Raw genomic sequence first — 72,089 nt, 5'->3', positions numbered from 1 at the left:
GAATAATGCTGCAAGGACTATTAATGTTTGTAGGTTGATGTTAATGAATTTTGTTATATCTTGAGTTTTTACTCATTTGAGGAAAAACCCTTATACTGGTGGCAGACTACCTAAGACAATATGATGATGGTGATGAAAATTGTGATAGGAAGTGTTTTATTTCACTTGTGTGATAATGATACTGTTGCAGTCCATGCACAGGGCATTAATAGTTAAGTCGACAGTGTTTTTGATACAAATTAGTGCATTTAGGGTTGTCATGATTGGATTACACATTGTAATAGCTTTTATTCATCCTATAAGGGCAGTTAATGAGCAGGCTATAAATTTTTAGTGAGTTTTGTTAGTCTGTCTCAGCTGCTGATGGTACTACATAGTACAGCTTTGATGAATATTATGTTTAGGAGGATGGGCGGTGAGATTTGGTGTAACACATAGGGGTGTACATTTGTCACATTAATAGGATTGGCTCTACTGTATGCTGGATGCCCTGTATAACTTCAATCACTCAGAAAGGAAATGGGGGAAGTTAAATTTTATGACTAGGGCTATTGTTAAAATGGTTGATGCTCTTGGATTAAAGAATTTTGTACTTGTTCATTGACTGGAGTATATTAGATTAATAATAATATCTAATATAAACAGTATTGATGTGGTGGTTTTTGTTAGAAAATACTTGTTGGATGTTTCTATAACTTGTGCATATAATTTTCTTATTAGAATGGAAATACTAGTACCATGTGAGCTTTTTCTTAAAATAATGATTCCTGAGATAATGGTCAGTAGAATGACAGTAAAACTAGGGTTTACTAGTATACTAAAGATATAAAACAACACTTTTAGGGTATTTGCCTGATAGTTTATTTAACAGACTATATTCACCATAGAATGTGATATAATGTGACTGCATGAACATTTTAAAATTCTTAGGGGTAGGATCAATTCCTATGATTTTAGGAACTGATTAAACCTATTTTATTTACTCTTTTAAAAAAACTCTTTTGGGGGAGGGTATAGATCAGTGATAGAGTGTATGCTTAGACAATAATAATAATAATAATAATTATTATTATTATAATTATAAGAACATATTAAATATTTTAAATAATAATGATAATAATAATACTAAATTTAAGCATACATAAATAAACCTACTTACTTCCCTTCTAAAAGCAAAGCAAAACAAACAAGCAAACAAAAACTCTTTGGTCAGACATACTTTTTATGTTTGTAGTGGGATGCCTGATGCACTGACAGGTACTGAAACATATACATAGAGCTATTGTTTGTGTTAATTTTTTTCATAAATAAGGGATGTATAAGAAATAAATAAAAATAAAGAACATAAATCCAAAAGAGAAACAGATTCATAGACATAGAATACAAACATGTGGTTGCCAAGGGGGAGAGGGGTGGGAAGGGATAGACTGGGAGTTAAAAATTTGTCCATACTGACAGGCATATGTAGAATAGATAAACAGGATTATACTATATAGCACAGGGAAATATATACAAGATCTTGTGATAGCTCACAGGGAAAAAAATGGAACAATGAATATATATATATGTTCATGTATAACTGAAAAATTGTGAGCTACAATGGAATTTGACACAACATTGTAAAATGACTATAACTCAATAAAAATGTTTAAAAAAAGATGGATAAGATGATTATCTCAAAATTGTGGGTAGGATATTCAAATTCATAGAAAGGATATTTTTAGGAGGCATGTTTGAATAATAACATTGGCTGTATGTAATTTGGCTGTATATAATTCTGTTATCTAGGGATTTTGAAATGCCCTTAAAAATAGAATAATAGTGAAACCATTTATTATAATGATACTGACATATTCATCTATAAAGATCAGAGAAAATAGACCTGCTACATATTCTACATGGAAAATGGATACAAGTTTTCATTCTCCTGTTAAATCAAAATGGGGCTCTGTTGATTTCTGCTACAGTAGAGGTAAATATAAAAAAGTCTTGCTAGGGTTTGGGAGGGGAAAATTAGTCATAGGTATTCTTGTTTAATAACTGAGAGTATAAATGATCCATTTATCAGTAGGAATGATAAACCAATAATTGCTAGTTTATTTATTTGAGATTGTCTGTGCTCCTGCCCATAAAGCTCTGATTAGTGTGTATTTTTAATACAAAACTCATCCAGATCAGAGCATATCTGATATAAGAAATGTGCCTAAGTTTACATGAGTAGATAGTGGATAAGTTATGATAAGAAGAACTCCTAATGTGAAAGCCATGGTTAAGGCCAGCATTGGTGCAATAATATACATAAGTTGATGATATTTGGGCCTCTCTAAATTTCCAGAACCTAGGAATTCCTTTTAATTAATGTGAAAAATGACACAGTGAGCAAACCTGTAATACTTAGTAAAAGACTGTAGATTATAAACCTGTTCTTAGGAAGAGGACTTCACCTTAAGGAAATAAAGGTTTAGGTTTGATGCAATTGTTGTGTTCTGTTACCATAACAAAACATGTTCTACATTAGGATATGTATAAATTATTAAAATTGTACTGTATCACCAATTAATCTGATGGTTCTTTTATAAAGTGACCCTTAATTCTCTTGTCCTCTCATACTGGGACAAGTGTATAATAGATACAAGCTTATTGGGATCATTACAGTCTGAACTCATATCTCACAGAACTTTAATCATTAAATGAAACATTTGCAGCAGTTACAACACTGGGATCTTCTGATCCAATTCTGAGGGTATAAAACATATTGCTGAAATGAATTCTAAATTTGAATTGAGCTATTATTCCTAGAGTACTTTTTTCTGTTAATCAATGTATTGGATCAATACTTGCTACAGCATTTTGAAAAGCTGGTCTAAATTTTAATCACTTGGAGCTTGTTATATTCATTGGGGCCATCACAACCAAAATTGTTAACCCATTAAAATCTATGCTATCCCTTAAGATTCAGTTATTTTATAGATTAAACACATAAAGCACCAAAGGATCTTCTCATTTTATATGGCTCCCACCTCTTATTGGGAAGGTCAATTTCACTGATGAAAAGAGATAGTAAAAACCTTGTGCCATTCTCCCAGCTGCTTATTTAGAAAACAAATGATTATGCTACATTTGCAGTGTCAGGAAACCATGGCCATTAAATATGTCTTTGTTAGGCAGTGCCTCTAAGATTAGAAGTGCTAGAGGTGACATTCCTGGCAAACATGCAGGACATGTGATTACAAAGTTCCTTTTCCTTTTACAAAATCATTCCTTAAATGCACACCTGTGTTGGACTAACAGTTTTCTAATAAATAATTAAGTGTTGGTTAGGGTTTATTTTACTGTTAACCATCAGTAAGTGATTCATCCTGATAAAAATTTATGCAAGGATAAATATTTCTTGCTACCAATATGAATAGTATTGCTTTTACTAAATAAAGATTAGTCCCATATTAAATGATGAGGTTTATTCTCTTGATATTGATATTGAGATGAATGTATTCTTAACCTTGAATACTTTCTTAATTGGTGGCTGCTTTTAAGCAAACTACAGCATTGTTTATGCTTATTCTCTAGAGAAGCTTATATCCTGCAACTACAAACCTGTATCTTTTACAATTACATTAAATTATATTAACAGTTTTGTTTTTAATTAATAATTAAAATTGAACTAAAATTCTTTCCTGAACAACCTGTTATCATCAGCCTCATTGGGCTTATTACCTCTACTCATAAATCTTCTATTTTACCATATAAATGAATTTGTTCCAGTAAACTGTTCATAAATACATCACCTGGTTTCAAGGTATTTAACTTATTTCATTTTCCCTAATGGTACTTTATACTACTAGATTTAATTTTCTATCTTCAATATATTAGATGTTAAATAAATCTCTAATTTATGTATGATAGTTTAATATGGTAGGAAGCCTGGGCTGGCTTTAGTTCAAATTTTTCATGAAGTATGGAATCTACTGGGTGTAAACCAGGAGCTTTTCTTTCAACTACATTTTAATGCATCAAAGCACACTCTCTGGTGTGCTCACCTTGTCATGACTCATCTCCTCTTTAACTATTTGTACTTGCTAATGGGCTATAAAAAGTTATCACTATTTGAGTAGGTTGATGGGATGAGTGTGCCTGCTTTGTGTCCTGATTGTATTTGTTACACTTCTTAATTTACAACTATGTTCTTCTTTGGTATTTCTTAACAATTTTGTATATATTATTTTGTACTCAAATTGGCCCTTGACTTCCCACCCAATAGTTTACACATAGACCTAACATTTTTATATCTGATTATTATGATTATGACTGCTCCTTTTGGGGGTAGACTGAGGATGCTGGTACAGAGACAAACCACCAAAAGAAAAAACTGATAAAATAAATGAGTTTAGAAAAGCTGTATGATAAAATATCAATATAGAAAAATCAATTGTAAAAAAATACACAATATCACTAATTATCAGAGAAATGCAAATCAAAACTACAATGAGATATCACCTCACACCAGTCAGAATGGCCATCATTCAAAATTCCAGAAATGTCAAATGCTGGAGAGGCTGTGGAGAAAAGGGAACTCTCCTACACTGCTGGCGGGAATGCAGTTTGGTGCAGCCACTGTGGAAAACAGTATGGAGATTCCTCAAAAGACTAGGAATAGACTTACCTTATGACCCAGGAATCCCACTCCTGGGCATATATCCAGAGGGAACCCTACTTCAAAAGACACCTGTGCCCCAATGTTTATAGCAGCACTATTTTCAATAGCCAAAACATGGAAACAGCCTAAATGTCCATCAACAGATGACTGGATAAAGAAGAAGTGGTATATTTATATAATGGAATACTATTCAGCCATATAAACTGACAACATAATGCCATTTGCAGCAACATGGATGCTCCTGGAGAATGTCATTCTAAGTGAAGTAAGCCAGAAAGAGAAAGAAAATACCATATGAGATCACTCATATGTGGAATCTAAAAAAAAAAACAACAACAAAATAAAAACCAAAGCATAAATACAAAGCAGATATAGACTCATAGACAAAGAATACAAACTTGTGGCTGCCAAGGGGGTGGAAGATGGGAAGGGATAGACTGGGATTTCAAAATTGTAGAATAGATAAACAAGATTATACTGTATAGCACAGGGAAATATATACAAGATCTTATGGTAGCTCACAGAGAAAAAAATGTGACAATGAATATATACATGTTCATGTATAATTGAAAAATTGTGCTTTACAGTGGAATTTGACACAGCATTGCAAAATGATTATAAATCAATAAAAAATGTTAAAAAAAAGAAAAGTCAGTTGACTTTCTATACACTAATAATGAAGTTCCAGAAAGATAAATTACTAAAACAACCCTATTTAACAATTTTACCAAAAAATAACCAAAATATCTAGAAATAAATTATAAAGGATGTGAAAGGCCTGCACATGGAAACTTATAAAACACTGATAAAGAAATTGATACAGGACACACACCCACAAAATTTGTGCTCATACATTAGAAGAACATTGGTATAACATTCATCAAGCCAAAGCAGTGTACACATTAATTGTAAACTCTACCAAATTCAAATGGCTTTTTTTTTTCATGGACACAATAACCAAGAAATCCTAGCATTTGTGTAGAACAAAGAACCCTGAAAAACCTAAATGATCCTGAGAAAGGAGAAAACAGCTAGAGGCATCTCTCTCACTGACTTCACAGTACACGATAAAGCTACAGTCACCTAAGCAGTGTGGTACTGGCACAAAAACAGACACATGAACCAGAGGGATAGAATAGAGAGCACAGGAATAAACCCAGTTTATGTTGTCAGTTAATTCATGACAAAGGTGCTAAGGACACACAATGAGGAACAGTCAGTATCCTCAATAAATGGTGCCAAGAACACTGGAAACCATATCCCCCAAAATGACACTAGACACTCTCAACATCACACACAAAATTAAGAGTAAACTCCACAAGTTTCCATATAAAGCCCCTTCTCTGCTGGATCCTCTGAAAATAGAAACCCTTAGCTGTAACCACATGGAGAAAGCTTCTGCCCACTTTTTCCACACCTTTTACTCTCATGATGTTGCCTCCTGTTGGTTCCTGAAGATGTCTGGCTCCTACCTGTGTGTACTTACCTGAGCATTGTCCTGAAGGTGAAACCATGACGGGTCCTGAAGATGCCCAGCCTCCACTAGCTCTATAAGGAACCAAGCCTCTCAGTGAGACACGTGCACCTTGAGGGTCAGAAAGCGGGCATAGAGCCATCTTCTGACCAGCTGGGAACTGTAGGCTGCAACCACTCAGTGTTTACAAAGTGTACTCTAAATTATCCATACAATTATAAAATGCACATCTATAACTATTCTAAAGGATAACATGTAAGAAAATCTACATAACCTTGTCTAAGTGATGAACTTTTTCAATAAAGTCCCCAAATCTATCCACAAAAGTAAAAGTTGTATCATGTAATTTAAAAACTTAAAAATTTAAACATAGTTTAAGACCTTATTCAGAAAACCTAAAGACAAACCACACACTGAGAAAAATAAATCTACACAACACATACCTGATTAAGGATTTGGACTCAAATTACATCAAGAATTTTATAACAAACAACCCCAGTAAAAATAGGTAAAGATATTAACAAACACTTTTCCAAAGAAAATCATATACCATTAAGGAATTACAAACTAAAATGATGATATAGAACTGCACACGTATTAGAACCACTAAACGCCAAAGAAATGACATTACCTGTGATTGATAGAGAATGAAGAAAAACAGGAACTCTCCCTCACTGCTGGAGGAATGCATGTGTGGCTACTTTGAAAGACAGTTTGGCAGTTTTCTCCAAAGCTAGGTTAAAGTTCACCTGAGGACCTAACAGTGTGCCTCTAGTATTTAGACAACTGCTTTGAAAGTGTCCAAAGCCTAGCCTGAAATTATGCACAACAACTCTACTAATAATGCCTAAAATCTTTAAAATATGAGGATATTCTTCCATGCATGAATACATAAGAAAATTGGAGTATACCCATGTGAAGGATGGCAAATTACACTCTAAAATATATCTCTTTAGCATGAAGATTACAATGGACAGATTTCTTAAAAAAGAAGAACCATGAGACTCTATGAAACCCAAGTTAATTTTGCTTTTTGAGGCAATTTTACATTTATAAGGGGAATCTCCATTTGAAAGGTTGTTTCTCCCTCTGTACCAGGAATAGAAAAATGACTAAATCTCGAAAAAAAAAAAAACTCTTATTAATGGAGAAGGCTAAGATTTAAATCTGTACAATGAACATACCCTTCCTTTCTTTTGGTTTTAGATGAAGATAGTATTTCAAGTGATGTCTTGGGCCATTTCAGGGAATTACTTAATTTTCTGGGTATCTCCCATGGAGGTACACATGTTACTAAACTTGTTCATACAATTACGTATAGACAGCTAATACCACAAAAGTGTGTACTTAAAATGATTTAAATGTTATGATTTAAAATGTTTTAAGTGTCATATTATGTATTTTTAATCACAATCAAAATAAAGAATGCAGGAATGTAGTACTGATACAATGCATGATTGTAATACACAATAAAAAGATCCCTAGTGAAAAAACCCATAAAGAAAAGTTCTCCCAGATTGCGTGATTATCGTGTGTGCTTTCAACCCATCAATGTTGTCAAAATGAGAGAATCTCAGTAACAATTCTAGAAAAAGAAAACATGCAGTTAGACCTACTGGTGAAAGTTGAAGTGAGCCTGCAGATTAAATAATAATGTGGAAAGCATATCACTTCCTCATTTGCACATTATATGGTGGTTCTTCAGGAAAGAGTCCCTGCTTTGGGGAAAACAGACTACAGTATTTGGTGCAAAGTGCCAACTATGAGTACTTTTTATCATTACAAAAATTATTGGAAAGTCCAATATTTTCAAAGCAACCATATCAATACCATGGCAGAAAAGTGGGTAAGACAGATATCAAATGTTGATATAGAGTCCAATACTTACCCAGACCAAGGTCATCTAAAGTTGTGATGATAATTGCCCTTGCAGAAATCAACTTGCTATTAAGAGGCACTGTGGGAGGAGTAAACAAGTAGCCATCAAGGTTAAACTGTATCTAAATATCCTTATTGTCTTGCATCAGAGGTGCAGATGTACTGTCCATCTGTCTAAGCATCATCCACGTGAGTTCCTGTCTGGTCCCCAAGCCATGCATCCACATGTCTATACAAGTAATTGTCTCACTCCCCACAACATATCACTGCCAGTAGCTCCTAGACCGGCCAAATAGAAACAGAAAGTGATGGAATACAGTCAGTGGTAGTGGTTTGGAAGAGGCTGGTTTGGCCGTGTGGCATTTTCCTAGGTTTGCAGGCCTCTGTCAGTGAGAGAGGAAACCTGACATCATGGTACACGTCAAGGTGACTTCAGCTAGCCTGAGAGGGTGGGGCATTGGTGAAGGTTATAACAGACTTTCCAGGGGTACTTCTGCCTACACTTGTGCAACATGGTCTGTTCATCCCCAGCACAGATTAGAGAACAACACATTTCCCAAGGGTGCTGCACAAGGCCAAACCTAAGGTTTAAATGCTTGCCGACCCTGCCATCATGTGGTAACTCAAAACCATCATCCACCCAGTAATGTGTGAATTTCCCTGAGAAAAGTGCTTTACTGAATTCAATATAAATTCAATGTAGATTTTATAGAAATTCAATTATAGTGAAGTAGAAATCCACATATACAAATATATCCCATGCATGCAATAATAATTTTTCCATCATATGTTTCCTAACATAATCAGCTATAACATAGTTTCTTTAAAGGTTAATTGAAATGAAGAGAGAAGTAGTAAGGTCTTAAGCTCCTATAGAGAGAAAATTTCACAGCAAAAGATATTTGGATGTATGTGGCTTATTTGGGAAGTGATGACAGGAATCCAGATAGATGTAGATAGGGAAAAGGGAGAGTACGACAGGGAAAATGGAAAAGTCAAGAAAGGTGAGTTATTGGGCTGGTTCCCCTTCTGGGAAATGAGGTCAATCCCAAAATGGATATTCTGAAGAACTACATAGAATGCACTACAGAAGTATGCCTTTGAAGGGCAATGTGGAGATTTATACAACAACTCACATTTCCCATTGATTGAGAGTTTCTGTAGAGGTATTTAACACCCCTAAACTTACAGGCTGTGCAAAATGAGCTGCCTTTCACAGTTTAAAGAAAAGCCTGAGACAGAAAATATGAATGGCACTCGAGGCAGGACATAGATGTAAGCTTACTGGTACCAGGAATGCTCTGCTACAGTGGGTTTGAGAACAGAGGCAAGAGGATGAGCAATGATAATTGGAAATAACTGAAGCCTAAGAATTGGGAAACAGAGTGACTGAATCTGAATAATACTTTCAGACAAAGCCTTGTACTGAAAATAATTTGAACTCTGGATTAAGAAAAAGTATCTTCATAATCAATAAAAATGTTAAACTAGTACTGAATGACATAATTAGGCCAAATTTCAAGTGAAACTGGGAACTCAATGAGGTAAGTGGAGCACGGAAGCTGTTGTGAAACAAAGGAATGTGCCATCAATTTTGAAGGTGTTATGAGATAAGGGGCCAGAGTTCAAAAGCCAGAGCTCACCCAAAGACTCTATGTGGATGCAATGTACTTGATGACCATAGTTAATAATATTGTATTATATATTTGAAAGTTGCTAAGAGAGTAGATCTTAAACATTCTCATCATAGGAAAAATATATATATATAGATATTTGTGGCAATGGATGTTAACTAGACTTATTGTGATCATTTGTATCAAATACATAAATATGATACATATACATGTATATTATATATATATATATATAAATATATATATATATCTCAAATCCATGATTTTGTGCACCTGAAAGTAATATAATGTTATATGCCAGTTATATCTCAATTTAAAAATAGTGTAAAAATTCATGAACTAAAATATCAAAGAAGAAAAGAAGAAAAATGAAGGTAAAGGACTTAGGTTTTAATAACATGATATTAACCAATTATAAGAAATAAAAGCAATATAAAATGGGATGGATAATTCTATATTCTTACCTCTCAAGAACACTGAAGATTAATGCAATGACAATACAGTTCCATTCAACACAAAAGGTGATGAAGCTTCAATGGCAAAGTGTCTTTATTAATGAAGAAATATGTTTTGCTTGAACATTAAAAATTCCAAGCTTGAAATTCCCATAGTAGAGCCTTAGTAAAGCATTCCTGCTGAAGTTTGAGGCGCTTACACTTTCTCTTCAAAAAATAACTTCAGATCAGAATACTCCTTAATCTATATGAGACAAATGAATAATTGTGCATTGTTTTGTTTTTTCAGCTTAAACGGAATAGATGCTATCTCATCTCTCCTGAAAATTATCCATTATTTCACACCTCCTAAGGTCGTTAATTAGAATTCCAGCATTATTTGATAACAAAACTAGAATGGGTTTTATAATACATAAAACTGTATGTTATATAAGAAAATATAATAACAGTATAATATATATTAATCACTTACTGTATTCCTGGAACTGTGCTAAACTTGCTAAATGTTAATTTATTAAAGGTGATCACTATACACCTTGTGTGATTCTCAATGTGATTGTACTATTTGTCAATTCACTGACTTCCCAACTCCAAGTCTACACTTTATTCTCTATTCTGAAAAAATAGAGCTGAACTCCTCAAGTATTTTTTCCTTTGCAAAATGGCAAAGTTCAGCTTTGTCAGTAGAAGGTGTTAGGAGGACAGACAGGGTCTAGTAGGAGACCTCCTTTAGATAGTGAAAGACTAAACTAGTTATTCTTAACATTTGCTCTACATAAACATCAACAGGGATGCTCTTAAAAATGCTCACACTTGATCTTTGGACCATCACCAGAGTCTCTGATTTAACAAAGCTGGACTTGGAGCTTAGCATGAGTGTTTTTTTAAGGCCTACTCCCCAAGTGATTTTAATTGCAAGCCGAGGATGAAAACAATTGGAGTACACCTACAAAGAAAGTGTGAACTTGAAGGGAATCTGCCTTCCCTCTCTCCCAATGCATTACATTCAATTTTGATTTGAAACAATATGGAAAGGAGAGAGAGTAGAAGCAAAAAAAGATTCCTGGCTATCATATTTATTTGCAACCCAGGGTTTGTTTTAAAATGTATGTTTTGTTATTATTCAAATATGGTAAGGCCAACAGTTAAGGAGATGATTGTCATTGAAAAGGTGGTTTGTTATTCACAATTTCCAAGAGAAGAGGGCATGCCATGCCAATGTGGGGCCACACAAGGAAGTACCAGGGTCAGTAAGGAGCAGAGTGAGCAAGGTGAAACCTGGGCAAGAGCTTTATTGTGGCTGCTGCTGGAAGGGGAAAGGGAAGGGGTGAAGCAAAGTAGGCAGGGTTAAGATTGGTTAGTTTGAATAATTTCAGCAGGCTGTATGTTATGGGCATGTCCATAGTTGACTGATGTCTGATCCTCGGGTGATTAGAGCAGTTGAATAGTGGCCCAGAGTGTGAAGGCTGATAGAGGACGTGGCTGTAATATGGGCTATCGACTGGTTTGTTTTTATACAAAAGGCACACTTGCAAGGGAGTCCTTTATTATTTCTAAGAATTGGCTAGCCCCAGATTGATCAGTCTTTTCAGGGACTGCAAAGTCCCAAGATGCCAAACCATTAAATGCAGAAGCTAGTAAATATAGTTACTACAGGGTTGCATCTCTTGGATGGTCCAGGAACTGAAGCCAAAATTTTGGCTTAGGATGATTCTGGACTAGTAATATCCACAGGCACCTTAAAGAATTAAATGTGAATCCTTCACAATGGAAGATAATTTTACCCTATTTATCTTACAATTCCAACAAGAAATTTTAAAATAAATTAAATAGAAATAAAAAATTTTAAAATTGCCAAGCTCAAAAGGAAACAATGAGCAAACACCCCTACAAATAAAAAAAAAAGAATGAAGTGACTAACAAAATTTAAATGTTGAAAGTTATTGAATACAGATTACAAACTCAAAAGCTTTCTCTGTTTAAACAAATAAAAGACAAACTTTAAAATATTTGTTAGTAATAGAAAACTATATAAAGTGACAGCAGATTTCAAAAGGAATGAAAAAGTCTTTAAATGAAAAATGGAATAGCTGAAATTAAAAACCCAAAGTATATTATTAAAAACAGATTAGCGATATCTGACAAGAGAACTGCTGTACTGGGAGACAAGTCAGAATACAATATCTTGAGTGCAGCACAGAAGAGGAAGTAGGAGAAGGAGAAGAAGATATGGAAGAAAAGTGAGGCATCTTAGAGGATAAGGCAAGAAAATCTAAACTATATGAAATGGGTGTTCCAGAACCAAATGGAGATTAATGCAGAGGCAGTTTTAAAGAAATATCAACAACCAGAAAGAAATTAACAAAATGGCAATAATTGCATACCTATCAATAATTACTCTAAATCTAGATGAACTAAAGTCTCCAAACAGAAGACATAGAGTGACTGAACATATGAAAAACAAGATCCATGTATATGTTGCCTACAAAAGACTCACTTTGGATCAAGACACACACAGACTGAAAGTGAAGGAATGGTAAAATATATCCTATGCAAAGGGAAACAAAAAGAAAGCTGAGGCAGCAATACTTACAGCAGACAAAGTATATTTAAAACAAAGACTGTAAAAAGAGACAAAGAAGAGCATTACATAATGATAAAGGGATCAATTTAACAAGAGGATATAACAATTGTATGGGAGGAAGGTATAGTTCAAGTGGTAGAGTGCTTGCTTTGAATGCATGAGGTCCTGTATTCAATCCCCAGTAGCTCCTCTAAAAATAAACAAGCCAAATTACCCTGCCCCCCAAATTAAATAATTAAATCATACAATAATAAATAAAATATTTTTTAAAAGAGGACACAAGACTTGTAAATATCTATGCATCCAACATAGGAGTGCCTAAATACACAAAGCAAATATTAACAGACACAAAGGGAGACAGTAAGATAATAATAGTAATGACAATAATAAAATAATAGTTGAGGAATTTAACACCTCACTTACATCAATGGCTAGATCACAGAAAAGCAGAAAGGAAACAATGACCTTAAACAATACTTTAGACCAGATGAACATAATAGATTAACACAGAACATTCCGCCCAGCAGATACATATTTCTTTCAAATACACATAAAGCATTCTACAAGATAGATCACATGTGAGGCCACAAAAAAAAACCCCAATAAATTAAAGAAGAGTGAAATATTATTAAGCATCTTTTCTGACCAAAATGGTATAAAATTAGAAATCAATTATAATAAGAAAACTGGAAAAAAAGCCACAAACACATGGAAGCTAAAGAGCAAGTTTCTTAAAAAGTAAATAGATCAACAAAGAAATCAAAGAGGAAATAAAAAATACCTTAAAAGAAATTAAAATCTAAATACAGCATTCCAAAATCTATAGGACACAGCATAAATTATTCTAAGACAAATATGTATAGATATAAAGGCCTATCTCAGGAAACAGGAAAGCAAATAAACAATCTAACTTTACACCTGAAGAACCTAAAGCAAACAAACAAATAAACAAAGCCCAAAGTGATTAGAAGGAAGGAAATACTAGAAGAGTATGAGGAGAGGAGGAGCGAGAGAGAAGGGACAGAAAGTTTTTTAGAAAGGAATAATGGTTAAAAACTTCCTAACTTTAGGGAGGGAAATAAACATCCAGATTCATACAGCATAAAGAATCCAAAGGGAATGTATTTAAAGTCGACACTGACACACATTATAAGCAATTGTCAAATCGAAGATGAAGAGAGACTGTAGAAAGTGGCATAAAAAAAATAACTTGTCACATACAAGAGAACCCATAAAACTATGAGAGAATTTCTTTTTTTTAACATTTTTATTAACTTATAATCACTTTATAATGTTGTGTCAAATTCTAGTGTACAGCACAAGTTTTCAGTTGTGCATGAACATATATATATTAATTGTCACATTTTTTTCTCTGTGAGCTAACATGAGATCCTCTATATATTTCCCTGTGTATGGAGTACAATCTTGTTTATCTATTCTACAATTTTGAAATCCCAGTCTATCCCTTCCCACCCCCTGCTCCCTTGGGAACCACAAGTTTGTATTCTATGTCTATGAGTCTATTTCTGTTTTGTATTTATGCTTTGTTATTTTTTTTTTTCAGATTCCACACATGAGTGATCTCATATGGTATTTTCTTTCTCTTTCTGGCTTACTTCACTTAGAATGACATTCTCCAGGAACATCCATGTTGCTGCAAATGGCATTATGTTGGTTTTTATGGTTGAGTAGTATTCCATTGTATAAATATACCATTTCTTCTTTATCCAGTCATCTGTTGATGAACATTTAGGCTGTTTCAATGTCTTGGGTATTGTAAATAGTGCAGCTATGAGCATTGGGGTGCATGTGTCATCCTGAAGTAGGGTTCCTTCTGGATATATGCACAGGAGTGGGATTCCTGGGCCATAAGTTAAGTCTATTCCTAGTATTTTGAGGAATCTCCAGACTGTTTTCCACAGTGGCTGCAACAAACTGCATTACCACCAGCAGTGTAGGAGGGTTCCCCTTAATCCACAGCCTCTCCAGCATTTGTCATTTGTGGATTTTTAAATGATGGCCATTCTGACTGGTGTGAGTTGATATCTCATTGGAGTTTTGAATTGCCTTTCTCTGATAATTAGTGATATTGAACATTTTTTCACATGCCTATTGGTCATTTGTATGTCTTCCTTGGAGAATTGCTTGAAAGCTCTTCTGCCAACTTTTGGATTGGGTTTGTTTTTTTCTTATTAAGTCATATGAGCTGCTTATATTTTCTGGAGATCAAGCCTTTGTTGGTTTCATGTGCAAAAATGTTCTCTCATTCCATAGGTTGTCTTTTTGTTTTACTTATGGTTTCCTCTGCTGTGCAGAAGCTTGTAAGTTTCATTAGGGCCCATTTGTTTATTCTTGCTTTTATTTTTATTGCTTGAGTAAACTATTCTAGGAAAACATTCTTGAGATGTATGTCAGAAAATATTTTGCCTATATTTTCTTCCAGAAGGTTTATTGTATCTTGTCTTATGTTTACATCTTTGATCCATTTTCAGTTTATTTTTTTGTATGGTGTAAGGGAGTGCCCTAGCTTCATTGCTTAACATTTTCTGTCCAGTTTCCACCATACCATTTCCTGAAGAGACTATCTTTATTCCATTGTATATTCTTGCAACATGTGTTGAAGTTTAGTTGATCAAAATTTGTGGGTTCACTCATACCAGTCTTTCTCAAGTTCTCCCAGAAGATTGAAAAGGAGGGAATACTCCCAAACTCATTCTATGAATCCACCATCATCCTGATACCAAAACCAGGCAAAGACACTACCAAAAAAGAGTATTATAGAGAGAGACAGAGAAGATGGCAGAGTAGAAAGACGCTCGCAGGTCACCCTCTCCCACAAATACACCAAGACCCACATCTACAGACCCACTCAGCAAACCAGAGCACCTGTGGAACTCCGATAGAACATCGCACTCTTCAAAAGATAATGACGCCGAAAATCTGGTAGGAGAAAAGAAAAAAAAAGAAAGAACAAAAGGCAAAGCAGCGCGGGACGGGTCCCACGGGGAGGGAGCGGCAAAGGAGTACAGGCGCTCGCTCCCTGGGTCTCCCATCTCCAACTGAGAGGCCAGTGGGACGGAGGGGGAGCCCCTGAGGCTCGGATCTGTACAGAGCAGCCCTAGACTGACAGAAGTAAGTTAAACGGGCACAGAGCGTCCCCCCGAAACCCAGCCTGAGACGCGGGCCGGCAGCAGCTGGCAGGACCAGGCTGCACAAGCCAGGCGGAGGACGGTGGCGGGTGCACGGAGGCAGCCCCGGGGGAACAAAAGGGGCTGCGCGCCGTGGCTGTGGGTGCACAGGGCAGAACAACCTGGGCCCTCCATAAAACAGCAAGTTTGATGTGCTCTCAGGGGAAGGGTGCACACCCCCATCTCTGAAAACCCACGGAAAGTTTTTGGGGGAAGAGAGGCGGGGCTCAGGCACCGCCGCCATTTCCTCCGGTGCTTAGCACCCAGGTGGGGGTGGGGGCGAAACCTGCATCCACATCGAAGGGCCCAGCAGCCTCAAAGGCCAGACTGAGTCTGGCCTGCAGCCCGGGACAGAAAGGATCTTTCCATCCTGGTCCCTCAGAGAACTTGCTCCACAAAGACAAACAAGGAGCTGGGTTTTGGCTCGGAGCAGGGACAAGGCTGTCCCTCGGTCTTCTCCGAGACCACCTGCGGAGCGCCGACCAGGGCGGAGTGCCGACCCGGGTGGAGCGCGCAGCCGCACAGAGCAGCGGAGCTACTGGCAGTGCAGGTAGAGCGACAGTGGCCTCCCGCCTTTCAGGCAGGAACACAGCCCCTGACTGAGGAGCTGGGAGGGGGCATGACCCGACCTCCTACCCGGCCGGTCGGCAACATCTGACTGCGGCATCCAGAGGGGCAGTGACCCACCCGCCCACAGCAGAGGAGAGCTGCACCTGACCCCGTGTTAGGAGGAGGCATGATCTGCATGCCAACAGGTGCTGGGAGCAGCAGAGAAGAGGGCGCCAATGGAGGGCCTCTGAAAACAGCAAGCTGAGCTTCCAAAACAGGATGAAGACAGAAAGATTTCACATTAAAAGCACACAGACTCCAGGAGAACACCGACAAACCCCAACAATTTTTTTTAAAATCTGTTTTTACTTGTTCTATTTCCTATTACTTTCTTAATCTTTACTTCTTAATTCATTTCTATTTCTCTTGGGTTTTGATGTCCTGCTATTGATTAGACACAGGTTTCAAATACATCTATTCATCTCCCACCCCCTTTTTTTGTAAAGGTTTCAAAAGGACGTCTTAACACAATTAATACGCTGCTTCAACTCACTCTTCTATTATTCATTATACACTGTTTTCAAACCCTCTTTCTCTCTTCTATTAAAATTCTCTCTCTCTGTCTCTTATTTTTTTTTCCTAAGTTCTATTCCTAAATAGGAATTAGATAGATAAAAGCCTTAAGGACCAAAATAAACAACTGATACTCCATAAATCACAGTGCCAGAGAGGTATTAGCAAGATGAAGAAGCAGAAAAACCTTTCCCAATTAAAAGAACAAGAGAAATCCCTTGAAAGAAAGATCAACAAAATAGACATCGATAGCCTACTAGATCAAGATTTCAAAAAAGGAGTGATCGAATAGCTGAAGGAATTAAAAGAGATAGTGTTTAGAGATATAAAATATGTCAAAAATGAAATTGAAGCTATAAAGAAGAGCCAAGTAGAATGGGTAAACACATTGACAGAGATGAGGAATGATCTAATAGCTGTGCAAAGCCGACTAGATAATGCAGAGGAACGAATTAGTGATCTAGAAGACAGGGTAATAGAAAGCACCCATTCAGAAGAACTAGAAGATAAGCAAATAAAAAATAATGAAAATAGCATAAGGGACCTATGGGATAATATAAAGCATCCCAATCTACGCATAATAGGGGTCCCAGAAGGAGAAGAAAGATCAAAAGGGATTGAAAAGGTTTTTGAAGAGATCATGACTGAAAACTTCCCAAACTTAAAGAAGGAATCAGATATCAAAGTACAGGAAGCTCAGAGGGTCCCAAACAGGAAGAACCCAAATAGACCCACATCAAGACATATCACAATAAAGATGGCCAGTGTCAAGGATAAAGAAATGATTCTAAAGGCAGCAAGAGAAAAGCAAAGAGTAAGTTACAAGGGAACCCCATAAGGCTCTCAGCTCATTTCTCTACACAAACACTACAGGCCAGAAGGGAGTGGCAAGATATATTCAAAGCCCTGAATGAAAAAAAGATGCAGCCAAGGATCCTTTATCCAGCAAGGCTATCCTTGAGGATAGAAGGAGAAATAAAGAGTTTCACAGACAAAAATAAAGCTGCAGGAGTTTAGCAACAATAAACCCATGCTAAAAGAAATATTGAAAGTGCTATTCTAAATAGAAAAGCAGCAGTATGCTACAGAAATGAGAAACACACAACTGGAAAGTTGAAAAGTCATGAATTACAAATAAAGTAAACAAGAAATTATAAAAGAAGACATACAAATCACTGAGAGTGGGAGAGGGAGGAAGGGAAATATAGAATATTTTCTTCTTTATTTTTTAAAGTTTTTTAACAGTAGGATGGGTTTGAGATCATGTTACTATCAGTTTAATAAAAACAGTTATAGTAATGGGTTGATAGATTTACAAAAAAGGGGAACCACAAGCCAAAAATTTACAAAGGAGTCACAAAAATTAAATAAAATCCATGATAATACAAAGGAAAATTACAAAACCACAAAAGGAAAAAGAAAGGAACAAAGAGGATATACCAATTCAACTGCAAAGTTAAGTTCAAAATGGCAATAAACACACATCTATCATTAATTACTGTAAATGTTAATGGACTAAATGCTCCAGTCAAAAGACACACTGTGGCCGACTGGATAATAAAGCAAGAACCTTCAATATGCTGCATACAAGAGACCCACTTTAGGGAGAAGGACACATATAGATTGAGAGTGAAAGGATGGAAAAGGATATTCCATGCAAATGGAAAAGCCAAAAAAGCAGGTTTTGCTGTACTGATTTCAGACAAAATAGACTTTAAAACAAAGGCCATAAAGAAAGATAAAGAAGGACATTTTATAATGATTAAAGGAGTGATACAAGTTGAGGATATTACATTCATTAATATATATGCAACCTATATAGAAGCATCTAAATACATACAAGAATTACTAACAGAGATAAAGGGGGATGTTGATGGGAATACAATCATAGTTGGAGATTTTAACACTGCATTAACATCACAAGAAAGATCTTCCAGAGAGAAAATAAAAAAAGCAACAGAGAAATTAAATACTACAATCGAAAAACTAGATTTGGTGGATATTTTTAGAGCATTACACTCCCAAAAATAGGATATATATTCTTTACAAGTGCACATGGAACATTTTCCAAGATCTAACATGTACTTGGGCACAAAAGAAACCTCAACAATTTTAAGAAGATAGAAATTATCTCAAGCATCTTTACTGACCACAATACCATGGAACTGGAAATTAACAACAGGGAAACAAAGAGAAAAAAAGGAAAGCATGGAGAATAAACAATATGTTATTGAAAAAACAATGGATCAATGAGGAAATCAAAGCTGAAATTAAAAAATACCTTGAGACAAATGATAATGAAAGAACAACCGCTCAAAACCTATGGGACACAGCACAAGCAGTGCTAAGAGGGAAGTTTATAGCGATAGAGGCCTTCCTCAAATAAGAAGAACAATATCAAATAAACAATTAAACCCACCACCTGAATGAATTAGAAAAAGAAGAACAAAAATCCCCAAAAAGCAGGAGAAGGAAAGAAATAATAAAGATGAGAGAGGAATTAAATACAATAGAGATTAACAAGACCATAGAAAAAATCAACCAAACCAAAAGCTGGTTTTTTGAAATAGTACATAAAATCGACAAACCTCTGGCCAAACTCACAAGGAAGAAAAAAGAGAGAGTACAAATTAACAAAATAAGAAAGGAAAATGGAGAAACTACAACAAACAAAATAGAAATACAGAATATCATATGAGAATATTATGAAAAATTATATGGAACCAAACTGGATTACCTAGAGGAGATGGACAAGTTTCTGGAAACATACTGTCCACCAAAACTGTTTCAAGAAGAATCTGAACACTTGAACAATCTGATCACTAGAAAGGAAATAGAAATAGCCATTAAAAACCTCCCTACAAATAAAAGTCCAGGACCAGACGGCTTCACAGGGGAATTCTACCAAACATACAAAGAAGAACTCATACCAGTGCCTCTCAAACTCTTCCAGACGATTGAAAAGGAGGGAATACTCCTAAACACATTCTATGAAACCACCATCACCCTGATACCAAAACCAGGCAAAGGCACTACAAAAAAAGAGAATTATAGGCCAATAGCACTGATGAACATAGACGCCAAAATCCTCACCAAAATTTTAGCAAATAGAAACCAACAACACATATAAAAGATTATACATCATGACCAAGTGGGCTTCATCCCAGGGACACAAGGCTGGTTCAACATACGCAAATCAATCAGTGTAATAAATCACATCAATAAGAGTAAGGATAAAAACCACATGATCATCTCAATCGATGCAGAAAAAGCATTTGATAAAATTCAACACCCATTTACGATAAAAACTCTCGCCAAAGTGGGTATAGAGGGAACATATCTCAACAAAATAAAAGCTATATATGACAAACCTACAGCCAGCCTAGTACTCAATGGTGAAAAACTCAAAGCTTCCCACTAAAATCTGGGAAAAGACAAGGATGCCCACTATCACCACTCCTATTCAACATAGTCCTGGAAGTCCTAGCCACAGCAGTCAGGCAAGAGAAAGAAATAAAAGGGATCCAAATTGGAAAAGAAGAGTTAAAAGTGTCATTATATGCTGATGACATGTTACTATATATAGAAAACCCTAAAAGGTCCACACAAAAGCTACTAGACCTGATTGAAGAATTCAGCAAGTGAGCTGGTTACAAAAATAACGTTCAAAAATCAGTTGCATTTCTTTACACTAACGATAAATCAACAGAAGAAGAAAGTAAAGAAACAATCCCCTTTAAAATAGCACCCAAAGTAATAAAATATCTGGGAATAAATCTAACCAAGGAGGTGAAAGAATTATGCACACTAAACTATAAACCATTGATGAAGGAAATTAAAGAAGACTTTAAAAAATGGAAAGATATCCCATGCTCTTGGATTGGAAGAATCAATATTGTTAAAATGGTCACAGTACCCAAGGCAATCTACAGATTTAATGCAATCCCTATCCAATTACCCAGGACATATTTCACAGAACTAGAACTAATCATAATAAAATTCATATGGAACCATCAAAGACCTAGAATTGCCAAAGCATTACTTAAGAGAAAGAAAGAGGCTGGAGGAATAATTCTCCCAGACTTCAGACAATACTATAGAGCTACAGTCAACAAGACAGCATGGTATTGGTACCAAAACAGAAATATAGACCAATGGAAAAGAATAGAGAGCCCAGAAATGAACCCACAAACTTTTGGTCAACTAATCTTCGACAAAGGAGGCAAGAATATACAATGGAATAAAGACAGTCTCTTCAGCAAATGGTGTTGGGAAAACTGGACAGCAGCATGTAAAGCAATGAAGCTAGAACACTCCCTTAAACCATATACAAAAATCAACTCAAAATGGATTAAAGACTTAAACATAAGACAAGATACAATAAACCTCCTAGAGGAAAACATAGGCAAAACATTATCTGACATACATCTCAGAAATTTTCTCCTAGAAGAAATAAAAGCAAGAATAAACAAATGGGACCTAATGAAACTTACAAGCTTCTGCACAGCAAAGGAATCCAGAAGTAAAACAAGAAGAAAACCGACGGAATGGGAGAAAATTTTTGCAAGTGAAACCGACAAAGGCTTGATCTCCAGAATATATAAGCAGCTCATACGACTCAATAAAAAAAACATAAACAACCCAATCCAAAAATGGGCAGAAGACCTAAACAAGCAATTCTCCAAGGAAGACATACAAATGATCAAAAAGCACATGAAAAAATGCTCAATATCACTAATTATCAGAGAAATGCAAATCAAAACTCCAATGAGGTATCACCTCACACCAGTCAGAATGGCCGTCATTCTAAAATCCACAAATGACAAATGCTGGAGAGGCTGTGGAGAAAGGGGAACTCTCCTACACTGCTGGTGGGAATGCAGTTTGGTGCAGCCACTATGGAATACCGTCTGGAGATTCCTCAAAAGACTAGGAATATACTTACCATATGACCCAGGAATCCCACTCCTGGGCTTGTATCCAGAAGGAAATCTACTTCAGGATGACACCTGCACCCCAATGTTCATAGCAGCACTATTTACAATAGCCAAAACATGGAAGCAGCCTAATTGTCCATCAACAGGTGACTGGATAAAGAAGAGGTGATATATTTACACAATGGAATACTACTCAGCCATAAAAACTGACAACAGAATGCCATTTGCAGCAACATGGATGCTCCTGGAGAATGTCATTCTAAGTGAAGTAAACCAGAAAGAGAAAGAAAAATACCATATGGGATCACTCATATGTGGAATCTAAAAAACAAAAACAAAAACCGAAACAAACAAAAACAAAGCATAAATACAGGACAGAAATAGACTCACAGACAGAGAATACAGATTTGTGGTTCCCAGGGGGGTTGAGGGTGGGAAGGGATAGACTGGTATTTCAAAATTGTAGAATAGATAAACAAGATTACACTGTATTGCACAGGGAAATATACAGAAAATATTATGATAACTCACAGAGAAATGTATGTGACAATGAGTGTGTATATGTCCATGAATGCCTTAAAATTGTGCTGAACACTGGAATTTGACATTTTAAAATGATTATAAATCAATAAAAAATGTTAAAATTAGATTATTATAGGCCATTATCACTGATGAACATAGATGCCCAAATCCTCTCCAAAATATTAGCAAATAGATTCCAACAACTCATAAAAAAGATTATACATCATGACCAAGTGGCGTTCAACCCAAGGACACAAGGATGGTGCAGCATACACAAATCAATCAATGTAATACACCACATCACCTAGAGAAAGAATAAAAACCACATGATCATCTCAATAGATGCAGAAAAAGCATTTGATAAAATTCAACACCCATTTATTATAAAAATTCTCACCAAAGTAGGTATAGATGGAACATATCTCAACATAATAAAAGCTATATATGACAAACCTACAGCCAGCATAATACTCAATGGTGAAAAACTCAGAAGCTTCCCACTAAAATGTGGGACAAGGCAAGGATTCCCACTATCACCACTCCTATTCAATATCGTCTTGGAAGTCCTAGCCACAGCAATCAGATAAGAGAGAGAAAAGGGTTCCAAATTGGAAGAGAAGAGGTAAAAATGTCACTATATGCTGATGACATGTTACTATATATATAAGACCCTAAAAGGTCTATACAAATCTACTAGATCTGTTTGAAGAATTCAGCAAGGTAGCAGGTGACAAGATTAATGTTAAATAATCAGTTGCATTTTTTACACTAATGATGAATAAACAGAAATAGAAGGTAAAGAAACAATCCCCTTTAAAATAGTACCCAAAATAATAAAATACTTACGAATATATCTAACCAAGGAGGTGAAATAATTATACAGAAAACTATAAACCATTGATGAAGGAAATTAAAGAATACTTTAAGAAATGGAAAGATATCCCATGCTCTTGGACTGGAAGAATCAATATTTTTAAAATGGTCACAGTACCCAAGGCAGTCTACAGATTTAATGCAATCCCTATCCAATTACCCAGGACATATTTCACAGAACTAGAAAAAATCATAATAAAATTTATATGGAACCATCAAAGACCTAGAATTGCCAAAGCATTACTTAAGAGAAAGAAAGAGGCTGGAGGAATAATTCTCCCAGACTTCAGACAATACTACAGAGCTACATTCATCAAGACAGCGTTTTATTGGTACAGAAACAGACATATGGACCAATGGAACAGAATAGCGAGCCCAGAAATGAGAGAATATCTCAGCATAAGTCTCATAGGCTAGAAAGGATTAGAATGATATACTCAAAATACTGATAGAAGAGAAATTGTAAAATAAGAGTACTATATCCCACAAAATTGGTCTTCAAAAATGAAGGAGAGAGAAAGACATTTTCAGACAAACAAAAGCTGAAAGAGTTCATCATCACCAAGAAATATTAAAGGGAGTTATTCAAGTTCAAAAGAAAAGACACTAAACAGCAACAGGAAAGTATACCAAAGTATAATACTCACTGATAAATATAAATATATAAACAAATATGGTATATTGTACACTGTGATAGTGGTGTGTAAATCACAGCTTATTTTGGTATAAGAGTTAAAAGAGAAAAGTGTTAAAAATAAACATAACTATAAAAAGTTATTAATGGATGCACAATATAAAAATACATAAAGTGTGACAACAAATATAAAGTTGGAGGATGAAATAAAAGAGTAGAATTTTTATATGTGATTGAAGTGAAGTTATTGTCAGCTTAAAAAGAGGCATAACTCTTAAGATCTTTTATGCAAGCCTCATGGTAAACTCATGACATGAAAATACCAACAGAGAAGCCAAAAGAAAAAGAGAAAGCAATCAAAGAGTAACAAAAATCAACAAAACATAAAGGAAGACAGCAAGAAAGGAAAAGATGAACAAATAACTATAAACCAGACAAAGCTGTCAACAGTTAATGTGCAGCAACAAATCAGTAGGTTAAGAAAATGTGGTCTAATCATACAATGGAATATTACTCGTCTTTAAAAAGGTAAGGAATTCCCGCCATTTAACACAACATGAATGAAACTGGAAGATGTTACATAAGCGAATTAAGTTGGTCACAGAGGACAAATACTGAATGATTCTACTTACATGAGGTGCCTAAAAATTGTCAAAGTCATAGATGTAGTGAATAAATTGCTGGTTGCCAGGAGCTATGAAGAGGATGGAAGGAGATTGGTTGTTCAATAGGATGTCAGTTGCACAAGATGTGTTTATTCTAGAGAGCTGCAGTATGGTATTGTGCCTACAGTTAACAATACTGCACTACACACTTAAAAACTTGTTAAGATATATAAAATATATAAACAAGTTTATACTGTATAACACAAGAAACTATATTCAGTATCTTGTAACATAAAGAAAAAGATATGGAAATGAATATATTTATGTATATGTATGACTGAAACATTATTCTGTGTATCAGAAATGGATGTAACATTGTAAACTGACTAAACTTTAATAAAAATTTAACTTAATTTAATTTGTGTGTGTATGTGTATATATATTATATATATTATTACATACTATATATATATATAATATATAACAGTTTGGCACACTAAAATGTTTTTGAAGCAACAACACTGCAGAAATAATGAACAAATGCAATACCCAGATTTTTGTTTTCAAATTTTTGTCCACTTAAAAAAATGTAGCAAACAATGTTCCTTGGAGAAATCACAGATTGTTTGCAGGTGTAGGGGAAAAACACAACATGTGGCTATGATATAGTTTGGTGCCAGAAACCAAATGTACACTCAAAGATTAATGAGGTCATATCAAATATGCCAAATGGACATCTCATGGGCAAGTTTGGGGTAATTTTAATATCAAAAAGACTCATGAGTATAAGTGATTATAATCACTTAACCTAAGCAAGTATCCAGATATAACTTCAGCAATAGGAAATATAGGGAAAGAAAAACAAGATAAAAGACAACTTGAGAAAATAAACAGGTGGGATATTCTATAAAAAAACTAGTATCTTTAAAAATTCAATGCTGTTTTTTAAAATTAATAACACATTAAAAACACAAAATGATACTTCTAGGTTTATATAAACAGATATAACAAATAAACATAGGGCATGATACTTGGTTTGACCCTGATTCAAAGATATAAATAAATGATACAGCTATAAAAGTATGTTAGATGCAATTGCGGAAATTCATATATTGGCTATCAGGTTATATTAGAGAATTATTAATTACCATTCTTTCCCAGGTAAACAAATAACACATGTTTATTTAGGAAAAGATACTTATTCTTGGGAGATGCATGCTGAAATACTTAGAGGTATTGTGAAGTGTCATAAAACAAGTTTTAAATGTTCATCAAAAATGTATGTAGAGAGAGAAAGTAAACGTGGCAAAATATTAACAAATTTTAAATCTTAATGGAAGGTATATGGGTGCTCATTGCACTATCCTTTCCACTTTTCTGTATGTTTAAAATGTCTCAATTTAATGTTTAGAGAGAGAAAATAACTGTCCAAGTGTACAAAGGCATTCTTGCAGTGCTGTTAAAAATATTATAACTCAGGGTACAACCTAAATGCACTGCAAAAATAAATCACTTAAACACATTTAGTACAGTTGGTCCCACCACAGAATGAATTCAGCCAATCAGCGAACAGTTATCACCCAAGCAAATTCTTGGCATCAATATTACCCTAAACCCTGAGGACAGGGTGATAAAGAAAATAGAGGAGGCCTCGGCTCTCAGGGGAGAGCCAAAAACAAGCCAACAAATAAATGAACAAATTCATTACCAGTAGGACTGATGCATGGCATGAAGGAAATAACAAATAACAGAGGAGTTTCCCTAGATTGAGGGAGAGGGAAGGTGACATTGGGGTGGCAGTATTTGAGCTGAGACTTGAGTGACAACAAGGGGCTGCCATGGGGGACACCTCTTAAATCTTCCCATCCTCACAATGGATAGCAGAGTGCAAAGGAACTGATGTGAGCATGAGGACGGCTACACAGGTGAAAAAGATGAGCACGGCTGAGGAACATGTTTGCATTTATGGTGCTGTGTGAGAAGAGGGGTCTAGAACATATTCTCTAATAGGATACAACTCTTCAAAGATACATATACACACAGGATGATGCAATGCAAACCACCAACAGCTTGTCACTCTGTTGACATCACAGGTGACCTTTCTCTTTCTCTCACTATCTGTTTTTCCCAGTGTACAAATGAACATATGACTTTTACATATATATTTATTTTAAAGGCTTATGCCCCCTCCTGGAGGAAAAAAAAAAAAAAACAGCAGAAACAGCTCAGTAACTCACTGGCACCCAGAATGAAGGTCAGTCTGCACACCTGAGAAGGGCCATTCTGATCCCGCCTAGTCACAATCCAGGAGCTGCACATTGCCTGTCCAAATGTGTCCACTCTTCACAGGGAACAGCTTCATATATTTATGAAATGCTTTGCTTTCTTCCTTGACTCTAAACCTTGGGGCTAGGACAGAAATTAGGGGAAACTTCTCATAAGCTACCAGCAACAGAAGACTAGCTTACCTTAAACAAACAAACAAACAAATCAATTAATTAATTATTTTGAAGTGTGGCTATGTCTGATTCAGCATCCTGGTTACTGCCACAGAGGAAAGCAATCTACCAGTTGCTAGTTAGTGGGAGCCTGATGATCGGCTGCTCAGCCACAGATATCCACAAGAGGGTAGCAGAGGAGTTTGCTTGCTCAAACACAATCCCTTATGCCCTATCCTCCAGGGCCTCCATTATTCCCTCTTCACTCTCTGTTTTACTTCCCCTCTCAAAATGCTCTCCTGCTTTTCAGTTTACTGTGGAGAATAAATCTATTGGATCTCCACCTTCTGTAGACAATGCTCAAATCACTCCTGTCACCTACTCCCAACCATAAACAAACTGAGTAGGTAGCATTTAAACCTTTGTCTTCAATTAACATGCATGGCTAATTATTTCCCCAAAAGTCCCAAAAGGAAAGAGGGAAATTACACAAAAATTCAAGAAGCCTTGGATGCTTACTCTCTGAGATTCCCCCAACTTATATCAACTTATCTACTTATTTTTGGAGATGTTTTTCTTTGGTTTCAGAAAGCTAAAGGGACCAGTATCTTGGAAGAACTTAAGGGTTCTCAAACTGCTGCTCAGTTCAGTCAGAAAGTGAAAGCGTTAGAGGAAAAGGGTTAGAAGCCATTCTAATTTTTATCTTGTTAAAATTGTTTGGTCATGTGTTCAGAATTGTAAACAACTGAAGGATGAAATGTGGTAAATAAACACCAGCAATTAGAAACTATTTGGAAAGATAAGCAAGACTTGAACTTAATTACTAAAGTAGCCTTTGCTCTAGCCACAGCTTTCTGAATGGTATAAGACTTGAGCTTCATGACAGGAAAAAAAGTCTAGTGTTAGAATGCTGAGATGTCTAATCTTCAGACATTAGCTCAGCACTGTGAGGACAACGTTTCTAAAAAATAGGAAACTCACTATCAAATGACATGGCTTTACAATTAAAACAATTACAAAAACCTGAACAAAGTCAGGACCCCAAAATATGGGCTCCTGTTGAACAAGATACTTGCTGGCATTACAAAGAAAAAGTCCATTGGATTTTGGAATGTCTAGACTCCAAATAGAAAGAAAAGCCCCCAAAACTCTCTACACAGGAGGAATACTAACTTAGCTCTGAGGAAGCAAGCATTCTTTGACCACAATTCCCACTAAATTCACAGGGTGAGGTTAACCTTTTGAGTTGAAGGGCACCCTACCACATTTCTCTTTGATATTGGGGTGGCATATATCACTTTTAACACTGCTTCCTTTTCTGGCACCTTCTTCAAAGTCACCAAAATGCCAGTGGTGGGTTTTGATAATTTGCCTCAGTTTGCCTCCCAGTCCTTCAGTATATTTATAAGATCCCTTATGTCTCAACACAATTTTCCTCTTAGATAAACTACCACAATAGCTTCATGGATTGGGGTATTATACTTCATTGTGATACTGCAGGACTTCTTTCACAGGTCTCCTATTCATTTCTTTCACTTTTGTTTCCTCTAATGGCTTTACCTGACTTCCTTAAGCTTCTCTGTCCTCTTCAACCTAGTACCAATCTTACTGTGGACTTAAGCCAATTAGTGGACAGGACTTCTCTTCTTTTTAGACAAGGAATTTAACTGAAATTGATCATGTATGGGGTGGAGAACCCCATAATACAATGCTATGGTAAGTGGAAGTATTTCTGTCCATGCCCCTCCCTAAGATCCCCCAATATAGCATAACACAAGGGAAACTTGATGGATGCTGTCCAATAGTTCAAGAATTATTAGATAAGGTACTCATGGTTCTTACTTCTATCCCATGCAACAATTACATTCTGGCTGCTTAAAAGCCAAGTGGAAAGGATACTGGCTATTCCAAGACAGGAGATGCTAATATGTTCCCCTTCAAATCTAATAGATCTCTATCCTGAAATCTATTAATATGTTCCCCTAACTACATACTTCAACTCTTAATCCACCCTTATCAGACTTTCCCCTTCCCACTCTAGCCCTTAAACTCTCTATAATCACTCAGCTTTAGGCTTCTTTTCCCCTTCTGGGGGTCTTGAGAAATGTAGGGACCCTAAAAGCAACTACCATAGGTGGAAAAGACTAATTGGAAACAGAGCGGATATTTTATCTACTCAGATGAATTAAAAAAATACCCATATAGCTGCTTGGTGTCTTCCTATTCCTCATTCCAAAATTGAGTTTATGGTCACCTTGACATGTACCCAGATGTCAGGATTCTTCGCTCACTCACAGAGGCTTGCAGACCTGGGCAGATGTCACACACCAAACCAGGCTCTCCCTCACTGCCACTGACTGTATTCCATCACTTTTTGTTTCTCTTTGGCCAATCTAGGAGCTACTGGCAGTGCTATGTTGTTGGGAGTGAGACAGTTACTGGCATAGATGTGTGGATTCATGGCTTGGAGATCAGGCAGTAACTCATGTGGATGATGCGTAGACACATGGACAGTACACACATTCCTTTTCTGTATCTCTGCTCCAAGACAATGAGGATATTTAGATGCTGTTTAACCCAAATGGCCCTAGAAGCAGACACTCAGCCTGAGATTCTGTACTTGGACCATTTTACTCGGCTTGTAAGACAATGATACATTCATGAGCTGATGACAACCACTGGCATATCGTAGCATCACATTTACCTAAACCAGGATGGCTTCCCATTGTCCACTTTTGTAAACAAAGTCTTACTGGAATATAGCTATGCCCATTTGTTTACCTATTGTATGAATGCTTTCACTGAATACTTGCTACAGTGACCCTATGTCTCAAAAAGTCTAAAATATTTACTATCTGGCCTTTTATGAAGAAGTTCCCATAGGCACGGAGAGTGGTGAGGAAGGTAGAGAAAAGGAGAGAGGAGGAGGACTCCCTGTACCCTCACAGCCTGGCGTCCTTGGCCATATCAGTGCTGCACCTCTCATCTTTCTCTTATACACTGCTCCATTTTCTTTCTCACAAACACATGTGTGCACCCAGTCACTTTTTTTATCTGACCAAATGCATCCCTTTGGAACTGGTCCAATTGGCTAAATTCCTGTGTAAAGAGGATATCTATGTTAGGAGAGGATCCATATGTTAGGGAAGTACAGGCATGCTGAGCAAAATGCCAATAGTGAGCATCTCCAGATAATACAATAGGTTGTTCATTTTCATCTTTAATCTTTATTTTCTATTTATGATAAAATATATTCATTTAAACGTATATACTAAGGAACAGATTTAAAATCTTAAAAGACCTTCACTAACAAAAATACCCAGGGATCCTCGCCAAGAGGAAAATGCTTGAAATATACTTGTTGTATACAGCCTTGCTTACATTTGTGCCATGCATTTTCTATTTTTCTTGTTTGCCAAGGAAAGTTAAGTCACATTTGGCAACCTTATATGGGGGAGAGATGTATCAAGAAGTGGGGCTATGAAGGCCTTCCAGTGCAGGGCGGCCCACAGAAAGTGGTGGCATGTGTTAAGATGTGACTATTAAATAACTTTTTCTAATCTCCTCTCACTACGAACCACACACCCATATTCATGCTGTAATCAGTAGATCTAGCATGACTCTGCTAACTGAAAAACAGCCTGAATTACTTTTGCTTTCAGCTTCAGTTTTATTACTATCATACTAGATGGACCAAGAAGAGATGAACCACCTTACTCTTTTTTAGCTTTGATGAAGAAGAGACAGACAGGTGGGAGGAGCTAGTGAGCAAAGTGTAAGAAGCAACTGAGAACATTTCTTGTACCCCCAGTGTGCGGAGCAGGTATGTCCTTGTCTTTTACGTGCAGCACAAAATTGATTTCTTTTTTTTTTTTTATTGAAATATAGTTGATTTACAATGCTGTGTTAGTTTCTGGTGTACAGCACAGTGATTCATATATATTCTTTTTCTTTATAAGTTATTACAAGATGCTGAATATAGTTTGGTAGGACTTTGTTTCTTATCTCTTCTGTATGTAGTAATTTGCAAGATTGATTTCAGATTCAAAGTGACACCTGAAGAAGGGCAAGTAGCCTGCTGTCTGGCATGCAGGGGTCTGTGGCTGGCTTTAGTTCTAGAGAAGTTCAGCTTCTCTGTATGGACCAGTGGCAGCTGCAAGGTGACAGCCAGGCACACTGTGTACCCCTGGATGTGCTGCTCCTTAAAAGAGTCCTCCTGGGAGCCTGCCTGTCTTTCTCTGTCAAGTTCTGTGGGTTGGCTTTAGAATTCAGAGAATAAGAGAGTCCCTGGCAAGGAGGTTATAGGGAACTGCCATCTATAGAGATAGTTTCTTTTTAATATTTCTATTAGTCAATTTAAGAAAGCTTACAGTGAGAGCTCTGTAAATCTCTGTGTAGAGATGAATTTAGTCCCCTCACCCCTGATCTTTATTAGTTAAACATTATGATCACGTCAAAACTCTCTTTCTCTTTCTGTCTCTCTGGCTCCATCTTCCTCCCTCTTATTCTCTCTCTTCCCCTCTCCCTCAAACCCCGCCCTCGCATTTGTGGGTTTGTTTTTCATAATAACATTGGAATCATTTGTAGCATGTTTTATATATACACAACCTAGGTTTAACAATCCCTTCGGGTGATATTTTTTCCTGTAGATCCCATTTTGAAAACCAACCTGGAACAGGATTGAAGAGCTGCAGTTTGTAAATTTGATGTTAAAAATTATGTGGCTAATTCACAGCTAAGAAATCATAGGCCTTTTTTTAACATTTTTATTGAGTTATAGTCATTTTACAATGTGTCAAATGCCAGTATAGAGCAGAATTTTTCAATTTTACATGAACATACATATATTCATTGTCACATTTTTTCACTATGAGCTACCAAAAGATCTTGTATATATTTCCTCGTGTTATACAGTATAATCCTGTTTATCTATTCTGCATATGCCTGTCAGTATCTACAAATTTTGAACTCCTATTCTGTCCCTTCCCCCGACCCGCCCCCTAGGCAACCACAAGTTTGTATTCTATGTCTATGAGTCAGTCTCTATTTTGTACTTATTTTCTTTTAAAAATTTTTTTAGATTCCACATATGAGAGGTCTCATATGGTATTTTTCTTTCTCTTTCTGTCTTACTTCACTTAGAATGACATTCTCCAGGAACATCCATGTTGCTGCAAATGGCATTATGTTTTTGTTTTTATGGCTGATTAGTATTCCATTGTATAAATATACCACTACTTCTTTATCCAGTCATCTGTTAATGGACATTTAAGCTGTTTCCATGTCTTGGCTATTGTAAATAGTGCTGCTATGAATATTGGGGTGCAGGTGTCATCCTGAAGTAGGGTTCCTTCTAGATATATGCCCAGGAGTGGGATCACTGTGTCATATATTAAGTCTATTCCTGGTCTTTAGAGGAATCTCCATACTGTTTTCCACAGTGGCTGCACCAAACTGCATTCACATCAGCATTGTAGAAGGTTTCCCTTTTCTCCACAGCCTCTCCAGCATTTGTCATTTGTGGACTTTTGAATGATGGCCATTCTGGCTGCTGTGAGATGATACCTCATCATAGTTTTGATTTGAATTTCTCTGATAATTAGTGATATTGAGCATTTTTTCTTGTGCCTATTGGTCATTTGTATGTCTTCCTTAGAGAATTCTTGTTTAACTCTTCTGCCCATTTTTCGATTGGGTTGTTTGTTTGTTTCTTATTATGTTGTAGGAGCTGCTTATATATTCTGGAGATCGAGCCTTTGTTGGTTTCATATTTGCAAAAATGTTCTCCCATTACTTTGGTTGTCTTTTTGTTTTACTTATGGTTTCCTTTGCTGTGCAGATGCTTGTAAGTTTCATTAGGTCCCATTTGTTTATTCTTGCTTTTATTTCTATTGCTTGAGTAGACTGTTCTAGGAGAATATTTTTCAGATGTATGTCAGATAACATTTTGTCTGTGTTTTCTTCTAGGATGTTTATTGTATCTTGTCTTATGTTTAAATCTTTGATCCATTTTGAGTTTATTTTTGTGTATCATGTAAGGGAGTGTTCTAGCTTCATTGATTTACATGCTGCTGTCCAGTTTTCCCAACATCATTTGCTGAAGAGACTGTCTTTATTCCATTGTATATTCTTGCCTCCTTTGTCTAAGATTAGTTGACCAAATCTTTGTGGGTTCATTTCTGTGTTCTCTATTCTATTCCACAGACCTGGTTTTTATAAAGTTTCTCTCACATTTTTCTGTATCTTCCTTTAGTTTTCCCTTTAAAGAGGGAACTGGACAATTCTAGTCATTATAACGTAGCTGTTAGAGGATCCTGTTTTACCTTTGTATTCTTTGCTCCCACAATGAAGAATCAGACAAAAGGAGATGGTGCTGGAGCAGTGTTTGAATTTCCTTGCTGCTTTGCTCTGATAAAAAAAAATATATAGACCTTGTTTTTAGTAACCTAAAGTTTGCAGATTGTGTTCAAATGTGTAACCCAATTTGTTTAGTGCAATTATTTTGGATAAATCACCATCTAATTCAGTAAACATGCACTGAAATCCCATTTTGTGCCACATGCTATGCTCATATATAAGCTTATAGTTATCTAATTTTATTATAAAAACATCCTCCAGACTGGACTTACCATTTTTTTCATATTACCCCTATAATTAATCTTAAAAACTCAGGTTTAGCTAGATGAAGCTTTTTGTTTAAGGCCACATTAGTAACTGATAAAGCTGGTATTTTTAAAAAGTATTTTTTGATAGTATTTGAGGCATCTTGAATACTTGACCTATAAATATGGAAATGAATAGTTGAGACATTTGAGTATAATATCATGTTTATTTAAACTGATTATGAAATATGCGTAGATATTATAGGGAACTTTTAATATAATGCCAATCAAAAATATGCCAGAAAAACCACGGCATAATTGTGCTTTTAATACTTAATATTTAAAGTCAAATTTTGCCTTGGAAAACAATTACAAGGAAATCTCATATTCTTTTCACCTAGATTTACTCACTGGTGGCATTTTGCTACATATGCTTTTCTCTCTAAGTATATGTATATTTCTCTCAATATAATATAAAACAATATTTACATTTTCAGTCTTATTTTCACTTACGGGATTAAGTTGCAAAATCCTGACCCTTCTCAGCTAAACATTTTGACCTAAATCTCTCAAGATTCAGGACATCCTGAAACAAAAGAAGAGTGGCAAGTGGAAGAAGGGGCAAATGTGTGGGAACATTGACCTAAAGTTTGCAGCCTCCTTCTGAAAAAGGGGAGGCAGGAGGGTGGGAAAAGGCTTCAATATTTTACCTATGAGGATGATGTTAGCTGTGTGTTTTCCACATATAGCCTTCCTTATGTTGAGGTAATTTATTTTTACTCCTAATTTTGTTTTGTTTAGTTTTCACATAATTGTAAATTTTGCAGTTTTACTCCATCTATTAATTTCCAGTTTCATTTCATTGGGCTCAGAAAAGATACTTTGTATGATTTTAACCTTTTTAAATTTGTTAAGACTTGTTTTGTGGCCTAAAATATGGTCTATCCTTGGAAATATTCCATGCCCATCTGGGAAAACATGTGTTCTCTTGTTGTTGAATGGGAATGTTCTATATAAGTCTATTAGGTTCAATTAATCAATAGTGTTGTTCAAGTCCTCTATTTTGTTCTTGACCTTCTGTCTGTTTTTTCTACCTATTATTACAAGTAGGGTATTAAACTGTCCTATTATTGTTGAGTGATCTGTTGCTCAATTCTGTCAATGTTTATTTCATATATTTTGGAACTCTGATGTTCAGGTATACATATTTAGAATCGTTTTATCTTCTAGATAAACTTGACTCTTTTAACATAATGTCCTTCTTTGTCTCTTTTAACAGTGCTTGAAATACATTCTCTTTTATCTCATATAGATATAACCACAAAAGTACACTTTTTGTTGTTATTTGCATAGAATATATTCCTGGAGAGTATAATAAGGTGTTAGTTGCTAGGGCAGACCTGTCTCCAATCTGTCTGGTGGCAAACCAGCACCCATTCACTCTTTCTAGTCTAGGCTTCTCCAGCCTTTCTGTTTCAGTCTTTCTCCAAGTAGCCAAGGGGACTTGTCTCCTCCGTGTAGGACCCCAGGACTGGGATGCCCAGTCTGTGGCTTGACTCACTCACTCCTCAGGGTTAGGTTCTGTTTGCACAGTCTTCCTTTTCCTGTTAGTGTTTCCCCAGGTGCACAGGTCCCAACCTGAAGTATTTACTCCTGCCCTACCTAATTATGTGGAAATATCTCTCAAAATCTTGTTTGTATAGAAGTTCTTCAGCCAGGTTTCAGTCACTTTTCTGTGAGAAATTATTATCCCTCATCTTGACCCGTCTTCTCTGCAAACAGTATTCTTGATTGGCAGGTCCCCCACCCCACCACTTCACTTTCAGTTTTTAGCAATTTAAATATATTATTCCACTGTCTTCTGGCCTCCAAGTATTTTGTTGAGAAATTGACTGGCAATCTTATTGGATGTGATGAGTTACAGCTTGTTGCTTTCAAGATTCTCTCTTTGTCTTTTGACAATTTGGTTATAATATGCCTCAGCATTGGTCTCTGATGATTTATCCTACTGGAGTCTGTTGAATATCTTGCATTTGTAGATTCATGTATTTAATTACATTGGGAAATTTTTAGCCATTATTTCCTCAAATAGTCTCTCTGTCCTGCTTCTCCCTTCTGCTTTAGGGACTTTCATAATGCATATATCTGTCTACTTGACAGTATCTCATAATTCTCTTAGGCTATATTCATTTTTAAAAAGTTATTTCTTCCTTCTGCTCCTGAGACTTGATAACTTCAATTGTCCTGTCTTCAAGTTTCTGAGTCTTTTTGCTTGTGCAAGTCTAATCCCCTTTATGTGCACTCAAATGTTCTTCCCCTGAGCTATACTCCCTAGTCTAATCCTCTAGAAAATTTGTAAATTTATTTATTATATTTTCCAGCTTCAGAATTTCAGTTTCATTCCTTTTTTTATTATTATTTTTATCTCATTGTTGATTTTCTAATTTTGTTCACATATTATTTTCCTGATTTTCTTTAGTTATTTTTCTGAGTTTTCCTTTAGCTTTTTAATCATGTTTTTAAAAAGTTGTTCGAAAGTCTTTGACTAAAACATTTAATGCATATGTTTCTTCAGGGTTGTTTTTTGTTTTTTGCAACTTTATTTTCTTCCTTCGGAAGGGACATATTTTCATTTATTTTGTATGCCTTGTGACTTTTGTTGTTGTTGTTGAAAAATTGAATATTTAATTATCTATTTATTTATTTTAAATGGAGGTACTGGATATTGAACTGAGGATCTTGGACATGTTAAGCACATGCTCTACTACTGAGTTATTGCCCTCCAACCCCCTGAAAATAGAGCATTTATGAAAGCAGTCACCTTTCCCATTCTTTGCATACTGGCTTTGTGACAAGGAAGTCTTTCCCTAAGCTGGCCCTTGATTTTGAGGCTTGAGATGAAGCTTAGGAGAAGCTGTAGTATTTTTAGGCTTTTTTGAGCATGCATCTTCCCTCGGCCTGGGTGTTACTTTTTCAGTTTTCCCATATATGTGCCTCTTTAAGTATATTAATTTCCCAAAGTGTGTCTCCTTGGAACTTTTGATTGTCTATTGTGTGTCTCCACACTGAAAAGAAAAAGAAAAATTCAATTTCTCCTCTCAACTCTCTATTCTCTATACTTACTTCTGGTCACCACATATGTGAACATTTTTTTCACAATAAGCAATTCTGACACTAATTGACAAGAGTTAGCTCATTCCCTACTGGTTAAAGGCTTAGTCCCACAAGACTTCCCCTCAGTTCAGATGCCAATTACAAATCCCAGTTGTCACCTGTACTCCTGACTTACTGGCTATACACTGGAGTTTCCCACCATCTCTTCCTCAGGTTCAATAATTTGCTAGGATGGTTTAAGAACTCAGGAAAGATAGTTTGCTTACTAGATTAATGGTTTATATTAAAAAAGGATACAACCTATAAACAGCAAAATAGAATAGATGCATAGGGAAAGATATCAAGAAAAGGGTGTGGAGCTTCCATGACCCCTTTGGATGTGCCACCTTCTAACCACTTCCACATGTTCATCAAGCCAGAAGCTCTCTGGCTTGAACCCCTTCAGTTAGGTTTTTTTTTTTAATGGAGAATTTCTTAGATATGGTTGAGTAAACTATTGGTCATTGGTGATTAACTCAACTTTCAGCTCTTCTCTGCTCCCCAGTGGTTGGAGTATCAGGCTAAATATTCCAGCTTTCTAATAACATTGATTCCTCTAGCAACCAACTCCATTCTGTAGTGATCTAGGGGCTTTACAAAATCACCTCATTAACATAAACTCAGATGTGGTTGAAAGACACTTGTTATGAATAACAAAAGACTCTCCTTTCATCTTTATCAGTCTGGAGATATTTTAGGAATTGAGGACAAAAGACCAAAAATTATAAGAAAAAATAATTTAATCTCTCTCATCACATAGGGTTTTAAGAGCTATATACCAGGAATAAGGACAACAATCACATATGTATTTCTTATTATAAATCTCAATATCACATACCCATAATGTCTTGTCACTGGTGTCTGCAGGCCATTCTCCCTGCTGCTTTCCCAAGCAATGCCCACTGCTTCTCCCTGCCTAAGATTCAATTAGGGGAAAAGATAACAGTCTTTCAGGCAGCCCATGAGATGTCAGATCATTGTAAATGCAGTCTTCTCTGCCCTGTTTAGTTTGAAGAAAGGAATTGGAAACTCGATTGATGCCTTATATAGTCTATTTTATATATTCACTGGTAACCTCTTGCTCTAGGCATCTGTGGAGCTGTCTCCACATTATTCTTGAGAAATGCCTGCTGCTTCTTTCCACCTGATATCCAAGTTATACCACCACCTACCCCTCTGCCACCCTTCCTTGAGATTCATTTGATGTGAAACAAAGACCTGAAGAGGCAGCCCTGACAGGTTAGAAAATTATAAAATTCCCTCTCTCTGAATCAGGGGAGAGAAGTGGAAAATGAGTTGCCAGATTCTCAAAGACTTTACCACAATGGGGACCAAGGGCAACAAAAACACCACAGAATTTCCTACCATTTTCAATGAGGCTCTTCTTGATTTGGTATTTGGTTAGTTGCTTTGGACCTTTGACTGTTTTATGGAACTACTGTAAGTTTATTCTAGCCAGTATTTTGGTTGTTTTTGATGTCTCCTTGGGGAAACAAGAGCTTAGAGCTCGCTAGTCTGTCATTTTGCTCAAGTATGTAGATTTTTAATCCTTGCTCAATGACATTCACTCAGCCTTTGTGAGAACCATTTACCTCATTTCCAAAGTAGTTATATTATTTTGTAACTTTCAGCCTCTTGTGAATATCAGTTTAGCTGGATATGAAAGTTATTATCAAAAGGCTTTGTATATTGTAGGACTTCAGTGCATCATAACAATAACTTTAATTATATTACTATTTTGAAGTAACACTTCGGAGAGTGATAATATATTATTTCACTACCAACATCATGAGAGACTTGAGGGAATGATGGGGGAAAACCTCTGCGGTATGCTAATTCTAGGTTACATTTTGTCTCATGGAAAACACAGAAGTCTTACTTACCCTATTCTAAATTGATGGATGCTTTGTATAAGTCTGAGTTAGAGAATTACTTTATAATCTGATTTCCACTAGGAAGCTCTTCTAGGTTTTTAGGTTGCCATGGCATCCGGACCCAAATTGATGGACCCCGTTTGTCTGCTGGAAAGTGTCAATGAAGTGCTGTCAGTGAACCTAAAAGCTCTACAGATTCTTGGTGAGATTTCTCAGCCAGTGGTCGTGGTGGCCATTGTAGGACCATATCATATGGGAAAATCCTACTTGATGAACCGTCTTGCAGGTCAGAATCATGGTGAGTATTGTACCTGGTCAAGGGCCAGTTGCTTGATTCTAGCTAATACCTCAGCTTCTTCATTTTTGTTCCTGATCATGTGTAGGGAGAACCAAACTTCTCTTAACAAATCAACTTTCCACTCCTATTTCTCACTGCTAAATCACTATCTTACTCTAATTTGTTACCATATTCTATGTTTTATTCCTGTAAAGCAAAATTTCTCCTAACAAGTCACACAATCCTACCTTATTTTACATGCTTAATCACTTGACTCTTGCAATTGTGTCTACTCTCTCTTGAAACACATTTTGCTTTTTTATGGAATATTCTCATCAACATATAAAGATGTTCAAATTTCTATAATCTTAAAAATTTTTCCTGTATGTCATATCCTACTGTGGCTAACACCTCTCCTCACTTATGAAAAATAATTTTGTCCGACAAAAAATATAATCTTGATTTATTTTTTCCACTTTTTTCTCTTCCCATGTCTGTCTTCAGTCCATTTCTCTCTGGCTTTGAATCTCACCATTCTTTCAAGATACACTTGTTATGATTATCAGTGACCTCCATTTTGTCTGATTCATGGATTCCCCTTTGCCTCCATGTTGAGCCCTTGTGTGGTATCCTTATCACAATTAATATTCCTTCCTCCTTGAAACAGATGACACACAAAGTAGGATATTCTTGAGGAAATGGAGAAAGCACCATCTCATATGCTGGGGTACTGACATTCCAAAGAACTGAGTCTGTAGCCCCCTGGTTGCTTAGACTGTCTGCTCTCACTGAATGCTGCTTTCTTCCCTCTCCTCACAGGCTTTCCTCTAGGGTCTACATTGCAGTCTGAAACTAAGGGCATCTGGATGTGGTGTGTACCTCATCCACACAAGCCAAATCATACGCTGATCCTTCTGGACACTGAGGGCCTCGGGGATGTGGGAACGGTAAGGCAGAAATTCACAGTTAAATCCTTTTTATTCTGAATTTTCTCCTTATCTCTCCATGATCATACAAATTTTACTACTTTAATCTGTAAAATCTAGAAATCAATGATAGTAAATGAGGCAAACTATGGTTTGTTTGAATGTCAATTCTAGGTAAGATATCATGGTGTATTAGATACAATCTTTTATTCTTGGCACTGTGTGGATGACTTGATTACATTTAGTAAATCATTATTGAACAGCTGAGTTCCAGGCCTTTGGGCTTAGCACTGTAGATATCAGTGACCAAAGTAAAGGTCCTGCCCTAAAAGAGTCTCTAGTTCAATTGACAAAACACATTATCTGCCGTCAGATTTAATACCATGTATTTGGGAGAGAAGCAGGCTGGAGAGAGGAAGAAATTACATTGCAATCCCTAGTTACTGGGAATTCCATGGGAGTTCTGTGGCTGGAATGGCTTTATTGAGTTATCCAGAGTTTGGACAGGGGCGCTGATACATTTTTGAAGGGAAAGGCTGCTCCAGAAGCCTTTCTAATTAAGAGTGCTGACACCTGAAGACTGTTTTCCACCAGCACTCCCAACAGCTGGAGAATAAGTCCTTCAGTCTTGAAAGATCATCCAGGTAGCACCTGATTCGTTTTGAGAACTTACAGTTAAGCATAAGTAAGAAAGAGGAGAAACATCAATTTGTGAGTGAGGAAAGATTTCTGATTCACTTCCTTAGCTACTAGGTGAAGAGTGTATTTAAGGGTTGGATTTAAGAGATGGGTTTACATTTTCTATGATGAAGTTCATCAACTACTCACAGAGTGTTCTGGAAATCTGTGAGGCACCTCTGAATGTGCAAGTTCTATAAAAGTAAGTTTTTGTCCTAAAAGAAACATTTTAAGATGGATTTTTGGTGTTTTAACATTCTACTAATGGATGAAAATAATTATCCCTCCTTTTCCCCCTTTGAGACTTATTTGGAAATAGTACCTACATTTATATAGCTCTCTCTTTTTTCTCAACGGAAATTAGAAAGTCTGTGTTTATTTTTTAACATTTTTTATTGAGTAATACTCATTTAACAATGTTGTGTCAAATTCTAGTGTAGAGCACAATTTTACAATTATTTATGAACATATATATATTCATTGTCACAATTTTTTTCGCTATGAGTTACCACAAGATCTTGTTTATATTTCCCTGTGCTATACAGTATAATCATGTTTATCTATTCTGCATTTTAAAATCCCATTCTGTCTCTTCCCACTCCCTGCCCCCTTGGCAACCACAAGTTTGTATTCTATGTCTGTGAGTCTATTTCTGTTTTGTATCTATGTTTTGTTTTGTTTTTAGATTCCTCATATGAGTGATCTCATATGGTATTTTTCTTCCTTTTTCTGGCTTACTTCACTTAGAATGACATTCTCCAGGAACATCCATGTTGCTGCAAATGGTGTTATGTTGTCCGTTTTTATGCTGAAAAGTATTCCATCATATAAATATACCAGGACTTCTTTACTCAGTCAATTGTAGATGGACATTTAAGCTGTTTCCATGTCTTGGCTATTGTAAATAGTGCTGCTATGAGCATTGGTGTGCAGTTGTCATTTTGAAGTAGAGTTCCTTCTGGATTTATGCCCAGGAGAGGGATTCCTGGGTCATATATTAGGTCTATTCCTAGTCTTTTGAGGAATCTCCATACTGTTTTCCACAATGGCTTTCCAAGCTTCCCTCTCCCACTCTTAATGATTTATATGTCTTCTTTTACAATTTTGTGTTTATTCTTTTTGTAATTCATGGAAGTTATCTCCTTTCCAGTTATGAGTTTCTCATTTTTGTAGCATCCTGCTTCTTTTTTATTTAGAGTAGACCTTTCAATATTTCTTTAAGCATGGGTATACAGTTGCTAAACTCTTTTAGTTTCTGCTTGTCTGTGAAATTATTTATGTCTCCTTCTATCCTAAATGAGAGCCTTGCTGGATAAAGTATCCTAGGCTGCATCTATTTTTTCATTCAGGACTTTGAATATATCTTGACACTCCCTTCTGGCCTGCAGTGTTTGTGTACAGAAATCAGCTTAGAGCCTTATGAGGTGTTCCCTTGTAACTCACTCTTTGTTTTACTCTTGCTGCCTTTAGGATCACTTCTTTATCCTTGACTCTGGCCATCATGATTAGGATATGTCTTGCTGTGGGTCTGTTTGGATTCTTCATGTTTGGGACCCTCTGAGCCTCCTGTACTTGGATATCTGATTCCTTTAGGCTTGTGAAGTTTTCAGTTGATTTCTTCAAATACCTTTTCAATCCATTTTGTTCTTTCTTCCCCTTCTAGAACCCCTATTATGCATAGATTGGCACACTTTGTATTATCCCTTAGGTCCCTTATATTGTTTTCATTGTTTTTTTATTTGTTTTTCTCTCAGCTGTTCTGATTGGGTGCTTTATGTTGTCCTGTCTTCTAGGTCAATTATTCATTCCTCTGCATTATCTAGCCTGCTTAGTACAGCCTTTAGGTTAGCTCTCATCTCAGCAAATGAGTTTACTAATTCTACTTGGTTCTTCTTTATAGCTTCTATTTCATTTTTGACATATTTTATATCTCTAAACACTATTTCTTTTAGTTTGCTCAGTACCTTGATCACTCCTTTTTTGAAATCTTGATCTAGTAGGACATCAATGTCTACTTCCTTGATCATGCTTTCAGGGGATTTCTCTTGTTCTTTTAATTGGGAGTGGTTCCTCTCCTTCTTCATATTGTTCATATCTCTCTGGCACTGTGGCTTAAGGAGTATCAGTTATCTAGTTCTCATGGAGATGCTGTGTTCTTAGTGATTTTATTGAGAGGTCTTTACATGTTTGTCCTATTTCATGAAGTCAGCTTGCTGTTTCCAGAGGCCCTCTGTTGGCACCCTCTTCTGTGCTGCTCCCAGTGGCTGTTGGCTAGCAGATTGCACCCCCTCCCAACACTGGGTCATGTGCTGAGCTCTTATCCAGTGGGTAAGCAGGGTCACTCCCCCTCCTGATGCTGCAGTCAGATGCTGCACTCAGAGGAGTCAGGTGGGTGGATAGCGCCTTTTCCCAGCACCGTGGTCAGGTGCTGCATTTCTGCCAGGAAAGTGGGTTGCCACCCGCTCTTTCCCGGCAACAGTCGCTCTGCTGCTGTGCAGCTGCCCACTTCGCCTCGGGTTGGTGTTCAGAAGGTGGGCTCGGGGAAGGTCGCGGAACTGCCCCACCTCTGCTCCATGCCGAATCTCACCTCCTTGTTTGCCTTGGTGGCTTGAGTTCTCTGACGGAACAGGGCAGAAAGATCCTATCTGCCTCCAGCTGTAAACAAGTCTCAGTCCTGCCTAGGAGGTTGCAGATCCCCCAGGTGCAGATTCAGGGCTCGGCCCCACCCTGGCCCAGGCACTGTGACCAGGAGAATATGGAAACTTGGCTGTGCCCTGCCTCTCTTCTCATGACAAGTGCCAGTAATGGCAGCACAGGTCTGAGGAGACAACGGCTATAGCACCCCTCCCCCCAGGGCACACCAGACTTGTTGCTTTGATTTTTCCACAATTAATGGGGGACTGAGGTTGTTTTGCTCTGTATCCCTCCCAGCCATGGTACACAGAACCCTGCAGTCCCCTGGTAAGCCTCAGTGCAGCCACCCCAGTCCTCCGCCCAGCTCGGGCCACCTGCCCTGTCCCCAGCTGCCAACTCACATCTCGGGCTGGGTGTCGTGGGGAACCTTTGTGCCCATTTAACTCATTTCTGTTGATCAAGGGGTTCTCGGGGCAGATCTGAGCCTTCAAGGTTCCCCCTCCATCCCACTGGCCCCTCCTTTGAAGAGGTGAGACCCAGCAAACAAGTGCCAGTCCTCCTTTGCTGCTCCCTCCCAGTGGGATCAATCCCACACAGTTTTGCTTTTTCTTCTTGCTTTTTCTCCTTTTTTCCTACCAGATTTTTGACGTCTCTATCTTTCAAAGAGGACGATGTTCTGTCGGAGTTCGGCAGGTGATCTGGTTGGCTGAGTGGGTCTGTAGATGTGAGTTTTGGTGTATTTGTGGGAGAGGGTGAGCTGCAAGCATCCTTCTACTCCACCATCTTGCTTCTCCTGTGCTTATTTTTAAAGCCATATATCAAATAATATAATCTTGTGTTGAAATAATTGTTTGCCATAAGTGCTACTTCTTCTTACCCTAATTATTTTTAAAAATTGGATTTTGGGGAAATAAAGTAATGAATAGACTATTATCCCCCCAAACTCCCATTTAGAAACTTCTCAGCATAAATCAGTTTTTGCATTTGCACTGGGAGCAACTTTACATGCCATTTATAATAAAAACAATTTCTGGTTTATGCCATTATTTAGACAATGGTATGATTTATACAAATTAGCCTGGGCTTTAAGGCCCTTGATTAGGCTGCATGAAAGCTCCCCTTAACTTCTCCAATTGCCATCAGCTCCAGTCAACTCAAATGACTCTATTTTAACTACAAGACCCCTGTATTCTCCCATCTCTAATTTTGTTTCTCTGGGTGTTTCTGTCTATGGGATCTCCTTCCTTTCTTCAGTTCCACATTTACCAGTTCTTTAATATTCAGATCAAGACTTTGAGGAAGGTTTCAGACCATATATTTTTTCTCCAACTTTCATAGCTCTGTTCTTCCTTGATAGACTTCTAAATTTTAGTTTAGTGTTAAAGCTATAGGTTCTATTGCTTATATACATTACTGAGAGTAAGCCTTTTACAGATACTGCTATCTTTGTTGCAATTACTGTTATGGATGTTTGCCCACTGTTTTGAAATAGTCATATTGAAAGGAATAAGTTTCATTTTTAGCACTGCTTTTTTAAAATCTAAGAACAGTGGGGGATATTTAGTAGCTTCCTGCAATTATTTATTGATTGGATACAATTTAAATGCCCAGTTATACCAAATATGGTATATTTTATATGGACTCTGATTAATAAATATATGTAGAATGAATAAGTGCCCACACTCATCACAGCATACTTAATTGCACAACAGGTATTGTATTAGTTTTTCTGTATAAGTTATTTTACTTTATCAAATCGAGGAAAAAGAAAGCACTGTGAATATTAGAATCCTTTTATATATGAAAAATTTGCAAACACAAGAAATGTCTCTGTAATTGTCAAAGTTGATATCCTCATTTACATCTGTCTTCAAGCAATTTCTTTGCATGGTGAGTATGTTAGCTGAAATAATAAATGAAACCATGATTGAATAAGTGTATGGAAGAATTTCTAATTTATGGGTATACTTATAATTCTCTTGTTCTAATGTGCTTTCTAGGATGAGTCTAAGAAGGATTCATAGATCTTTGCTCTGGCTGTGCTTCTGTGCAGTAGCTTTGTCTACAACAGCATGAGCACCATCAACCACCAGGCCCTGGAGCAGCTGCAGTATCCTTCCAGGTCTTGAACCACTGTTTCACTGAATTCATGGGAATGGAGATAGAATCAGTCTCTCCTTCCCTGTCATTTAATTTCCTTGGGTGGAGCAGAGGGGACCCATGGCAAAAGAGAGTGTTTATAATGCTTTTATATTCGAGAAATTTGGGAATTGTTGGTAGTGTGTTTCTTTTCCTTAACCAAGTCCTAGTTATGTGACAGAGCTCGCAAAACTCATCAGGGCAAAGTCCTCTCAAACACCTGATAGAGTAGAAGATTCCACAGAATTTGTGAGTTTCTTTCCAGACTTTATCTGGACTGTACGGGATTTCACCCTGGAGCTGAAGTTACATGGTCAGCCTATCACAGAAGATAAGTACTTGGAGAATGCCCTGAAGCTGATTCCAGGTATCAGAGCATGGCCTGGGCAGTGTATGGTCCAATAGAGGGTGGGATCTACTAAACACTGTCCCTTATCTCTGTGATTGCATTTGTATTTGAGACTAAATCAATGTCTGTGGAAATGGTGGCTGAAAAGTGGGTTGCAAAGATCTAGGGGATACAGTTGAAGTTTACTTAAGAAAAGTAAAGTGTAAAGTGAAATTACTCAAAGCAAATTTGTTTTTTACACATCTTTAAATTTAGCATTCAGATTTAAATGGGTGCTGAAACTTTCTGAAGACTAGACACTGTGTATCCTATTTTGGCTTCTGCTTGTTTCTGTTGAAGAAAACAACTAATCAGCTAGTTGTTAGACATGAAACTGCAGTGAAAAGCATATCTAATGAACAAAATATATATTTCACATATTATTCTTATCAAAGAGGGATATATAATTTTCTAATCCTGTATAATTATATCATCTACAAAATGATTGTATGCTGTAAATAAACCTGAAGAAGTGACTGTCTTTACAATCTATGCCTTTTCAATAATACTATTTATAAGAACATTCATTTTACCTTCCACATCATAGCTTTCTCTTAATTACTACATGTTTACCCATGATTTAATTACAAGGTAATAAATTATTTTCGTTGGTTACATCTACAAGGATGTGTGTCTATCGAAACCTTGAGAAAAATATCAATTCCAATTTATTCATTCTTAATTTCATGCTTCTATTTATGCTTTCTCAAAACACCTATTGAGAAATTGGCTGGCAGGAGAGGAACAGATATAATCCTTTACCTCAAAGAGTTTATAGATTAGTGATGATACCTTAAAATTACATTTCAGGTGCATTTACCCTTCAGAGGTTTTTGCTAAAAAAAAAAATAGATAACACTGCATCAATTATTTTTAGCATCAAAACAGTTTTCCTTAAATAATGAGGGTGTCATTCCTAATATTCCAATTATTGCCCATGATCCCTTGTTTTTAGCTCTTCTTTTTGGTTCCACTGCTCAATTCCTACATGAGGTCGAGTTGAGTAGAAAGTTTCATTTGACCGTTCATCCTTTTAGCTGCTAGTTCAGTAGACACCTAATAGACAACCACTCTACTCTGTGCAGGTCTGGAGAGACCAGCCATAGGTTTCCTTTACTGTATCAGATTTCTCCCTAAATTTCTCAACAGTTATATCATTGGTGTAAGTCTGATGTGCAAAGAATTACTGACTATCTATGCTAAAGGAGTTCTATGTGTAGAAGATGGCAAAGACACACAAATCCCTGCTGGAAGCACCTGTAGCCCCCTTGCCTCAAGACTCTCCACACTTTAATCCCTGTTTTTCTGTCCTCAGGGAAGAATCCTAAAGCCCAAACATCCAATCTACCCAGAGAGTGTATCAGGCAATTCTTTCCAAGACGGAAGTGTTTTGTCTTTGACCGGCCAACAAATGACAAAGAAATTCTAGCCAATATTGGGATGGTATCTGAAGACCAACTAGATCCTAAATTCCAGGAGCAAACAAAAAATTTCTGTTCTTACATCTTCGCTGATGCAAGGACCAAGACCCTCACAGAAGGAATCATGGTCACTGGGAAAATTGAGTCTCTTTTTCCCATTTCCGTGGGGACTGATACATGCTGAATACTTTATATAATGAGTTTTCTAGTATTTTTGTTTGATTCTACAAAGAATTCTGATTTTACAGATATTTATACTCCATGAAGAAATCTGTATACTTTATAATTATCTCACTTTGGGGGCTTAACAAATCCCTCCCCCAAATTGCAATTTTTGTCACTGATATCTGTGGCTTCCACTTATCTGAAAACATCCTTCACTTAGAATGAAATCACTCCCTTGGTATAAAAACAGAATACTCCATGTTTTCAAAGGAAGTCCTATACAGTAAGTGTTCTTCACAAGGAGAATTCAAAATATATTTTGAGAATTTAGAGTGGTCCAAAAATAAATATTAGCCCATAAATCACTGAAAATCCATTCAAAGCCTCAGAATTAGGAATAAATTAAGCATGGTACACCTTCCCTCATATGTCTACCTATGAAATCTATATTGTTTTCAATTTTTAAAGTGAGAAATTGTATTTTCCAGGTAGTCCCTAGTATGTTAGATAGAAATAGATATTAAGATTTTTAGTTCTGTGGCCTGGAAAACCATAAAAATGAAGAGTCGGTAGGAAAATGAAGGCAATAATAGTAGAAGAATGTAGGGGTGCATGTGTGTGTTTGTGTGTGTGCATGTGTATATGACCCTAGAAGTGTAGTCTCAGAATCCTGGAGCCATTGACTGATAACTTGATATTTAGCCCCTAAATTTCCTTGCTTCTTCAGGGCTGAGGACTCTTGTTGTGACCTATGTGGACACTATCAATAGCGGGGCAGTACCTTGCTTGGAGAACGCAGTGACAACTCTGGCCCAGCTGGAGAACTCAGCTGCCATTCAGAAGGCAGCCAACCACTACAGCAAGCAGATGGCCCAGAGAGTGAGCTTTCCCACAGACACACTGCAGGAGCTGCTGGAGGTGCATGTTGCCTGTGAGAGGGAAGCCACTGCAGTCTTCATGGAGCACTCCTTCAAGGATGACAAGCAGGAGTTCCAGAAGAATCTTGTGGTAATCTGTCTTAGTATTTACCATATGTCCCCTCCCCTTGAAGAATGAAGCCTAGAAGTGCTGTTACTGGTCCTATGGCTCATCTCTTACTCAGGGATAAAGTAGTCCGTGTCCTTATGAGGGACAGAGTTTCAAAGGACTACATTTCCTTCTTTTTTTACTGCCAGACCTTAGGCAGTTTATCTGGAACTCTCTTTGACCTTCAATGCAAAATCAGTATAGAGATCCTCTTGAAATAAATACTTCTGTGGATTCCAAGCCTGTCCAGAACACCCAAAAGACATTCTTTACCTGGTTTCTTTTTCTGTGAACACACTCCTATGCTTGGGAGCCAAAATTTCTCTTTTCAGATCCACATCTCAGGCCACTTTCAGCTTCGGTTGCTCCTTTTTGAATGTATCATTGAAGACAGATAGAATCACTGAATGTGGCAGCTTCAAGGAACCACAGAGATTAGGTAATGCAACTCCAACAGCTCAGATGAAATACCCAAAAGGAGGTTAGGGAACTTTCCCATGGTCTTCCAGAGTTTTCAGAGCTGTGAGTAAATCAAATATTATGACTGCTGTTTTATTACATGTCCTCCAACACCCCATGTTGGAGGTCTCATGAGGACCACAGTTAGACCAATCCTTCTACCAGATACTTTGGAAATTTACCTCCTCTGTGCCTTGCTTCTGGTGACATCCATCTATCTTTTTACCCTTCAGGAAATCATAAAGAATAAGAAAGAGGATTTCTTGATGCAGAATGAAGAGATATCAATCAAATACTGCCAGAATAAACTTGATCAGATTTCAAAGACACTAATGGAAAGTATCTCAGCAGGAACTTTCTCTGTTCCTGGAGGTCATGAACTCTACAGGAAAGCAAAGGAAATTATTGAAAGGGAATATCATCAAGTGCCCAAGAAAGGAGTGAAGGTGAGGAATGAGGGAAACATGGGGAACCTACAGAATAGAGTCAAAGGGGTCTCCTGAAAATCTGAGAGCACAGCTCCATGCATGCATAAAGAGAGAGCAGGGGCTATTTGAATAGCTTTGGCTCTTAAGGTCCACTGCATGTTATTTATTCCTGAAGAGAGTAGAAATGTCAACTCCCAACCATGAGTACAGATTTCTTAAATCCACAAGAGACAGAACAGAAATTATTCATTTTTTTTTTTTACTCAACAACATGATATTTAATGTGTTGAGCACTGACAATTTACAAGTCAGTCTTTGTATCCAAGGATGACTACAAGTGAGGCAGGAAGTAAACTACGTAGACAATTACATACAAAGTTATAACACTCAGGAAAGAGCTACTTAGGTAGTAGAAACAATCATAATAATAAAAAACAACAACAATAATAATGCAACAAACATATATTGAACTGTTGTTTCCTATAGCCAAAATATTAAGCTCTTTCCCTAGACTCTTTAATTTAATCTTTCAAATAGCATTAAAAAGCATTTACTCTCATTATCAACATTTTAAAAATCTGAACTGAGAAGCATAGGTAGGTTAAAATAAGTTGTCTAAAGTTATAATCAGCTAGTGGCAGAAGAGAACAGCAGCAGAACTTGAGGCAATATTTCACATTGGGAAGGCAGGTATGTAAAAGCACCAGAGATTTTGGGTTTTCAGTACTGAACATTGTTCTGACTAGCTGGAATCTAGAGTGTGGAGGAAGAAGTAGCACTGGGCAAGAGACTGGAGGGAGATAGGTCACTCTAAGGAGCTTGGACTTGTAAGGAACCATTATGGAATATTAAACATGAAGTAAAAGTTACATGGACATACTTGTCTTGGCAGTACTTATCTTCTTTTGGAAATCTAAGTTCTGTGCTCCTTCTTGGTTCCTCAGGCAAATGAGGTCCTCCAGAGCTTTCTGCAGTCACAGGTGGCAATAGAGAAATCCATCCTGCAGGCAGATAAAGCCCTCACTGATGGGGAGAAGGCCATAGCAGGTACGGGGTAGGGCTAGGCTCACAGTGAGATGGGTAGATTCTTGCAGTGCCCTCTGACAGGTGTGAGAGCAAGACTTTCCCAATACAAGGAGCTTCCTTCCTTTCTGTGGAACAACCCTGCTGCATCTGGAAACAGCAAAGGGAACTGTGGTTGGATGCCAGACAGACAGAGTCTTTCCCCTCACATTCTGAAGTGTGCTGTTAATGGTGTGGACATGGGGTGTGGGTGGACTTCAGAGATTTCCTACCTCTCTCTTCAATTTGGTTCTGTCTCTGAGCTCAGGAGGGTGGAGGTCATTCCTTACCTTATTTTCTTTCCTCTCTAAAACCTCCCTGGGGCAGAGGAGTGGGCCAGGAAGGAGACAGCTGAGAAGGAACAGGAGCTGCTGAAACAGAAACTGCAGGAGCAGCAGCAGCAGGTGGAGGCTCAGAATAGGAGTCTCCAGGAACACATAGTCCAGCTGATGGAGAAGCTGGTGAGGGAAAGAGAAAACCTGCTGAGAGAGCAGAATAAGATGTTGGAGCATCAGCTGAAGGTGAATCAGGCTGTGGTAGTAGTAGAGCTTGATAGCCTGCCCTGGTTCCTCAGGAAGGGATGGGTGAGGGTTACAGCAAGATCATGCAGGGATCACCAGTGCATCTACTGCTTATGATTTATTAAAACACTGAAGATTTTGAATCCTTCCAAAACCTTTGTGTTCTGCTCTGTAAGTAGACTTTGGAGAGTTCAGGATGAGTATGGCCCCCACTCCAAGCCCTCAGATAATATAAATAGGGTTTAATAGCCATTTTAGGAATTTTAAAATTACCTCACAGGGCTTGATTGAACAGATATTCCAACTACTGTTTAATATGAGCAACAACTAGTATGCTCTACCAAGATCACTACCTTTTACCAGGAGCCCTGCTCAGCCCAAGGCCCTGAGGTAGATCTGTACTGACATAAAACTACTAGAAATGTCCAGGCTTAAAAACACAGGGAAATGATAGATTTTACACTTGCTGCATTGCCTCCAGTTGTGGACAGATCCCCAAGCTATCATGTGGCTTGGAGGGATTTCTCTCATTGTCCATCTGAACATGATTTATAAGAGATTCCTATAATTTTGTGACCATGTGTTTATAACAGATTTCTATAATATGGGTGACAGTACCATCCTGAGAGGGACTGAGAATTAGTGCAGTCAGACCAAGGCTAACTCTCACTTGCATTTTTTGACTGGAACATATTACATTTGTCCTCATGTCAGGCTTAGCCTCCTGACCAAACCTTATGGTATATGAATATTATTAAGGCTGTAAACTACACTTTCTCTTAATATTTAGGTCCAAACCAGGAAATATTCCTTGTTACAAGAGTCTTCTTTCATGATTAAGAGAGAACAATTTTAGGAATTAATACAAAGATAGTCTGACAAAGTTTTAAAGTTTGACAAAATGAAATCCTTAAATAAATGGGGGATTTAAAAAGTTTTACTTCCTTCCTCACTTTTTTTTTAAGGTCCAAGAAGATCTGCGTACTGAAGGATTTAGAAAGAAATGTGAGGAGATGAATGCAGAGATAAATCGTTTGAGAAAGAGGATTGTTGATACTAAAAATGATGATAGTACCTTGCTTGCACAAGCCTTGGACAACCTTGGCAAAATAATCGCTTCATTATTGCCTGCCCCAGCTAACATTCTTGGTAATGTTGTGAAAGGAGTGGGCTCACTATTTAAAAAGAAGTAGCTCTCCTTGTAAAGGAATCAGATATATAATATATTATACATGTATATGCTCTGGCCTATTTCTGATGTCCATGCTTTTCACATTCATTCAGAAATGCTTTAAATATAAAAAGTGGCTTCTACAGAATATTGATGTCTGGCCCACATTAGATAGAATAAATGCATGGACACTTTGATATAGCATATTTACTTTTAGGAAATATATATATGTGTGCAAAATCATATATATGTATATGTACATACATACAAGAGGTTCACTGAGGCTTCGCTTCTAATGGCAAAAGATTGGAAACCACTTAATGCTCATCTATGTAATTTGGTAATATATATTTTGCATGCACATAGACTAGAATACTAGATTGCTAGTAAATAGATAGTGGAGCTCTATTTGTGTAAGTATAGAACAATCTGGAAGATATGTTGTAGAGTGAAAAAATGAGGCATAAAACAGTTAGTATAAAGTGTTCACCATAAAAAAAGGCAATTATTATGGGCACTCATACATATGTATATATAGAACATTTCTGGAAGATTCATTAGAAATTGGTATCATTGGTTCTTCCTGGCGAGAACAGCTTGACATCAGGGATGGAAAGGACACATGATTTTCATTATATACCCTATCTCTTCAATTTTGCAAAGATAGCTTGTGTTATCATTTCTCAAATAACAAAGAAAGCAAAGTATAATAGTAATATTTAAAATAGTAAATTGAATGTGAATAAATGGAATTGCTCATTGCTTCTAGAAATGACATAATCTGCTCAGTAAGGGGTCTAAGACTAAGATCAAAATACTAGAAAATAAAATTTGCATCCTAATCTTGTTTTCACTTTGGCCTTGGTTTTTAATCCCTTATATTTGCCTCAAAAATAAGGTATGTACTTTCCTGTTACCCCTTGAAATCTCAGCAAGAGTAACCTTTACTTCATAGGTTTGAATTACACTTTTAAGTTGTTTAGAAACAAATTGCCAAACATTAAGAATATTCACTGCTGAGAGGAATTCTCATCATCCTTAATTTCAGTGGTGGCATCTCTGCTGCAGGCAAGTACAGAAGGGGTTATTCACCACTGCAGAAATGGATGCCTTGACAGTACTGGGGAATGATAAACCCAGACACACAGAGGCCAGGTGTTGGCATTTAAACATCAGAATCCAAGTACATATAATGAGAGTAATGAGCATTGTGGTTTGTCTTAGCTCAGGCTGCTATAGCAAATTACCATAGACTGTATGGCTTAAAAAACAAACATTTATTTCTCCCAGTTATGGAGACTGTAAGTCAAAATCAGTGTGCCAGCATTGTTATTTTCTTGGTAAGGGTCCTCTTCCAGCTTTACAGATGACAAGGTTCTTACTGTGTCCTCACATGGCAAAGAGAGAGAGAGAGAATGAATCTTATGATTCTGTGTTATATGGGCACTAATTAGATTCATGAAGGCCCCACACTCATTATCTAATCCCACCAATCCCCACTTCCAAGCACATTGGGACATTGGGAGTTGGGGTTTCCTCAAATGGACTTTGGAGAACACATTCAAACATTCAGTCTATAATACGGTTGGAGTGACAGCCAGCAGTCCTGACCAGAGAAAAGTCTGAAGATGGCAAATAAAACAAGGTGTCTGTAGAGAAAAAAGGAATGGGGAGGAAACAATTAAATGGAATCAAGGATATTTATAGGAGACTGAGAGGTAGCATAGATAAAAGGTTATAATCACTAGCCTTGATCTGAACCAATTTCAGATGATGGAACTGTCACCTGGAGGGGAGGGCAGGATTCTAAAAGAAAGGACCTTTAAACTCTGGGATGAGGATAAATGATAATGATTTTCACAGTCCCTCTCCTAGGGGAGTTCTGGAAATGTACTTGGATATGTGTGCTGGGAAATGAGAATGCCCAAACATTTCAAGGACTCTCAAAATCAGAATCCAAGCTAACAGTGGTGTTCAGATCCTGAAAAGACATCACAGTTTCCCTGTTAGAGATGCACATGGCATCATGGTAATAAATGCTGTCTTGGCCCAGGTGCAACTAACTTGGTCTAGTATTTGTTTTCAAATAAAAGTAAAGTTCATCTGAAGACAGACACCATTATATGTATTTTTTTTCTGTATATCTTCATAGTGTATGTTTTGGCACAGATAGTACTTAGTAGAAACTTCTGGAAAAAACAAAAAGCTGACACATGTGTGATTGTTTTCAATTGCCAGAATTCCATGAACACTCCAAAGTTCTGAGGTAATAGATTGTTTGGATTTTAAATATTAGATTAAAGTCTCTAAGTTGACTTAAGGGCCAGAGGAGCAGAAGAAAATCTTTCATTACAGTCTCCCCCTCTGTGACCTTATGCACACAGTCTCTGTATCTCTGTGAGGATGTTAACTCATCTCCACTGGAGACTTTAAATGATTCCATCTAGCCATGGCTTCAGGTGTTCAGAAGGAGGAATGAATGGCTTTGCCTTTTAAAGAAGAAACCATATAATAATGAATATGTGACCAATATATTGTGGGGTTTAGTGGAAAAGCAAACTATTCTACAGAAGTATCTGTATATTTGTCCCCACTGAGAGCTTGACTTAAGCGGATGTTCAAATCCCCTGGACTAGGCACACCCTGAATTGAAGAGCAAAGAGAAGTCTTGCCTTTTTTAGAATCGACATGTAAGTGATATCACAGTGTACTTGTCTTTCTCTGACCTATCTCACAGCATAATGTGCTCAAGGCCCGTTGATGTTGCAAATGGCAGGATATCTTCCTTCCTTGTGACTGAATAATATTCCCTTGTGTATATGTATATGTATATGTGTCACATCTTTTGTATCCATTCTGGTGTTGATGGGCATTTAGGCTGTTTTCATTTCTTGGCTATTGTGGCTAATGCTGCAATAAACATCAGTGCAGATGTTTCTTTGAAATACTGTTTCTATTTCCTTTCAATAAAAAATAATAAAACTGACTTATAATAATCACTTAGAAAAATAAAAAGGCTTTAAAAAGTAGTTAACAGTTTATTCACATATCTATTCTAACCCTCATTAAGGAATGCTTAGTTCTAATTATTTACACTATTTGCTAAATTCTTATGTCCTCCCTGCCATTGTTCTGGATTATGTAAAGAGAGAAAAATAAAGATCTTATCCTCATGCAGCTTACACCATGTATGGACCTTACATAATGTTATTTAGGCAGAAATAAATATTGTAATTATATATATGCATATACGTGTGTGTGTGTGTATATGTGTGTATGTATGTATGTATGTATATGTGTGTGTGTGTGTGTGTATCTTATGTGTAGTGACCAAGAATCTAAGTAGCAACCAAATAATCATTTTTTTAAGTTTGCTTTCAAACTAGTGCATCTTGCCTGGGGATATAGTTTTGTATTATAGAGCCCTAAGGACCAAATATGATAACATTAAAGTAAGGTAAAACCCAGCGTGCATGGTGATTGAAACAATGAATAAATAGATTAATAGTTGGATGAATGAATAAGTGTGGCATTTGTTTATCTTTTCAAAGGGTAATAAATATCCCTCCTATTACCAATAGGCAAAAATCTAAAGGCTTTGATGAAGAATTTTGTGTTCTTTGATCTCTATTCCTCTATCACCCGTATAAATTTATTATATTTAAACAAACTAAAGTGGATTCTGTTTCTATGACTCTACTAGGACTGATATGTCAACTCTGGAATGTTCTTCCTTGTCTCTCTTTTTCCATGGAAGTGTGGTTGTGCTACTCAACCGTGTTATTTGGATGGAATCTCTTTTACTTCAGATAATGTGATCTTTTTCTCTGACCACTGTTTTTGTGGACAAGTGGCCCACTGTTTTGTGGACATTGGTCCCAGGCTGCATTGAATATGGTGCCCACTCTTGGCCCAGGAAACAGTCCCTGATCAAACATGAGTAATGAATTCCTCCCCTGATATATTTGGTCTAAGGCCCCAATCTCTCTCTGTCCCTGCTGACTGTCCATTAATATAGAAAATGCAGTCAATCAAGTTGTATTTCCCTTCCACTTAAAGTACCTAATTATTTTATTTTGATGAAACATGCACAAGTATTTACTATTTTATCTATTTAAAGTGTACAATATAATGGAATTAAGTAAATTCACATAGATGTTACAATCATCATCACTATCTACCTCCAACACTTTTCATCATGCTCAACTGAATCTCTGTATCCAATGAAAAAGTCCCCATTTCCCTCTTCCCAAGCTCCTGGTAATCTTGAGTAAACTTTCTGTTTCTATGAATTTAACTACCCTGGATACGTCATAAAAATGACATCATATAGTATTTTTCTTTTTGTGACTGGCTTATTTCAGTTAGCATAATGTCCTCAGGTTTATTTAGGCTGTAACATGTGTTAGAATATCCTTCTTTTTAAGGCTGAATAATATTCCATGGTAAGAAGGTACTACATTCTATTTTATTTTTTTAATTTTTAATTTTCATAGAACTTTACATTTCCACTTAATTTGCAATTATTACATAATACTGGCTATGTTCCCTGTGTTCTGCAATACATCTTTGTAGCCCGTCTTATACTCAATATAGTGTTACTCCCACTCCTCCACACCTATATTGCTCACCCCACTTCCGACTGGTAACAACTGGTTTGTTCTCTATATCTGTGAGTCTGCTTCTTTTTTGTTGTTGTTTTGTTATATTCAATAGTTTGTTGTATTTTATACATTCTACACATAAGTGATATCATATAGTATTTGTCTTTCTCTGTCTGACTTATTTCACTTAGATAATGCCATCCAAGTTCATCCATGTTGCTGTTAATGGCAAAATTTCATTTTTTATGGCTGAGTAGTATTCCATTGTGTGTGTGAGTGTATAGTATACAGTAAATATCTATACATATTATATCTATCTATATCTATGTATCTATATGTATGTGCATGTTTGTGTGTATCATATCTTCTTTACACATTCATCTGTTCATGGACACTTAGGTTGCTTCCATACCTTGGCATTTGTAGATAATGATACTATGAATATTGACATGCATGTATCTTTTCAAATTAGTGGTTTTGTTTTTGGTTTTGGTTTTGGTTTTATATACCCAGGAGTGGAATTGCTGGGTCATATGGTAATTCTGTTTTGAGATTTTTGGAGAAACCTCCATAATATTTTCTACAGTGGCTGCATGAATTTACTTTCCCACCAAGAGGCTACCAAGGGTTTCTTTTCTCCACATCATTGCCAATATTTGTTATTTGTGATCTTTTGATGACAGCCATTCTGACCAGCTAATACACTAAAATTTATTTACCCATTCATATGTTGGTGGATAACTAGATTGTTTCCATTTTTTTTTATTGTTTTGAATAATGCTATTATAATCATTGATGTACAACTATATATTTGAGTTCTTACTTTCAGTTTTTTGAGATATATAACTAGAAGTTGAATTGTTGAATCAAATGGTAATTTTATGTTTAATTTTCTAAGGAATTGTTATACTGTTTTTTACAGCAGCTGTTCAATTTTGCATTCCTACAAATGATATACAAGATTATCAATTTCTCTACATCCTCACCAAAATTTGTATTCTGTTTCTAAAGAAAAGGCAACCATATTAATGTGTGTGAAGTATATCTCATTTCCTTATTGAATAATGGTGATGAGCACCTTTTCAGGTACTTATTGACCATTTATCTCTGTTATTTGGAGAAGGTCTCTTCAAGTCCTTGACTATTTTTGAATTGAGCTCTTTGTTTTTGATTTTGTTGTTGCTGAGTTAAAGGGTTCCTTATATATTCTGAATATTAATTTCTTATCAAATATACGATTTGTAAACATTTTCTCCTATCCTGTGAGTTGCCCTTTATATTTTGATATTGTCCTTTGATATGCACAAAAGTTTTAAGTGTTTGTAAAAACCAATTTATCTATTTTTTCATTTGTTGTCTGCACACACCTTTGGTTTATATCCAAGAAATCATTGCCAAATGCAATAGAATGAAGAGTTTCCCCTACGTTTTCTTCTAAGAGATTTTGTTCAGCTTTTACATTTATATCTTTGTTCTACTTTGAGTAAATGTGTGAATATGGAAGAAGGTAGGGTATAACTTCATTCTTTTGCATGTGAATATCGAAATTCCCCAGTATCACTTGTTGAAAATATTGTGCTTTCCCCACTGAATGGTCTTGACACTGTTACCAAATCATTTGACCGCGTATGAGAATATGTATTTACTCTATTGGTCTATATGTATATTTGGATTACAATAGTTTGTAGTCAGTTTTGAAATCAGGAAGTATGATATCTCCCACTTTGTTCTTCTCTTTCAAGATTTTTTCTTTGCTTATTGGGGATCTCTTGAAATTCCCTATGAATTTTACAATGACTTTTTATTTTCTGGAAAAATATTCAAAATTTAATAAGAATTACATCAGATCTGTAGATTGTGTTGGGTAGTACTGACATCTTAGTGATATTAAAACTTCCAACCTATGAACATGGATGTATTTCTATTTCTTTATGTCTTATTTAATGTCTTTTGGCAACGTTTATAGTTTTCAGTATACAAGACTTCTTCTAGGCTAAATTTACTTTTAATTATCTTAATCTCTTTGATCCTATTTTAAATAGGATTGCTTTCTTAATTTTTTAATTGTCATGTTAGTGTATAGAAATGCAACTGATTTTTAATTGTTGATTTTGTATCCTCCAAATTTGCTGAATTTGTTTATTTTTCTATTTTTTTTGGTGAAAACTTTGATATTTCTATATTTAATACCATGTCGTGTATTAAGAGAGAATTAATTATGTCATTTCCAAATTTAAATCTCTTTCTTTCCCTTGTTTTATTACACTGGCTAGTACTTCTAATAGTATGTTAAATAGAGGAGGTAAAAATGGGCATTACTGTCTTTTTCTTTACTTTAGGGGAGAAGATTTCAGTCTTTCATCATTGAATATGATGTAGCTGTGGATTTTTCATGCATGGTTTTTATCATGTTGAGGAAGTTTTCTTCTATTCCTAATTTTTGAGTTTTTTTTTTTTGTAAAAGAAAGATTATTAAATTTGTTCAAAGGATTTTTGTGAATCAATTGGATGACCAATTTTTTTTCTTTGTTCCCTTAATGTGGTATATTATATTGATTGATTTTTCTATTTGGAATCTACAGGATATAATCAACATTATAGAATACCAAAGACATCAGAATACACATTCTTCTCAAGCTAACATGAAACATTCACCAAGATAAACCTCATTATGGATCATTAAACACGCCTTAAGAATTGAAAGGAACAGAAATGTTACAATGTATGTCTCAGACTACAGTGAAATTAAACTAGAAATCAACAATGGAAAGATAGCTGGAAAGTCCTAAAATACCTGGATAGTAAACAACAAACTTCTACATTATACATAGGTCAAGTAAGTCTCAAGAGGGATTTTAAAATGTATTCAATGAAATGAAAATAAAAATACAACTCATCAAAATTTGTGAAATGCAGTGAAAGTTTAAGGAGACTTGTACGACACTTTTGTCATGGTATATAATCTTATGGAGACCATAAACTCAATTTTGTGAAGAGGCAAAGAAGACACAAAGCAGCAGTTCCCAGGAATGGAAATGATCCTAAAATTAAATTAAGAAATGATTTCAAAGCAAAGAACAAATCCAGGGTGTTGCCAGATAAGAAAAGAAAAAAAAAAAAAAGATGGAGGGCTCAAATATGAAATGAAGAATGTGACTGAAGAGTCTTTTGTTTAAACCTCAGAATCATTAAGGTTGGATCCTTGGAGTATGACATAGTAAGAAAAAGACTCTCTGAGGAGATACAGTGTGTATCATAGATGCTGTCAAAAAATTGGTTTTCTAGAAAGTTTAAGGGAGTTTTCCTCAGCCTTCTCAGCAAAAACCCAAGGTAGGGATAGGGCTACATTGAAAGTATTTGTGGGTTCAGCATTGTTGAACCTTGATGAAGCTCACCTCATAAGGCTTAGACCAAATCAGAGGGTATTTGTGCTAATGAAGAACTACAGGGGCACCTGTTGATCCAGCCCTGGCATTCCCATGCATGACTATACTTTTATACATTTTTCCTTACCATTTTATTCTCTTCTCTGTTTTTACCCTTTGTTTTTCTTTTTTCTTTTCTCATTTCTTTACCTCTTTTTGGACAGTTTTATATAAGTAATGGACAGAGGACAGGCCTTGGAGTCAGAGAACTTGCATCTGAGACTAAGCTCTAGAACCAAGCTAAGTGACATAGAAGAGATTAGACCTAATCTCTTCACCTGAATAAATGTAAGAATAATATCTAATTTACTGTGTGATCATGAGAATTAGAGATAGTAAGTGTATTCCTTAAAAGGTAGAAAGTGTCCAATAAGAGTGGCTGTTATATTATTTTTATTACTGTTACTACAATTATGTTTATGTGGTTGATTTGAGTTCCTGGAGCAGCTGTTAGTAAACTCTACACTGAGTCTTTTTACTCTTTACATATTCTTTACTATGATTATTTTTATGAGGTTGATTTAGATTTTGATAGCTGCTATTGAGCTCTCTTAGTCTCTTTACAGCAGAGTATCCATCCCAAGATGTTATGAGTGCTGGCTGCTGGAAATGCTCACATGATCTCCCTTGAGAAATGCCTGGCAACCTCCTGTGTCTCCACTTCTCTAAAGATTTCTTCTTAGAGGATTCAAGCAACAAATCATCTACAGGAATTGCCATCTTATGCTTTGCTTCTAAGATACTAACATTAGAAAATTATTTTTTTAATTTTTATTTTTAATACTACAAATATATCTTAGGCCTTCCACTAGCAACCAAAGATACATCAAGCCCTCAGCTAAAGAGAATGCTAATCTATACTGGATCAGTTTCCCCTTCTTGGCTCCACTTCTGGCACTATGGTGTGCAAGTCAGAATCACTCCTCAGCAAAACTGATGAAATTTTTTAAAAACCCATTTAAAAATAGTTGGCCTTATAAGCATAAAAAATGGAAGTGCTGCTACAGATATACAGCAAATAAGGACATATTTACTCAAGAATATTTATTAAAACTCCATAAAATGATGAGTCTTTAGTATTTGAAGATCTGTACTGTTACCCCCTCCACTCATTGAGCTGGGAACTCCACCCAGACTTGTACAACCAAGAACACAAATTTCTGACTCCCCCCAGGTCCTGGTTGCAGGGTTGTCTTCCTAGGAAGGACAGGATATTAGCATTTCTCATACTGTCCCATGATGCTTGTTGCTGAGGCAAAGTTCTGGACAAGTGCAGCCAACAGGTGGGGACTCCATCCTTACACCAAGTTTCCTCTCATGAGACAAAGTTTGTACCTTGGGCATGGTAGGACACTGAGGTCCCAATTGCTCTTGACTCAGCTCATAGGACAGGGGATTGTGCCAAGGGAGACAAGCCAAAGACACCTCGGGCTCTTGCTCATATATCCACTGAGCACTTAGTTCTTCAAACTGGACTGTCTCTTAGAATTGAACTATTGGTCCTTACTCCAGCACCAGAGTTGTGGCTTAGACATTTTTCCTGGGAGGAAAGGTAGTCCATAGAACAGAGAGCTCAAATTATCTCCCCAAAGGAGCCAACTTTATTTCCAACAGCATATGAAGTTCAAATCTAAGGGTGCTTTCAAAAACAGTAGAAGTGTTGGTGAGAGGCAATGGAGAGCAGACTGATAAATTCATTGAAGATGCAGGCTAAATGATAAGCCAATTAGTTGCTGGAGAAAAATGAGAAAACAACTGCAAGAATTAGAGTCTGAATAAATTTCAAACATTGGCCATCAGGAACTGTCCCTTCATACCAGCCTGAATATGATTGGATTAGGGTGTAAATAATTTATTCTCCAGGGCATTGTTACAAACAATAGAGCTTTTAACCAGCAGTTAGTGGAGTTTCATAGGTTAGTGTGGTCAGGTAACTAGACAAACACTGCCAAAGTCCTGCTAAAACCCTGTTATCCCAGAGTGGCTGGGCATATCCAAGGACAAATCTCTGAGGAAAAACTTCAGAGGCTTTATTCTGTGTCTGTTTAGGGGATAGAGGGGGAGGAGCAGGGAACAGACATCACTAAAATAATCCAGTTAGTCCTTAAACAAGTAAACAAGCTAACAATGACAAGCACTGAAAGAGGGGAGAGATGAAGTCAGTACCCAAAGTTGCTGCAATATCTAAAATGTTCATTTTCCAAAAAATATTTTGAGACATGCAAAATAAGCAGGAAATTATGGCCTAGATACCAGAAGAAAAGCAGGCAATAAAGCCACCTGCAGGAGTGACCAGATGTGAGAAAACAAGCCATTATAAATATGTTCAAAGAAACAAAGGAAACCATGATTTTAGAAGTAAAACATGATGACAGTGTCACATCACATAGAGAACATTAATAAAGAGACAGCAATTATTAAAAAATAACCAAATGGAAATTTGGGGGCTGAAAAGAGCAATAACTGAAATTTAAAAATTTGCTAGATGGGATCAATAATACATTTAAACTGGCAGAAAGTAAAAGTACTTAAGAATAGATCAATAGATATTATGCAATCCAAAGAACAGAGTGAAAAAAGAATGAACAAAAAATGAGCAAAGCCTCAGAGAAATGTGAGACACTAATGTATACCAACAGACAAGTAAAGGCGGTACCAGAATAACAGAGAGAGAAAGGAGCAGAAAAATATTTGAAAAATTAGTGGCTAAAAATTTCCCAAATTTACTAAAAAATTTAAATCTATATATCCAGGAAGTTCAACAAACTGCAAGTAGGATAAACTTAAAAAGACCCATGAATAGACACATAGTAAAAATGCCAAAGAAAAATTTTAAGGCACCAAGAGAAAAATAACTATGTGTATCATCAGAAAAATAGAGGGCTGAAGGCAATAGGATAATGTATTCTCAGCCCTCAAATTTTAAAAAACTCTTAATCAAGAATCCTATATCCAGCAAAATTATCATTTAAAAATGAAGATGAAATAAAAAGATGTTCGGATAACAAAATCTGAAAGAATCTGTTGCCAGTAGACCTACCTTACAAGATATACTAAAGTTAGTTCTTCAGGCTGAAAGCAAGTGACCCAAGACAGTAATTTGAATACACACACAAAAAAAACAAAGATCACTGATAAAGGTAATTATGCAATTATAAAGGAGTATAAATGCCTATTTCTTATCCTTTCTTCTCTTATCTTATTTAAAATGCATAAAGCAATATATATTTAATTGTATTTGTGGGCATATAACATACAGAAATGTAATATATTTACCAATAGCAGGGCAAGGAGGTTGGTGAGAACAAACCAACATTGGGTTAAGAATTGACCCCAGATGTTTCACTTGAATCCAAAGGAAAAAATGTATAGAACCTGAAATGGAAAGAAGGCTAATATGAGAAAAATTATACATATAACTTAAAAACTGTGTTCTACATTGGAAACTGACAAAACATTGTAAACTGACTATAACTCAATTAAAAAAATTATACATATAAACTTGCTCTCGTTTCTCCTCTCAGTTTCTTTAAAAGGCACAAAATTACATAAAGGTATAATGATTATACTGATGTATTGTTGGGCTTATAACATGCATAGAGATAATACCTATGACAAGAATACCACAGTAAGAAAGAAAAGAGAATATGGGAATGCTGTTTCTACATTCTCTGAAGTTACTGGTGTAATTCTGAAACTGTTTTTGATAAGACATATATGGTAAGGCCTAAAGCAATCACTAAGTAAATAATTAAAAATATATAGCAAGAAAATCACTAAAGAAATTAAAAAGTAATTTTAGAAAATATTCCATTAATGAAAAAGAAAGCAATAATGCAAAAAAAAAAAAAAAAGACTTGAGGTATAGAGAAAATAATAAATGGGAAGTGTAAATCCCATTGTTTTGCTTAATTTTGTTTTTATGAATTCTGGATGCAAGTCCCTTGTCAGATATATTATTTGTGAATATTCTCTACCATAGTGTGAGTTGTCTTTTCATTTTCTTAACGTTAAGTTTTTTAATTAATGCTATTTCTCTTTTTTTTTTTTTCACTTAAAATGAATGAGAGCAAACAGAACATGTGTACAAATGTATAGATACAGGTGCTCTGGAAGAAAGGCATAAATACATGGCAAAGAAATGAGACTTGGCATTTTAACGCTGATCATGCCATCCTCAATGCCATAACACCAAATCTGTGCTTGCAACACAGTAAACTATGTGTATCTGCCATACCCTACTTCTCAAATCCAGGACTTATGAACACAAATAAGAATTTGCCATCAAAACTCAAACTTGAATTCTTGTTCTAGGAATGTCTCCAGAAAAGAGCACTAATGTTTTTTGAATATTCGGTGTAAGTAGCTTTAATTGAAATAAGTCTTAGGAAGGAGTTACAACCCTTTCCCATTCCCACATACCTGGGTACACAAGACACAGTCATTTATTCCATATCCACTAACAGTTTACAGAGCACCCACTGTCCCCAGGCACCACATTAGGCCTTGGGATCCTGAGGAGGAAAAGATATACTCTTACCCTCAAGGAATTTAGCCTAGTGAAGAAGACTGCCTGAATCCCCTAATAACCTCTCCTTCCATCAATCAAGGAAAGCATTTACTAATTAATCATACACTTTCCTATCACAAACTACATACATATATGTAGAAAAGCACATGGACACTAAGCATTTGAAAACAATCAGTTCAGGAGGGCCTTAGAGAAAATCTAGTCAAAATCTCTCATTTTATACCTGGAAACTTTAAGCCCAGAGTGGATAAGTGACTTAACCAGGATCACGACAAGAGCTAAGATTAATACGGCACTTCCTATATGCCTAGAACTGCTTTAAGAGTATTGTTTATTTAATCCTCACCACAACTCATATTTCAAATAGAAAATTAAGGCACAGAGAAATTAATTAACAACAAAAATCAAACAGCTCACAAGAGCAAAGTCAGGATTTGAATCTAAGTAGTCTTGGTCTAGAATCCATACTTAAAGTCACCATGCTATATTTAAGTAGCTATGTCTAAAGGCAGTCATGATTTTCTGACTCATGTTTTTACACTGTCTTGCTATTTTATACTTTCAAGGTTTCCAGCAACTCTAGAACCCATTGGTCAAAACTTGTCATAGAAATCTCAAGATATTATGGTACTTTAAAGTCACAAGATCCTCGATTTGGGAAAAATGGCTCAATTCAACTTGGATGTATATGTTACCAGAAGGTGAAGATGAAGACATGCACAGCCATGAGAAATATAATAAGTAATCTTGTAATAAGTATTTTTTTAGCTTACTTTGACAAATTTTGCCACTTGTATCTCATTTCCTTGTTTTCCTGAATCACTCCCATATACTCCTTCTCACTTCCAAATCCCAGTCTTTAAGTGTGTTAATTCCTCAATCAAGTAAGAACATGTTAATGTAGACAGAGCTAGGGATTAAATCTTGAGAAGACACTGCACTATACAAGATAAAGAAGATGTGCATTTCAGAAGTCTCAGACTTTATTTCACTCATTCATTCATTATCTAACAAATATTTATTTGGTGCCTTCCCTATGCACAACAATGCAGTGGATTTTGGGGATGTGCTAGTCTATGTGATGGATGTGACCTTTGCCCTCCTGTGGTCCACATTCTTGCAGCATTCCTGCAGAAGAAGTTAGGGAACCATAGTTAAGCACTTGTCAACTCTCAACCTGCTAGGCCTCTGAATGATGGCTGAGCTACAGGAGGATGAACAGAATGACTCAGCAAGACTGGGGACTGCTAATAGATGCTGTCACTCTCAGGTGTACAGACTACAGAGGAGAGAGCATATTATTTTGAAATGACAGTAATACACTGAGTGATATGCATGAACTATAAAATAGTTTATAAATAGAAATTATTTGCATTATGATTGTGTTTTGTCAGAATGCACACATTTTTTTTTGTCCTTGAGGACCCTGAAGAGCAAAATATTATATCTGATTATTGAATTGGTTAAGTAAATTAAGCAAATCCAGGGATTTTATTTGATAATCAAGTTCACTCAAAGACGAAGGTAAAATTGTAAAATTTATACCCACTTATATATTTGTTTTCATCCTTCAGTATGCTTCCCCTCTCACTTTTACTTGTAATTAATCTGTCTTTAACTGCCCCAGTTACACAGAGGCCTTTACCAGACACCAAAAGTTATTCTGCTCACAAAAATAACAGGCTTCCTTAAGCCTTAAGTTCTTTAATTTGCCCTTTAGGTCTCAATTTCTCTGAGAAATCTGGGAAGTCCTCTGCACTTTAACCCACTCTTTCATCTACCAATGTAAGACTCAACTAATTTTGCCCTTCAATTTTGTAATGAGATAAAGGACGCCTGATTTCTTATCATACTGCTCTTTTTCATAAGGTGACCTGGTTACATTCAGCTATTATAAAGCGTATTTGAGTCACAGGCTCTGAACCATGTCAATATCCTGTATTAGAAGATTCTACTCAGCCCTATATTTGCTCATATATCCAGCTACATATTTGCCTCTTTTTTTTTTAACTTTAAGCTTCTTGAGGGCACATGTCTTTTTGCTTATTTCTTACAGAGATCCCTCCAAAAACAATTTGGTAGAGAGAGTGAGTTGGATACAAAGAAGGTGGCAGAGATAAGTTAGTAGAAGAATAAGTGGATAATTGGAAGATGTGTTTGCATTTGGATACGTAGGATTCAGGAGACAAAGCCAAAGAGAATGGTGGTGTGGGGACACACTGGGGTTTGGTTAGCTAGTCCTCACTGATTTATCATGCCCAGCCTAATGGTCCCTGGAGGAGTGCTTGGAGACTTGTGGACCCCAGAAGGGCAAAGGCCACATCCATCAAATGGACCAGTGTATCCTCAGAAACCAGTCCAGTGTTTTGTGCACAGTAGGCATAGAATAAATATTTGTTGGATGATAAATGAATGAGTAAAGTGAAACGAAGTCTAAGATATCTGGAACATGAAATAGTCCTATCTTCTCTTCTGATATAGTCCAGGATAGATACATTAAACACATAGAAAACAGAAACTCCTGTCTAGACTGTTAGTTGCTTGCCCCAGATATCACGGCCAGAAGAGCCACAAGCAGGACCCAAGATACCAATTCTCATACACTTTCTGGCACATATCTCTTTTTCTCTATCTCTAAAATGTTCTGAACCTTGTTCTTTTACAATTTATTTTGATTCTTAAAAATTCTTAACAAACTATATATACACAAACATACACAGACACATGCATACATATTATGTCCTAGTCTTAGAGAATCAGTTAAGGTTAGAATTGAAGTTCAGTATTAAATGTGTATTACAATTAACAGATAGCCTAATATTAGGCCAAGAAACACATGTGCACAAATACATACACACACAGTCATTGAGGAAAAAATGATGGGGGGGGCATGGAATCAAGGTCTAGCTGGTACTAGACCTGGGTTACTTCTAATCAAAGAAATGAAAGAGTTGACTATGAGGAACCTCAGAAACCAGCTGCTTTCACAGTATCAGGAAAACTTTTGCCCAGATTTCAACATGGTCCAGGGAACACAGGTTGAATCCTTACAGGGATCCCAGCAAGCACTGTCTCAGTCACTAGCAGAACCCATCAGGGCTTTTTTTGATCACTTCACAGGAGCTAAGGAGCACCAATTCTGCTTTAATTCTAAGCTTTCAGCCTGGCTTCACTTGCAAATATTTTCTTAGAAGTCTTCATTTTATGGATGGGAAAGAGACAATAGTCAATAAATGGCTGGCTCCTGTGTGGCAGATTTCAATATGGGACCCAGATGACAGTACATATTCTTTAAATGGGATGCATAGGGAACTTTCAAAGAAATATTTGGACATCTTCCCAGAAGACAGATTAGCTGGAGATGGCGGGCATCCTGCTGCAGGAAATTGTGTTTTTCCTTTGAAGAAGAGCCTGGAAGGTCACCTTCCTAACACTTGTCATAAAAGGAAGGGATGTCATATAGTTAAGGCAGAGGGTCAATCAGCACAGTGGGTTCTGAGAACACAGAGTAATTGGTCATGAATATTTAAGACTGGGACCATGATAAGGGATCAGCTCACACAGGAGTGCATAGCTGGCCTTGCACAATTACAGTTTTTAGTCAAGCTACCTTATTCCAAAAACACGTGCAAAGTCCACCTCATTCTGTCCTTGGAATTCTCACCACTGAGCTCATTCTCAGGAGTCATTCTCAGAGTTTCTCCCAGGCCTGAGCAGAGCTCACCTTAAACTTCTGCAATCAGGAGATTGAAAAGGTCAGGAAAACATGGTGAAGTCTTTGATCAAAAATAAATAAAAATTCTTTATCAATGACAATATGCTCAATTATACACAGTTGAACCAGCAGGATGACTTTCTGAGAATGCAAAGCCATGAATGCCTTCTCACTTTTGTTATTTTCTTTTGAACTGCTGTCTCAGTAGAACTAACAAACTTGAACCTTGATGTTGAGAAAATATTCCAAAGTAGTATTTCAATTAAGCACTGTAAAGCTAGCCAAACTTTCCCAGATCCATGTTCCTATGCTCCTCCTTCAAACCTGCATGGCCCACCAACCTCTCCTCCACTTTCAGGTGCTGCATGCTTCCCCTGTAGAGTACATACCTCTGAGAAAAGGAATAATAATTCCTGTTTACCTTCGTATTCTGCCTCACCTCTCCAGAACTCCAGTGCTTTCTTTTATACACTGTAGACTTTCAATGTTTTAATTAATTTAAAGAAATAGAGAATTTTCCATTATCAGAAATAATTTTAGAATACAGAATTGGAAAAGAACTGTTAATACTGGATAATATTCTCTCTTCCATTAATCATAAAAATTTTCTCATGACAGAGAAAACTGAACTCTTATCAAGGCAGCCACATGGAGCAAAGCTGATGACACTCAGAGTCTCTCTTTTTTATATGTAATTTTTATTTTTTGGTTGGTTTGGCTTTTATTGTTTTGTTTTGTTTTTCAGGGAATCAACTCAGAAGGGCCCTGCCAAACCTAGGAGTGAGTTGATTGTTCCATGTGGGTCATGCAGTTCAATAACACAATTTATAGTGATACTTTCATTTCTGTTATTTGTGACTGCTTGTGCCATTGGGCAGAGGAACTGACCACATTGCTGCTCACAGTCATCCCCTTTATCATATGAATGTGAGGGGCCTACCCCTAGATATTTCCCCAAACCAATGAGATGTTGTAGAAAACAGAGTATTTCTATGTCTGTTTCTTCTGGACATTCTCAGCTTACCAGAAAGAGATTGACTGAGCCCTGAGGGTGGATTGGTCATTTTAAGACAATATTTGGGGCAGATAAGGCAAAGGTATAGAATTTAGGTCTTTCTAAATTTTGCTTCTCTTTCATGAGTCTCTTTCTGATTATTACCACCTGCACTGATCCATCTGTTCATATAAGTAGTACCTGGTTGTTTTCTATGTGTTCATCTAAGTTCTGAGCTGCTTGAGGTCAGAAACCAAGACTGATGCTTTTTTGATATCGTGCTTGATATCTAGCATACTGATGGGCACAAAATGAGTGCTTAATATTTATGATGAGACTTCTAAACACAATTTTACACTTTGACAAATTTGGCTCTGGAAATAGTGACTGAGTCTTTTAGAATTTTCTATGAACAGAATAATTGACTTTCTTTGATCAAAATAAATTGATCGAGGGTCCCTTAGAGAATATCAGATATTCCTCTAAGGACTTGAGCATATTTCAAGACTCTACCTGTCATGTTTCAAAGAGATTGCAATGTAGTCAAAAAACTGTGAACAGGCATAAAACACCAAGTGGTTTTGTATTTCTCATTATAAGGCCTACCCTGGGATGCCAGTAATTTCTGGTTCCTAAATATTCTCTTTTCTTTTGGGGCCCGAATCATGTGAGTAATATTAAAGTTCTTCAAGAAGAGCATTTGAGGTTATTCAGTTTTCTCCCCACTGTAATGCAGGCAGCAGTTTATGTGAAGTGAAACAGGAGGAAGAAGAAACAAAGAAACATCTATTTGATGCTACAGTTTCAGAGGAGGATTCCCAGGAGCAATATCCCAAGTTCAGAAGTCCACTTTTTCCAGTGTTAGTAATATGTGTTGTTACCATGGAGAGTGATTTTATTAATGAGAAATGGAATAAAATAAACACATTTATAAGCTACATATTTGAGATGAACCAAGAGTTGATATGGTTTTAATAAACTTGAGCACTTTATCTTCCTGCTAATGGTGACTTGGGTTACCAAGGATGGGAGTCACTTTTTTACTCATATCCTCATTGGAATTGAAATCTTAACAGATCACCTAGTTTATAATCTCTTATTTTATAGATAAAGAGATTGACTCCCAAGGACGTTAAGTGACTCCCCCAAATCACATAGGTAGTGATATTGCTGTGACAGAAGAATGCATTCTCTGTTCATAGATTTGGAAGGGGAGAGAATATTCCTTTCTAAATATTCAAAGACACATATGGGAAATTAGACATTTTCAATTTTTAATGTAATGACTTCACAATGAGTATTTCTCATAACACTCACTTCTTCCCCTGTTTTATGTTTAATTCTGTAGCTTTTATTGTCCCCTCCAGATTGTAGTCAGTTTGAGGACAAAACCCAAATCTAAGTTACCTTAAGAAATCTGTCCATAAATTCATACTCTCATCTGTCTCACAATCATAAGCTCAATAAAAATTCTATCGATGACCAAAGGAAGGGATGCTCTTTCAGCCTTTCCTCCAAGACTCAGGAAGAACAGGTGCCAGCTCAGAATGGAGTGGACAAAGATAGAATAGAGCAGTGTCACTCCTTTTTAGGGTAATTCAATCCATAGTCCTAATCAGTCTCTGTCAGACAAATCTCTGTCTCATATAATGCAGTTGTGCCGTTTATTTTCATTTATACAAACTGATCAGATATGCTTCAAATGCTGAGTTTTTTATAGTTTTTATTTTATTCCTTTGGGAGGTTCCTGTAAAAATTTTTTTTTTTTTAATGGGAGTGTGATCCCTGTAGCAATCTGGAGATAGAGATGTTGCCTAATTGAATCAGAGTGTTGAGGATGATAGTCTGTGCAAAAAGAATCAGTTAAATCTGGGGTGGGGATGAGAGTAGGGGTTGAATGAGGAAAACAGAAATTTTAAATCCCCCAAATTCCTGAATTTGGATTAATTTTCTGTTTGTTCGGCAAGGCTTTTTGTTACTTTTCAAAGGAAGGCCACTCAACTGTAGAAGGAAATGAGCTGGGCAGTAGATGGGTGTACTGGCAGTTTATTAGCCATAAAACCCTCTTTAAGTGTAAAGCAAGACCCCTCTGCCACGGTATTCCCTCCCTATGTTGAGGGTAAGGATTTATGAGAAGCGGATGCTCCTGGAGGCCCAGAATCCTTAATTAAACATCTTAGTTTAATACAAGTGTAAACTGTCACATGGCCCTGCAGCCTTTCTAGGTATGAAGAGGCAAAGCCCACAAAGGAGCCAACACGACCTCCCATGCAGGGTCATTGCCTTCCTACTTTTGTGCTTCTGTAAAACCTCTTGGCTCTAGGAAAACAAAACTTACCCCTAAAATTCCATTGGTTCCCAAAAGCTCACTCCTAAATGGTTCCTTTCTAACACCTCATTTGCATATGGTGCAAACTTAATTGAAACCTAAAACCCTATAAAAGACTCTGTAAACCTAAAGACAGGGCCCAGAGCTTGGAGTGTTAACTCCTCTGGGCCCATTGGCATAATAAACCTGAGTTATCCAACCCTCTGAGCATTGTTTGGTCTCTCAATAGGATTCAGGTTTCTGTAACAAGCACACAGTGTAAGAAAAGATAAAGAGATTTCTGTGTATGAGTTAAGTTCTTTGATGCTCCTCCGAGTCTTCCCTTAGGATCCAAAGCACATCTGTAAATAACAATTTACTCAGGATGTACCTGTGAGAAGGTGGTGGCCCAACACAAATACTGTACTTCCAAAGTCCCTTGCATGTGGACCTGGACAGTCCTAAGCATCTCTCCCAACTCTTGAAAACAGACCCCTGCTTTTCTAGCCCATGAGAGGGGTGCAGCAGTGCCCTGCTGCCCACTCTCAGCAACCCTCTTCCCTCCTCCCAAGAGAAGGGCAGGTAAGTTT

At 36.6% G+C, this 72,089-nt stretch overlaps 1 pseudogene; it reads left to right on the top strand.

Annotated features, from left to right (window-relative positions):
- The first annotated feature begins 30,674 nt into the window (after window positions 1-30,674).
- On the top strand, window positions 30,675-63,414 carry LOC141575421 (guanylate-binding protein 6-like; annotated as a pseudogene).
- The last annotated feature ends 8,675 nt before the right edge of the window (window positions 63,415-72,089 follow it).

The sequence above is a fragment of the Camelus bactrianus genome, chromosome 28 (genome assembly GCF_048773025.1).
Source record: "Camelus bactrianus isolate YW-2024 breed Bactrian camel chromosome 28, ASM4877302v1, whole genome shotgun sequence".
In the NCBI taxonomy this organism is placed as follows: Eukaryota; Metazoa; Chordata; class Mammalia; order Artiodactyla; family Camelidae; genus Camelus; species Camelus bactrianus.
The sequence above is the reverse complement of the archived record's forward strand: the minus strand, read 5'-3'. Positions and strand labels throughout refer to the sequence as shown.